Raw genomic sequence first — 72,089 nt, 5'->3', positions numbered from 1 at the left:
GTGGCTTCACCTGCATTGTAGTACAGTATAATATCTCAAAAGATCACGTTATCATGTTACTCCTCAAGATCCTGGAACCCAAAGACACATTTAGAATGATTGCAAACATCACAAAGGTAAGGTAAGGGAAGGGTTAAAAGTATTTTGAAAAAGTTTTGAAAAAGTATTAAATGCTATTTGTAGCTGCTGTGTACCCTAAATCCAGTCTGAAGTTGTTGGTTTTTTTTTTTGACCTATGAGTCTAACAGTAAACTATAGTATTATCAATAATCTTTATTAATCTCAACCGGAATCATATTGCCATCAGTCCTTGTATATTCAGCAATAGGGGTTGGACTGTAAAATCGAAGCCTGCCTTTACACTCTATAGGGTATAGGTCCATCACTGTCAGCCAGGGCAGCACTGGAAAAGGGGGATGCAGTTTTTTATATATTACATAATGCATGGCAGGGAAATCACGTGTATAATTAATGAATGGGAAGGATAGCTTATCAGTGTATACTCAGAGTACAAGACATATAAATCTATGCTGTTAACAGATCTGTTTTTCAGAGCTTTAGATTCCTGTGTGCACTTTGCCCTATTTTCTGTGAAAGTGGAAGTTAAAAAACTGCAGAGAAATGATTCAGGTTGCCTTTGGAGTCCATCGATACTTTTGTATCATCTACACGTCTACACGTCCACAAAGCTTATTGTATTCCCCTGTTTAACACCCTATCACGTGAGTTCAATAGCGTTCTATATCATTGTCTCTGCTTTGATTTATTGAGCAAGAATGTTCTCTGTTAACCACCGGGTTTGCTTTGGAAAAGGCTAAAAAAAATGACCACTAAGGGTGTGCAGATGTAATTCCAGTCTTCTCTTTTGGATATAGATTTTCCATTAACCACATCCTGCATGAAATTGAACTTTTATCACTCTTTTAAACTTTTTAAACCTATTTTAAAAATATATATATATATATAATATATATATATATATATATATATATATATATATATATATATATATATATATATATATAGTACTGTGCAAAAGTTTTAGGCAGGTGTGAAAAAATGCTGCAAAGTAAGAATGCGTTCAAAAATAGACATGTTAATAGATTATATTTATCAATTAACTAAATGCAAAGTGAGTGAACAGAAGAAAAATCTAAATAAAATCCATATTTGGTGTGACCACCCTTTGCCTTCAAAACAGCATCAATTCTTCTAGGTACACTTGCACAAAGTCAGGGATTTTGTAGGCATATAGTCAGTATATGACTAAACAGATGTGCTGTCCCAGCTCTTTTTAAGAAGCACAAAGAAACGGGCAATGTTGAGGACCATAGCCGCAGTGGTCGGCCAAGGAAATTTACTGCAGCAGATGAAAGACACACCATGCTTATTTCCCTTCTCAATAGGAAGATGTCCAGCAGTGCCATCCGCTCAGAATTGGCAGAAAACAGTGGGACCCTGGTACACCCATCTACTGTCCGGAGAACTCTGGTCAGAAGTGGCCATACCTCCAACGTGGAAACAAGGCTAAGCGACTCAACTATGTACGAAAACACAGGAACTGTGGTGCAGAAAAATGGCAGCATGTGCTCTGGACTGATGAGTCAAAATTTGAAATATTTGGCTGTAGCAGAAGGCAGTTTGTTCGCCGAAGGGCTGGAGGGTGGTAAACGAATGAGTGTCTGCAGGCAACAGTCAAGCATGGTAAAGGTTCCTTGCAAGTTTGGGGCTGCATTTCTGCAAATGGAGTTGGAGATTTGGTCAGAATTAATGGTCTCCTCAATGCTGAGAAGTACAGGCAGATACTTATTCATCATGCAATACCATCAGGGAGGCATCTGATTGGCCCCAAATTTATTCTGCAGCATGACAATGACCCCAAACATACAGCGAAAGTCATTAAGAACTATCTTCAGCGTAAACAAGAACAAGGAGTCCTGGAAGTGATGGTATGGCCCCCACAGAGCCCTGATCTCAACATCATCGAGTCTGTGGGATTACATGAAGAGAGAGAAGGAACTGAGGTTGCCTAAATCCACAGAAGAACTGTGGTTACTTCTCCAAGATGTTTGGGCCAACCTACCTGCCGAGTTCCTTCAAAAACTGTGTGCAGGTGTACCTAGAAGAATTGATGCTGTTTTGAAGGCAAAGGGTGGTCACACCAAATATTGATTTGATGTAGATTTTTCTTCTGTTCACTCACTTTGCATTTTGTTAATTGATAAATATAAACTATTAACATGTCTATTTTTGAAGGCATTCTTATTTTACACCACTTTTTCACACCTGCCTAAAACTTTTGCACAGTACTGTATATATATATATATATATATATATATATATATATATATATATATATATATATATATATATATATATATATATATATATATAATTCAATTGTGTTACGTTGCCTTATATGTGGGAAAAAATGGCATGCTCACATGAGACTATCATGCATTTGCATCTTCCATATGTCCCGATATAAAGACTAGAAGAAAGTGTAGTTATTCATCCTCTGAGGTCATCATGCATGAAAGGGTAAGGCTGCGCACTCCTTGAGGTTAAGTCTAGTTTTATTATGGAAGCCACAGTGTTCCCAGCTTTTCATAACAGGGTCCTCACAGTGTTAATCTTTCACCACATGCTATCAGACATGGGAATATACAACACACTACATAGACTTGTGTCAGCAGATTGTTTGTGGTAGAATGTGTGACCTGTTAACTGACTGCCTGCACCTCTCTCTGGTCTATAAAGATAATATAAAGAATACCTACTGCCTTCATCCTACTTAGAAATGAATCACACGAAAAAGATAATGAATCATTACTACAGATATGGCCAAAAGTTTTGCGTTGCCCTTTAGAATAAATTTAATTTTGCTTCATAAAGTGGAATGAAATCTGCAGATCAGTGTTACTTTAACACATTGAATTAATACCGCTTTGAAGTTTTCTATATACTTAACAAAAAACGGCCAACATTTTTATTTATTTATTTATTTATTAACATTTTGAAATCTATCATGAAATACTGTACTACTATTATGGCTTCTGGTAGTCTTGTGCGATATCATTTTGTAGATTCTTTGATTACATGATGTTAAGTAAAGATCTACATTATGTTCATACCTTTTATTTTATTATTTTTTTTTTATTTTTTTTTAATTATGTCTCAAGTCTAAAATTCTAGGTGATGCTAAACTTTTTGGCTGCAGCTGTATACTGTCCTTATTCTACTCTTAGATCATTTTTTTTAACATCTAGAGAACCACCTTTTATATCTATATTGCCACATGTCATTCGCACAATGTTTTCTGAAAGAAAAAAAAAACACCCATTTGTATTCTGAAATTAATAAATCAACTTACCTACAGCTCATCTGTATTTCTGGTTTGGCTACTTTAATTGTGTACAATTTTCCTTTCTGAAAACAATTGAGCAACATGGTTTGTTGTGTTATTCCTTTTTTTTGGGGGGGGGTGTCTCCTATTTTCTTAACATAAGAAAGTTTACAAACGAGAGGAGGCCATTCGGCCCATCTTCCTCGTTTGGTTGTTAGTAGCTTATTGATCTCAAAATCACATCAAGCAGCTTCTTGAAGGATCCCAGGGTGTCAGCTTCAACAACATTACTGGGGAGTTAATTCCAGACCCTCACAATTCTCTGTGTAAAAAAGTGCCTCTTATTTTCTGTTCTGAATGCCCCTTTGTCTAATCTTCATTTGTGACCCCTGGTCCTTGTTTCTTTTTTCAGTCTGAAAAAGTCCCTTAGGTCGACACTGTCAATACCTTTTAGAATTTTGAATGCTTTTTAGAATTTTTAATGCTTATTTAAAATTTTGAAATCTTACAAGGAATGTAAATGGGAAATGGATATTGCTATTCAGTCCTTGCTTTGGAAGGTCTTCAGACTCTTATCTCAATTACCTGCTGGACAGGGAGGGAGCTACATCACAATGAACCTGAACTTAGTTGCAAGTTAGTTACTGTATAAAAGTTATGCAGATTTGGCAAGGTGTGAAAGGGAGGGGGTGGGGGTGGGGGGGCATCGATCAGGACAGGCATCAATCAGGTGGAGCCTAGCCTCCATGCCCAACCCCCCCATTGCTGGTGTTAATGGCACATTTGCACTGAGCAGCACATCCAAAGGTGTGATGTAATGATGAACACAAGACCCCCACTATGAGGTCCCTAAGGCACTACAATAATGACTGTGTCTGGGAGTAGAACGCAATTTACACTAATATAGTGCCTTTCATGTAGTGAAACACCCCCAAAGAGCTTTCGGAAAGTAAAACATTTATATTAACTGCAACAATAAAAATAGAAAAATAAACATTCTCCGAACCATATCTAGAGAGCCACTTGTTCAGCTGTGATGAAGCTTACTTAGAATATTCTCTATCAGGGTCATTCAGTGAATCATAATCTTGGGGTGTATGGATGCTGGCTGCCTCTCTGTTTAACTGTAAGGACATCCTGAGTTCCTAAGAGCATCATATTCTATGTCTATATAGTGTCTGTCTGTTTGTCTGTCCATTTGTGTGTCTGTTTCATTTACATTTTAACATATATTTGAAGAACTGTCCCCTCACTTTTTGACAAGAGAAACCTGTGTACAGCAGGAAAAATGGCGCTTGTATAGCACACAGTGTTTAGTTGCAGTTATACTCTGTGTTTACTTTTACTTTGTGAGCTGTTTCAAAACAAAGGACTACACCTTTGTGAGTGATGAAAGCCGTTGTAAAGAGCCCTGTCGACATTCCAGTACTCACATACATTGCCAGCACGGTTCCTTCTGTTTAATGCTGGATACCAGTACAGGATTTGCATGTTTGTTCGTTTCCGTCCATCTTGACGAAAGTAATTAAATAGATTATAAGTCAATTTAACTAAACTTTGCACACAACGTGTCAATAAAGTTAACCAGTTAGCTCAAGTACACACACACACACACACACACACACACACACACACACACACACACATATATATATATATATATATATATATATATATATATATATATATATATATATATATATATATATATATATTTGTTTTGTTTTTGTTTTTTTCGGTGATACCTTTTAATAGGATCACCTGAATATGCTTCCACTACTACAAAGGTATCTTCTTCAGGTGAAAAGCAGACACTGAGGTAAAGGAAGTTCCTTTACAGGTCAGTTTAGCCTTCTTGGCAGGCACAGCTGGTCTCCAAAGCTAGTGTATTATTCATACATATTTAGTTGATCCTATTAAATGGTATAACATCACGTATATTGACCAGCATGGCTTATCCTAGTATCCTATTATAAATAATTGAATTTTAGGGCGAAGGTACCAAAGTCTGTAATAGTCTTAAATTAAAGGAAGAGCAAGATAAATAAATTGTAGCAACAATTAGAAGAATTTTACTTTCAATCCTTGTTTGAAAAATCAGATTTTTTAGGGATTTCATAATTTCAAATCTGTACTAAAAATCATAGTTCACATATTTAAGAGAGAGTCAACCAAATTCCATTTTAACAGTAACGCCACTGCTTTTTTTATAATGTTTCCAATAATTCTGAATACCATGACAGATATATGTCCTTTGACATATAATAAAGTCAGTCTCCCACTCTCGTTCAGTCTTGTTCTTTTACTGAATGGGTTTATAATAGACTCAGCTTTACAATATAACATCATCTTCAGTTGCTGTAAGTTGCCTGCTGTACAAGACCCTCCCCTGGTTTGTCTTCTCATCCACTGCCATTGTCATCGGCACTGCAGGCTTTCACAGCCCTCTCTGTCCTTCCTCTCTTTTGTACTCCCACTTTAATATGCCATTCTAAGAGCGTGGCTAGTCTCTAAACAAGACTGCAAGTCCATCTGCCGTGCATTCCACTGGCCTGATGTCCAGCCCCAATGCCATTCGATTCTGGTTACCTACGTCTGAGTGAATGTAAATCTGTTTTGTTTTTTTTGTTGTATGGTTCACTTGTTTTCTTGGGTGGAGATAATTTTTCGAGTTCATTGTAGAAAACACTCCAAACCGTTAACTTAACCCTAACCCTAAAAGCCACTGTTGGGTCCAGGACTATTATTCAGGTCACAGCTGAGCTTAATTGCACATAATGTGCCTGACAGAAATCAAAATGGTAAAAAATAATAACATACTACTACTACTAATAATAATAATAATAATAATAATAATAATAATAATAATAATAATAATAATAATAATAATATAACAATATATAAAAAATATATATATATATATATATATATATATATATATATATATATATATATATATATATGCTACGATTAAAACGAGCTCAGTCATTTTTCAGTTCACACCATTTCCCATGGCTTCAATATGGTTTACCATGAAATGCTTCATATATTCCTCTGGATTCCACTATGGCGTCACTACACTTTATATACTGTAGTTTGCTATTGTCCTATATTATACTGTAGTGCATTTTGAAAAAGGGAAACTATACTTTTTTTTTTTTTTTTTTTAAGTTCCCAGTGATTCTTAAAATGAGACTTGTTTTAGACAGGATGTGGTGGTACTTTGAGTACTGGTGCGTGTGAATCAGCTCAAAAATGTTTAAAGACACAGACAGCTCCATGGCAACAGTTCTGCACTGCGGTGCATCCAGGGAGCTTCCTGTTTACTGTCAAAATGTTTAAGAACTTGCTAGCATCTCACAAGGAAATGTGTTCATATTTTGCAAACTGACACAAAAAGAAACTTTTTTGTCAACAGTGTTGTCTTGGTGTGTTGTGTGCTATACATCATTATTTTTGATGACATCTTTTCAATAGTGCAGATACTGTTTTAGCAAGGTAGTGTAAAGCAAATTGTGTATGTTGTTGACTGACTGATGTCCTTTTCCACTGCAGCCATAGTCTTCTAACTGATTAGTCTCTCCACTGGTTGTCTTCTGTGAGGCAAGGTGGGGCTTTTCTGAAGCAGGGTGAGGAACCATATCTGAGTTGCACAGGTTTTGGTGCACAATTCTACACCTAAGGGCATTAGAGCACACCGCAACACTAATGTGCTTCCCCACATCATTCATCTTTGAGCAGCCCCTATGGTTTGAAAAAGGGTATTTTATATTGGAGCGGTCAAATAATTATTTAAACAGGAATACATAATAGGATATTAAACAAAATCTAAAAAAATATTGAAAAAGTGTTTATTATATAAAGCAGGCCTTTAACAGCCTTTGGAAACAGTGCCATCTAGACAGACAGTTCTGTGGTTGTGGCCATGTTTTGAGTAAAACATTCAGATTTAACATAGGCTGCACATCAGCACTGTGTACAACAGAAATATGGGAGTCTTCCCATTATGTCGTAAGTCATAATCCCTGATCTGACATTTCTTTGTTGGAATTATTTTCTTGTAAACTCTTTAATGTGACCAGGTTCATTCCAGGTTGTCTGTCTACGTTTTGTAAGCATAACTAATAATTAAATTACTGTATTTTATTAAAAAAGGAAGCACATTTAATTTGTTGTATGTATAACTTATTCTATGCAGCCTGTAAAGAAAAACTAAAATAAATACACTATTTGTGTTTCCTGCAAAAACACCAGTTAACGAAAAGGGCATCACATTTCTACATGTACGTTTTGCTACCTGCGTTTAAAAAAAGGCTTGAAAGTGGTCGAGAGTACGTGTTTCTTTGGTTCATAGATTGAGGAGGGGACATGCAGGTTTAAAGGAGGGGAGGGAAGCTTGTATTTCTTCTGAAAAAATTACATTTTGTGAACACAAGCAAGCTGTCTTTCTTTTGCACAGAAGATTAAAAACTATTGAAAAATGTAGAACGAAGACCCCGAGCGTAATGCAATGAAGTATTGAAATGAACATGACTGTGGGAACCTGCTGCTTTTGGTCAATGTTTATCATTTTCCCCTCAAAGACAGAAACTTTAAATGCAAATTGCAGAAAACGCTGGGTGACAAGTACTGAGCTATTCAGGGACACTGCAGCACAGGACTTAGCAATGCAAAACTAGAACTTTCAGGCACTACACCTTTGAATGTGTTTCTCACAGTTAAGCTCAAAAGAGCCATGCTTCTGCCACACCTGGCACACAGTAAAACATAAAGACAATCCGTGCAGTATCTATCTCTAAAGATTGTAAAATCAATGCATTTTAAACCCTAATATTGCACGCTTCATGTAGCAATACTGTTTGGTTTGCAGTCAGAATGTACCTGTTTTGTTTATGCTTAGGAATCATTCCCCACACAAGGAGGGACAAGCAGGGATGACTAAAATGTCTAGCCACACTGCTCAGACAGCCACCCTGATGACTAGATTTGAGAGTTAGACTTATAATTCATGTTCATATACTCATCATGAGAAATATTAAGCCCTCCTGATACTGGACTGGTAAAAGCAAATCATTCAACGGGTGTCTTTCTTAAATGTAAATGTCATCTGTACAATGCATTCTGTTCATCTTATATTGTTATATGTAAAAAATGAAAAGCAGTTTAATCCCATCAGATTCTATAGTGGGGCCCCAACCTTCACCACAAAAAAAAAAGCTTTTCATAATCATACAGTAGCCCCTCACTAAGCTGGACATGTTTGTCCCACATAAGGAGGTGCCGGGTTTAAAAACAATACAATAAAACATTTGTTAAAATGATGCTAACAGCATTGCATTTGTTGAATACATTTCACGCTACACTTCCTTCTGGTTTGCATGTGGTTTGCGACAGACGCAACACTTTAGTACATCTACCCTTAAGTGTTAATACAGTGATTTTTTTATTTTGTTTTAAGGATTAACATTACCGCTGCTGTGCTTAGCTTTGAAGTCAAAGCTTGGTGAAGCCACTATTGTGATGTCACTGCTACAAGCTGGCCATTGAAATATAAAAAAAATTATTTGCTTTGGAACACTCAGTGGGGTAGAATAAAACACAACTAGCCTAGAAATGCCTCTGATGGTTTGCTTCTGTTTGCAGTTTGTATTTTGTTTTCCTGAAATGTCAGGTCATTAAAAAAACAAATAAATAAATATGTTTACTTTTCTTTTTATGGTATAATAATGAGATCATAAAAATATTTTTTATAGAAAAAAACAGCTCAGAATGCAAATGAAGTATTGCTTCACGATTAAGTTGTTTCTTTTGTTTTTGTTACACCTTTTTTCCCATATAGAATACCACATGGTATACTCTAATGCACTGGAGCAAAAGATTAGTAAATGGGGCTATACTGTTTTTTTAAATTAATTGTGCTGATTAATCGTATTCAAGTCAAAGTGTTTGCTGGGTTAAAATAACGGTTGCCGTTCTTCTCATTGGTGGGTGGTTAATTGTAGAAGGATACCCCACCAGCACCCACTGCAACCCCCCTCCCACCACCACCACTACCACAGTATTGCTTCTATTCCCCCAATCTGTTTGACATTGGCGACACTGCCAAAACACAAAGGCTTGCTTAAAACTACCACCAGTTTGTTTAGCAAGGATTCAGCACAGCACCACATCTCCAGCCAAAATATTTCACTTTGTGAAAGCACTCCTAGTTGTTTTAATGTATAATTTTGAAAATAGATGGTGTGCTTATGTTGGGTGGTTGTGCTTATGTGCAAAAAAATATTTTAGAAAAGAGTACTACTCTGTTAGTGAAAAGTGAAAATTTAGCTTTGGAATGTATTAGTTGCAACTACACTAGTTTTGCTGAGAGTGTAGATCTCTCATTCAGAATTTCAACACATTCCATATGAACAGATTTCACTAGTTTTGCTGAGAGTGTAGATCTCTCATTCAGAATTTCAACACATTCCATATGAACAGATTTCACTAGTTTTGCTGAGAGTGTAGATCTCTCATTCAGAATTTCAACACATTCCATATGAACAGATTTCACTAGTTTTGCTGAGAGTGTAGATCTCTCATTCAGAATTTCAACACATTCCATATGAACAGATTTCATCTGTTTTTATTTTGATTTAATGACTTAAGTTGCTTCACTTCTAGGCCAGACACAGCAAAGAGTGTGCCAGAAGTAAACTCTTAACTTGATTAGATGCAGCCACCAAACACTGAAACATACATTAGAAATCCTCCACAAAGCTTTTATTAATGTTACTATCACAATTTACCATGCCTTTGTAAGCAATGCAAGTTTATAAACATCTCCGTCCCACTTGATTTACATTTACACTCATCTTCACTCATTTTCATAGAGAACAATAATAATAATAATAATAATAATAATAATAATAATAATAATAATAATTATTATTATTATTATTATTATTATTATTATTATTATTATTATTAATGAAAATAAAATAATAATAATATTATTAATGAAAATAAACTAGCAATAGTTCAACACTATAAAAATTGAACATAACATGAATGAATGACCTACAATTTGTAGTTTTGGAAGAAATAAAATTAGATCATGTACAATACAGAAGAATAAATAAAAATAAATGGATACATAGACTAAATATCAACATGCCCAAAAGTTAAAACAGAAAGGAATAGTAGATCGTTACATCCTTAACTATGTATTAAATTACATCACAAACAAATTAAAAGGTTTAAATAGAAATAAGTCAGTGTAGTTACCATAGCATCAAAAGCCTAGAAGTACCTCTACTGTTTGTTTTTAAACACACTTTCCCTGGACAAAGGTATGTCATGCAATAGATCATCTATTAAAACATAGATTACTACTGCATTATACATATTGTACACAACATTTGGGCTTTGGCCTCGCCATTTGAGCTTGCAGATAAGTGGAGAGGCTGACTGTAGGGAAACCATAGGCAGGAAAGCTGGCCTCCCCCATTAGACAAAGACAAAATGCAGTTGGAGCCTGGGGAGGAGGAGGAGAAAGCTGGCTCACAGCGTGGGGATGTAATGGATTGAGGTAAAATACTAATCCTTTCCTTGCCGATCATTGGACATATGGCTTATCGAAGGGCAAACAAGATACTAACTCTTCGATTGACAAGCTTTCTTCTGGTTTTGGAAGCACGTAAAATTCGCTTGATGTTTATGTGATTTGAACTAAGGTTAAAGTGACCTGCCAGAACCACCACTTTGCTTAATTGTAAAAGATGGTATAAGGACAGTGGTGCCCTAATTAAATTTTATATCCTAGCTTAAACTGACTTTAATGCCCTGTTAGATATTTGATTTTCATAACCTTTGCCCCTTTATTATTTTATAAACAGTGACAATATTTTCAACTGATTTTTCTGTTTTGTTTTAGTTCTACTGTTCTCAGGGGCACCACTTACCTCTTATCATTGCAAATACCATCCATGGTCAAGGCTAACTAATATTGCTTTTAGCTCAGCGGTTGCCTTTATAATATGTTAGTCAAGCCCACATGCAAACCTGTTCCATGGCATCTAAAAGTTTTCTCCTGTCTAAATATTTTACAATGAATAAAGGTTTTGGTGGGGAGCCTTTGCTAATAGCCTTGAACAATGCACAGCATTTGCACAAGGAGTTCCCCTGCACTGTGAAATGTGTACAGTCTCTGCTGGGCTTTCAGGTTGGGCCAAAAAACACAGGGGTGCAGGCACAGATGTTAAATTAGCACCTAGTTTAAGCTACAAAAGAGACACTCCGACCCTTTGTTTCCATCTCCCTAATACCCCATTTACACATGCCAGCGTGTGTGTACGGGGATGGGGGATAGCCAGGTCTCTCCTGTGCCTGGCAGCACTAAACCCTGTCTTCTGCAAAAGAGAATGGGGGAAGTGTCAGGCACAGGGAAGGAATGCTATTGTTTTGGGTGGGGGTGAGGTCTTCTCGAGTGCAGAGGGGTGGGCACATTCTCCTGAAGTCTTTTAATTCCAGCAGTGAACTTTATGATTCTTTAGACATGTATATATGGGTCATTCCACACCAACACACATTTGGTGCCGGATCGTCTGACAGATGGGTTCCCTGGGAATAGTTTATATTCTGGGTCTCACTAGTCAATGGGCTATAAAAAAAAATGTAGCATGCAATTTATTTTAAAATGTTTTAGCAACTGTAACTAATCCTTTCACTTACAAGTATTGGTATTCCTTGTTTCAAGCAGCACTGGACATTCGTTAACAAAGTTTAAAACTCTTATCTCGTTTCAAATAAAGGTAAACTTCATTAACTTCCTCAAGACTTGGTTCACTGCCAAACAAAAGTGACGCATTGATTTTCCCCAATTAGTTTTTTTCACTAGAGGTATTTCGTACTGAATGATACTCCGATACAGCTGTGCAACTGCAATGATAAAGCTACTGTGCCAAGGGTCATAGTACTGTAACAGAGGCAGCCACTGGTAGAGAGTTACCACAGTGGCAACATGGTGATAATGAATCACAATTCTATAAATCTTCTGGAATATCAACCAGTACCAGTATTTTACCATAACTTTATGCCAGTGCTGGTGATGTGGCATTTTTCTATTGGCTCGGTTTGTTTTTTGTTAATACAATAGTATTTAACAGTATACTGATAGTGTTTTTTTTTTTTATTATTTTATTTTTATGATAGCTTAGTAAAAAAAAAACCTACACCAAGAAATGCACCGTCCATTCAAACTTGTTAAAATAGGTTGGACTCCATCAGAACACCATCTAACTTGATTGACTGTAATGTTTTTCTCATTCCAATTTATGGCAATGCGGCATGAAATATTTAATTAGCTGTTATGCATTAAAAAAAAAATAATAATAATTACATTGCCTCCCCTTTAATAACAGGTGACATACTCAATTAGATACACTTCATAATTATATAATTTCGCTATATTATAGTAAACACCTGCTATGTGAATATGTGTGTAACACTATACTATTTATCTGTTTATGTACATTAAAACAAATGTTTATCTAGTTGTATAATACGTATGTTTATAATATGAATCAAAATGTTAATTTTTTTTTTTTATATAATTGGTCGATGTACTGTATCATAATTTGTTAATTGGGTGTCTGCTAAACCTGCTGCAATTACTCCTTTTTTCTTGCATTTTCTGCTTTTTCTGGTCAATGGTTGAAGAATTATGTTGAGACAGAACTGCTTCCTCCTGTGATAGAGCTCCTTCCAGGGCTGGGCTGAGGCTCCATGCATGGAGGGTAAATATCACACTTCGTATTAATGCAAATTCAATAGAGTGGAGGCGGCACCGCAAACCAACCCAGGCCTGTCTGCAGGTGTGGTTATAGAATTGTAACCTCATGTCACTCACAGGGGTCAGAATTCTTAACGTCAGGGCATCCCACAACACTGCCCATCACACTCTACTGCCAGTCAACCTTGAGGATGGGCTGCAGCCAATCAATAAGATCAGGCATGGCACCAAAGTAACGGCTGAGCACGAATCGGAGACCATGGAAACAGCGATTGAGGGACTTTTCAAACTTCTAATAGCAACATTGTTTGCACAGAGTTGTGAGGGTATGAAACAGATTCATTTAAGACCTGACTTGAAGTTTTGAGATCAATCTTATGTTCTTATGTTCTAAAAACATCTAAAAGTGAAGACCAAAAATCTGGGTTTGGGCAAATATAATGTAATTAAGTTTGTATGTATTTATTACTGGCCCTTTTTTTCAGGATATGCTTAGTTTAAAGGAAGATAATAGATTTATTGAGCCATAATAACAGGAAGTTCTACAATCTAGTATAGAGAAACCAGTGTGTGAGTGTAAGTGTCAGTGTGAGTGTGAGTCTTGGGGTGAGTGCCAGTGTGAGTGTGAGTCTGGGGATGAGTACCAGTGTGAGTGTGAGTCTGGGGGTGTGTCAATGGGAGTGTGAGAGTGTGGCCATTTTTTGACACACCCACCTGACCTGTCCTGACCCAGGAGAAGACATTAAAGAAAGCTATTGAATGAAGATACAGTCTTTAAAGGATGTTCTGCATCTCTTTAAATCTGAAGACCCCTGCTTTTTTCATGGCTGCAGCTGTTAATTAGACTAATCTTTCTGGCAGTGCCGTTGAAGCTTGTGTTTGAAAGGAATCCTTCCAACTCAGCACCAATAAAACTGATAGCTCCACGGACAGGGAGCACCAAAGTGTCCCATTGTAACTCAGCCCAAGCTATTATTGATGTACTATACTACACAAAATCAATAAATGATTAGCTGTCTGATGTGCATTATAAGTAAATGTTAGCATAGTGGTAAGGTATGTTTAATTTTTTTTTTTTTTTTTTTTTACACCATGAGGAATAACTTTGTATGCACAAAGATGTGTGTAACATACCCAAGAATTATATGCTCCCAGTAATTTATCTCAAAGTAATGTTAGTTTCATTAGGGTTGACCATTGTCATTTTACTTTCATCAACCCCAAATATCTTTTAAACCACATAAATGGCATACCATACTACCCACCAGTGATTATTGGTAAACTATAGGGTTGGTTTGTACAACCAATAAACAAATATGTCTGAAATGGAGGGAATCTCTGTGCTTGTTGATTAGAGATGATAGCAGGTTGTACGTGTGCAAAGGGGGTAGGAGCTGTGCAGTGACCTGTATCCCAGTTTTGTCTCTGTGTGTGAGTGTGGTTCAGGAAAAACGATTATTAATGGGTCACCCCCCTGTCACGTCATGCTATCTGACACCCAGCTCCTGGCGCTTGTCCCATTGACTGGGCCTAATCCATAAAAGAGTGTTGAAGCACTTCCCTGACACAGGCTCCTGCCAGAAATCAAAGTGGGGTGGGGGGGGGTGGGGGGTGAGGGGAGCTGGGATACGATGCCAAAAAAACAAAACAAAACAAAAATACAATAGCGCTGGACCGCAGGCATCAAGCTAGGGAAGCGTTTAATAGCCTAAGGACGCCACCATCGTTATCGACTTATTGATTGTTTTAAATGTTTTAATTATTATTTTCAGCGATACCATGACAGCTGTTATTTGTAAACAAAGGTCACACTTGCAAAGTAGATGAGCGTTTATTTCCATAAAATAAAAATACATACCTAAACGCCTTGAGTTACCCAGACACACAAAGCAAAGCGTTTCACTGAATTATAAATAACGTCATTCTGTATACTAATGTGTGTGTTTTCCTTGTAATGTAGTTTTGATATGTGGCTATGTACCGGGAGAACTAGGGTTCCAAACGAAGCCTCGTTATAAAAATGCATTCTTTAATTGTACAATTATACTTACAAGACACGCTGAAAAAGAGGCTGGTAAAAATCAGTCAATCAATCAATCAATAAACAAACAAACATCATCACCAACATTTAAATAACTTTTTTTTTTGTGGTGGAAACGTGACATTTTGGTTAAAATGGACCTGAAATAGAAAAAAAAAACGTATTTTAAAACGTTTAAACACTTTCTAATATTAGAATCCATACATTTCTGCATGAATCATCCTGAAACACCATACGATAATAATACAAAAATATAATTTTGAACTTTATTTACACAAAGATATGTCCCCATTTTTAAGAATCCAATTCAAGTGAAACTAGCCGATTATTTGTCACTTTAGAGTTCTGCTTGATACGTGAGTGTGCAGGTTTGTGCACTCTTGTGATCGTGGTTTTCGTAGATCTAGGCTGTACATTGTAATATGTATGTTTTTGTTATCACAGATTTACTTTAATTATACTAGTTACAATGATCTCAGATGTTTTGAACACTGATCCGCGCCTTTTTCTTGCTGTGTTTGATATTTTGAAATACGTGTCACTCTGAACTGATTGGGTGGTAGTTGAGAGGCTCACACTGTCAGGACCGACTTGCCCTGTGAGTAACTTTAACAAGGTTGATTGTATCACTCTCAATTTAAGCTAATAATTCAAAATAAGGCTGCTAAGCTCATTGGTCATTTGACGAAAAAAAAAAAGTATATAAAACATGAAATAATAATAGTCTGCATTCAAAATACCAGATATTATAGATATCATGATCAGTAAATATTTAAATCAATGAATTACACATTACAGCAGAATAAATGAACACGGTGGAGTTATGTAACAAACAATAGAATTTGCTAATGTTACTTTTCCTTTTTGGTCCTGTGCATTACAAACAAAACAAAACCTTTGGTTTCGTATCCCCTTCAGTCACCGTGTGCACAATTGTACCATGTTATGTTTCCTAGTTATATATCTATGTTATGCATATACAATGTTTTGTTTTTTTCCCAAAGCTGTGGTGGCAGGACAATTTCTTAAACTCCATAGAGTTTAAATTATATATTTTTACTGTTTAAAAATGTGTAAAACATCCGTGGCCAAAGGGAATATACCAGATGAGATATGCAGTTCAACCAAAGTGCTGCTTGAATAAACTAGTATTTGTTTTAAACAGACGCCTTAGTTACATAAATCGTGTATCATTAAATTCATGTTTTATTTGTGTATAGCGGTTGAGGTGTTGAGTATTTTGAATAGCCTTTAAAACACAATTTAATTTCATTGTTTAAATAAAACATACGACTTAACAACCTTTAAAGAAAGTAGCATACGTTATCCATGTTCTGTGTTAGTCACCGTGATTAAGCCGATTTTTTAAAAAAATAACTAGGTCGCCCCCCTTAATTAAAAAATAATAAATACAAAAAATACATAAATAAATAAAACTTAGAATGTCAGACTCGCATGCAAAATTTAAATAACGTATTATATCTGTGTTTACCTTTAATACCTTTTTTCGCATACAAATATTTGGTAGCGATTTTTTTTTTTTTTTACAGGAAAGGTGTCCTGTATTGTTTCACATTTAAATCTCCCTCTTCATTTTGAATCGACAGCTGTTCTCTGAGGAGTTTGTGGTATTTTCAGTGAAAGGGGTGTTTGGTTGCTACTTGCCTCGAATTGCACATTTCAGCTGTAACATATTCATTTTTTTTTTTTATTATTATTATTATATTATTATTATTATTATTATTATTATTATTCGTCATACTATTCGTCAGGAAAATACATACAAATGATCATTTCCATATAAAGCCGATGTATTTGTTATAAAATAGTTGTCCCCCCTAAAAAAGAAAGCATATCCACATAGAACATTCCGTTTTATAAATTTGTTCTAATTTCGTATTCAATTGGACTATTTGGAATAGATCTTGGGCATCTTGGTTTTGATTGGCTGGATTATGCATGTGGGCGTAATAAAGGCTTAAAATGTTCCGCGGGAAAAAAAAAATGTTTTTCTATTTTCCCCGCCTATTTCTTCAATCTGAACACTCATTGGTTAACATTAGAAGGACGCGCGACAGGATGGCAATTCCGATTGGCTAAAGCGTTCCCGTTGTTAGGTCGTAATTCATCTACTATTTTTTTTGATTGGATCAATGCCCTCGGAGTTTGAGCGAGAATGAAACAATTGCTTGATTGGTCACTGTCTCCTACTAGCTGATCTACGCTCAGCACTGGTTGGCTGGTGGTATTGCCGCTCGTGGCCTTGTTATTTTTCGAACATAAATAGAATCTGCAAGCTATTTTATTTTCAGATTCAAAAGGTGGTCAGAGAAGTAAGAAAAGAAAGGGTGCTGTCTGACCTGGAAAATGCCGCACTCCAAAAAATAATATATTTTCATTTTGACAGGACCAAGAGCAACTATAGCATGTTCCCTGGAGTTATTTATTTTGCTTTAAATAAACGATTGGTTTATTTAAAGAAGTACTTTGACCAATGCAAATGATAGCTTAATGTATGTTATTTTCTTGTAAATCAAGATTCCGGTTTGGTTTTTGCTTCTGCTATTTTTTTTAAGAATAGCCTTGATTTTAATTTGACTCTTATTTATAAGTTGATTGAGAACTAGTTAAACTATTGAAAACCGGAAACAAGCGTCGTATATTATTAATTAGTAATTAACTGGATTGCGTTTGATACCAAAATGGAATTCGATGAAGTACTCGCTGACTTTAGCCCCAGCAGAAAGATGGACTGTGTCTCCGTGAAGTCCACGTTATTGCTACCCGGGATCGGATCCAGGAACTCGGCCTCTGTCAAAACTCTATTTGCTCAGGAGCCTGCAGCTGTGCTCTCCCCCGTCACCAATCTGGCACTCAACATGAACAACCTAGCTGTCCTCGGAAGGTAAGAATCTTTTAAAATGTCCAATATAAAAGCGGACTTGTCAGGCCGAGTATGTTGACATGCATGGTAGAAAAAAATCTCAAGTAAATAAAATAGTGAATCTTTCTACATATAAATGTCCATATACAATTTGTTAAAGATTTGTAAATCGTGGAAGTACGTACAAATGCCTCTCAGGTTTTATTTTTTCCCCAGCATAACTCTTTCATGTGGACTGACTTGGAGGCAAAAAGTAACAAATTACACTTTGGAATCAAATTTGAACATAGTCAAATTTTCTAGATGCTGCCTACTCATTGCGATATTCTTATTGCACTGTAGATATGTACAATACTTTTGGAGATAGGATATACAAAATTACCATTTTAATGTTGCTTAATAACTATACAGTAAAATCATTAGTACACATTGAATAGCTTATTGGCATATTCATATCTTAACTGGATAGATTAATTGTCGCCAATGGAAGTCCACACAGTTATGGAATCTACATGGAATCTACAAAAAAAGTAACAGTTAAATATTGGGGTGTAGGTTTAACCTTCTTAAATGACTTAAGGGCGCTGTTGTGTTTGGTAAACAGGCCAGTTTTCAGTAGGTTTCAGTAATTTGCCAGATGTTTCAAAATCAGCAGGCTAGTCTGCTTGTATTGGCTTTTGTTTGTGTAACTAATTAATCATGCTTCCTAAGGAAAGTTCATATCAATCCACAATATTTACCTTCAGATCAGTTATATAACCCTCTAGTGTATGTACCTTGTTGCATATAGTGATTTGATATTAGTCAATCAGACATGCCTTTTACCTGTATAATTGGGTCTGTCAGTCACCTATTGAAATTGTAACAGAGGTATACAAATTATCTTGGTATTGCTGGGAGCCTTAAATTGGCATAATCAATAGTTAAGCCTGGGGCTTGCAGACAGGATGTCTTGCTGAAGTCCTGGCTTTGTGGCAGTGTTAATAGTAACCCTGTGAGCGTTGACTTAGTTTTCTCTTGTGCGTTAGTGTGGCCCAGCTGTTGAACTGGGTGCATGCAAGAAATTGGCTTGATAGAACTGTGGTATCAGAGCTTGACAATTCTGGATTAAATGGTGTAAATTAGAAGGTTAGTATTGATCGCCTTGTCTAATGAGCATTCTCCTTTCTGTCTTGCAGCCAGTGTGATACCCCGAAGCGACGTACCAACGTCCCGCTGCTCAAGATGCCATCCTTTGCCTCCGACACTTCCGATGCAGGTTAGCTTCAAACCTACTTGATGTCTCATCTGAATTTGGGAGGAGAGGTGGCAATGCACATTGGAGTCCTATACTCTTGGTTGTGACCACGAGTGTGTAGTATGCCACGGAGTCTCACTACTGGGTGCTGTTTTTTCCCCAATGGTGGGGGGGGACTGGGTCCAAATGCATGATTAACAAAGTGTCTTGGGTTTGGATCTGATTTTAGGTTTGGTCTTTATGCACATTGCTACTTTTTAACTGTGATGGGCTGGGCTGTGATCCTTTAAGATGTATTCTAAGGTAATTTTTTTTTCTTTTTTCAGGCCTATGTTTGGATTCTCCAAGCCCCATAGACCCCATTGATTATGAGGAGACGTAAGTTCCTTTTGTCTCTTCGGTCCTGCTAGCTTGTGATGCTGATTTTTGCCGCTTGCTGATTAGTAGCTTGGCTTTGGGATTAGCATAAACGCTGTCTGGTGGGATTTTGTTTTTCTGAGGATCTGGTGGGTGGAGGAGATCCATGGGTGTGCAGTCTGCTGGTCTGGAAACCAACTTCATGAATCCTGTTTTTGAATTGGATGTTCTCAAACTGAGTACATACGTTTTCACACCGGATTCAATTAATCTACAGGGTTAGGAACTAACACTCCCGTTTCACCCAAGGCAAATTTAAAACCGATGAGGACTAGTTGGTGTCTGCCTCGGTAGTCTTGTGGGCGAGTGGTTAAGTAGTGTACAGATCTACATTATTCGCGTTCACAGGCTTGCATTTAAAAAAGGAAGGAAAACTCAATTTTTGTAACTGGGTGTGGCAGCAGTAGTGAACAAACATTTCAAAATGCTAACAAAACAGCCTCTCAGAAGTGAAACCTCTATCTCCCCCTTTCATGCTGAATTCTGCATTATTTTGAGATGTACGTATGTCAGCAAGTCATTGAATTTTGTCAATGTGATTACTTATGCTATTAATTAATCGCCTTGGTTTAACTGAACTTTTCTGTGTAAAGAATGTACTTTTTAGACTTCAGAACAGTATAAAAACCATCATTTCCTCACGCTGTCATTTTTCCATTGTTTCTTTTTTTGAAAAACCCCAATTGCTTGAACACAGCTTATTTGGTTGATCAATCTTTAATTGGTATAAATTAAAGTATTTAAAACTATATAGATTTGAGATGATTGCTTAACTGTCTTATTACTAACATATTCCATTTACATTTAAACCACAGAGATGGATAAATTAAGTGTATTGCATCTTTTGAAGTGTGGAGGTTTATACTGGGTTTTTAACATCTTGCACTCATGCAAAGCATGCATGACCATAGTCTGATTCTGGAATGGATGTTTGACCTGGATGAGGGAAAGGAAAACCTATAGAAATTCTAAACCGGCAATATCGGTGTATACATGCCATTGCAAGGACCCAGTGTCCAGCCCAGCTAACCAGAACAGTCACTGTTAAATATTTGTCGGTTATTTCGGACGGTTCTACAGATATTTCCATTGCTGTGGCAGTGATGTGGTGTCAGCGTGTTTGTCCATGCAGACTTCATTGGGATTCGGAATGTGGGGAAGGTTTATTGTATCTTTTTGTCTTTTAAATACAATATAAAAAAAGAATAAATTAAGTTCATTTTATTTTAGGAAAATACAATTTAAGCTTAATATTATCAGGAACCTAACAGCTGTTGATTCCAAGTCAGGAACTTCACAGAATGACTAGCAAGTTTCAAAATGTACTAGTTAGGGGTGCACAAAAAGATTTTCTTGGCCAATGGTTATCTATCCATATCGGCCAATACCGATCATAAATAGACTGTGCAGGTAAACTACTAGAACAAGACCTAGGGCCTATGTTTAAACAGTTTTATAATTATAAATGTTAAACAATTAACAGATTGTTTTTGTATTTGACAAAAACAAACCAGTATTGTTTACTTGTTGCATTTACTCCAGAAAATGAATGCAAAGACTAACGTATATCGGCAATTTATACATTTGTTTTACAACAGTCACACAAATAGCACTTTGCATTTCTACTAGTAAAAACACTAATGTAGAAAAAATGTGACATTTAACTTTTATAGCCAATTGCTGTTACATTGCATATTATAACTTTAACCTATACGGTACAGCAGTAGGAAATGAGGCAAATTTCCACTTAATGTTTAGAGAGCCCACAACTCCTTGGAAGTTAGGGCGGTGGTGGTGGTTGTTGCTGTGGTAGTCTTGGTTTTAAAGTGCTTTTCAGCGAAACTGTTTACGTTCAAGGATTTGATCACGTGAGCTAGAGAGGACCTGAGGTGATGCCATGCTGCCAAAGAGAGAGCAGCAGCATAGACATCGCAGAGGCAGTAGCATAGTCTGTTCTGCATACAACTCGCTATCCTATTGTCTTCAGATATTAAAAAAAAAAAAAATCTCAACACTGCTCTTTTGAGATGGATTTTGATTGCACGTTACACAGCATTGAGAAAATGAGTAGTGGCATTTTTAGTAAGCTCACCTGACCAAACGTTACATTGTGCTGGAAGAAACTCAAACATGAATATCGGTGTACATTATTAGTTAAAATAACAAACTACCGATAGCCAATTGTGTTCAGTTGTTGGTTTCTAACCCTGATTCTAGAAAAAGCTTATTGTGTAAGCTCTTTGTGTAGACTTCACCAATCAAGAGTACCTAGCAAACTATTCCCTTTTTATTCTTTTGTTGCTGTGTAGTTAATTGTCAGTTACTGCATGCACATGCGTTTTGTTTCCTTTGCTGGTTACTGAAGTATGTGGTGTGTGTTTTTTATATACATATAGGGCGTAACTCTGTGGTTTGACATTTCACAACACGTCTTCTGTTCTGGTAATAAGACTGCTGATCTTGGGAGTGTGGTTATATTGTGTTATTAGCTGTGATGGCAGGCTTTCTTTTTTTTTTTTTTTTTTAAACCAGTAGATGCAACATTTTAAATGTGGCACGCTATAATCTTTCCAGTAAGTCTTTCTGGCCTAATGTTGACAAAAACAGGTGTTGTGCTTGCACTCACCCACCCACTTTAAAACCTGACAAATTTATTAAGTGAGTTTAAAACCCATGTCCTGTAACTTGATTTAAAGCTTGTGTTCCATGGGTTTGCAGTGAGACCTTTGCACTCTTATCTACAGCACTCCTCTCCATAGATGTGCCAGCATGTTGCCTATGAGAAATGATTAGGGTAAAGAACAAACATACCTGTTGTGTTTGCACCTTATCTGGGTCTTAAAGCCTGATGTGTGATGCCAGTGCTGCGTTCAATAGGCAGAGTGCTCTGCCGTGGCGCTACGTGTAACATAAGTTAGCTCTTATTGAACGGTGTGTTACGAAGAGAGAACTTTCAAGGTGACGGAAACACTCTGCCTGTTGAACGCACCCCGGGTTTTGTTAGCCTCGAATGCAAGTGATGTAATGCAAGAGGGATGTTGACTCAGAACTTGGTGGCTTATTAACATTTTCCCTGTGGACTTGATTGCATCGTTTTACATTTTTATAATAAACAATCAACATCTTAAAGGGCAATCGTCCGTGCTTTAATAACTCTTAAATGGAGTCTCAACAGATGCCCTTCCACTGGGGAAAATGTATAATAATTAAGGTAAATTTGACAGTTCACCTAAATGGGTATTCTTCGAACCAGATGGGCTTATTTTCAACAGTGACTGAGCTTGGTACATTTAACCTGCCTGGCAAATCGGATTGTTCCTTGGCAAAATGACATCTGCTCTATGAATTCTTTGGTATTCCATTGTTTCTGAAAGTTTAATGAACAGTCTTTTCAGACTTGAATTTGATTGCACAGCTGTCTGGAAGGTAAGCTGTGTATGCAACAGTTTGCAATCCAGTGCAGCCACAAGTGCATATCAATAGACTCAATTTTAATTAGTTAGTGAGGGTTGGCATGCTTTCCATCTGTCCCTTTTTTTTTTTAAATAAATTCAGTTGGAAGGGGATTGCTTTCTCTAATACACGTGCTCCGTAGAGACCTTGCAGCTTTCTGCTCGAATGAACTAAGCGAAACCCAGCCCCTGTACTGTGAAGGCCACACTTGCCCCACATTCCACATTGATATTGATGCTGTAACAAAAGGCTCCTGCTGTGGGGGGTTGGTTTGATGCCTCAGGATACACAAGGCAGGCTAATGGCACCCCTTTTCATTTACACAAAAAAAGCCTGATTTGCATACAGGTGGGGTAGAGCTGTGCGACTAAGGGCTACTATATGGGATCAGGCTTTGCTGACCTTTATAAAGGGGCCCAGCCTCTTGTTGCTCTTTGTTTAATTGAGTTCTGTGGCTGGCCATGGCTTGCTTTGTATTATTTTGCTGGCTCTTTTCTGTATCTGGGTCAGGGTCTAATTGACAACACAATTGGCTTGGGTGCAGAGAGGACCCTTCCTTTTGCGCTGGGCCTTTCTTTTGCTTGTCTGAAGTTCCCTCTTTGTCTACCCTTTAGTAGTCTAGCCTGGAGAATCTTTCTTTTTATATAATGTCAAATGCCTTCTTGGAAACTGTACAATTTCAGTTGTAAATGATTGAATGTAAAGTCTGTAACACATGCACATCCTGAATTGTCACTTTTTTATTATTGTAGGTTTGAGAGAGCCATCTTGGAGTCTGGCAAAGTGATCAAGGAGTAAGTATACAAAAAAAGTACTTTTAAACCTGATCAGACATCCCCAGATAACATTTGTGTATTGCTTTTTCTTTTGATTTGCATCTAGAATAGATACATGAGTGGTTTTGGGGTGAAAATTTAATTAAATCCTTCATTGAGAGGGAGCCTGCTGTCTCAGGGCTGTCAACTTTTACAATTGAGTCTGCCCACTGCCCTCCTTTATGAATGAGAGTAATCGACAGAAGGGCCCTCAATCCTGCCTGTGAAAGAGGCTGTGTGTAGCTCTGTGCCAGATGATTCCGTGGTGTGGTTATTACATGCTGCAGTGTAGAATGTGTGAGCCCCAGGTGGGGTCAGATTTCAAACGAGAGACACCTGCTCTCCTGTCAAATGTGCTGGGTTGCAGCAGCCTGACTGTTTCTCCTTTAACTCAGCTGGGCTAACAAGTTAATTAAATTTGTGTGCTATCAAATTAAACCAGTGTCCTGTATTTCTGTTAATGTGTGGTTTTATTTATTTATTTATTCTTCCCCTCTTCCTCCAGCAGCAAGGTTCCAATCAGAAGAATAAACTCCCTCCCGGTAAGTTCTATTCATTAACATACCAGCTTTCTTCAAAATCACGCCCTACTTCCTGTTAAGTGTTTTGGTCCCCCTCGCAAGTTCTTTAGTCTTCCTTTTTTTTTTTTTTTTTTTTTTTTTTGTTGCACAGTTTCCTTGCATGGGAAAAGAGGGTTGCAGCGCCAGAGCTGTTTGGAACTGGACAGATTCTTAAAATAGCTGTTACACTCATTCTTTACCAGACTATCAAGTGGACCTGATTTTAGTTTCAAATCTGTGCAATCCATCAATCCACATAAGGGGTACAACCAATTAACAACAACAATTTCACAACTTGTTCATGTTTTTTTTGTCTTGCAGCTGACGTTGTTGGGCTCCAGCCCTGCTCTCAAAGGCAAAGATTCTGACTCCCCAGATTTCAGAGTCTTTGGGGTTCAAAGCAATGAAGTCTCCAGTGGCAACAAGGAGAATGTAAGTAAACGAAGATGGTTTTATTGGTATCTATCATTTTGTAGGAGTTTGGTGTATACCTAATATTGCAAAGGAAGTGTTAAAGCCACGCGTGATGAGCAGTCCCTGTTGCAAGGGAACAATACTTGAATGGACAGTTCAAAGTGAAGCAAATCCCTTACCTGTAATTGTTTTCTGCAGATGCAGGAGGGGTTTGAGTTCAAGAAACCAACTCGGCCAGTGTCTCGCTGCCGTTTGCGCACCTTCCACGGAGGGGAGGGCAAGGAGGCATTTGCTCAGCGGCCCAGTTCTGCCCCTGCTCTCATGGTACGTACCCTCCCATCCCCAGTGTTCTTTTTTCCTTTAAAAAAAATAAAAAATTTCACAGCAGAAATCATAATGCAAGAAAAACCCTTTATGACCTCAGATTTTGTGACAAATTAAGTCCCAGTATCTGCATAACTTGAGAGCAGCTACTTCTAGTCTCAGTCTTGCTTGATGTTGCAGTCATGAAGAACTGCTCCAGATCTTGATATAACCTTGCAGGGTTTTCCTCCTTTCAGTACAATTTACAAAAATTCAGTGTGTTAAACAATTTCTGTTTTCCTTTGCAGTTCTCGCCTCCCCCTGTGGAACACAAGTATCCCGTGGATGATAACAGTCCTGTGCTCCTCAGACGATCCTCGTTAACCTGCTCCTTTAATGACGAGGATGACGATGGATTCCTAGACATTATGGATGACGATGTAGAGGTAAGGCAAAACCGCTATAAATTGGGCTAACATCCAAGGCATTCTAATGTGCCAAAGGCAAAATCTCAGTCTGCATGATTAATTCTGAAGCTTGCATAGAAGATGCCGTTCAAAAACTGTCACTCCTTATGTGCATAAGTGGCATACACATGAATAAATGCATCATAAGCATGTAGTGGGGATATTGAGGCTGTATTGCCAAAAGATAAAAATTAATTGCCTTTCACAAATTGAAATACATGAGATGTGTTATTTATTTTTTTTGGACAATTTACTTTTTCCTTCAGAATGATGCAGATGTGCCCACTGGAATGGCCAACCTGTTGACTGCTCCACTGGTTCGCAAGAAGGAGGAGAACCCTGACTGTGTAAGTTCAGTTTCCCTAGTTGGATACAATGTTTCTGGAGCATTAATAAGCTCTGTAAACGCATACTGAAATCTCAATGTTTCTCTCTCTCTCTCTCTCTAGACGCTGCTCATCCGCAGTCGTCCCCGCACTCTTTTCCGCTCGCCCTCACTGCCTTGCTCGGCCACCCGGCCGGCCTTGAAGAGGCCAGAGAGACCCCGAGATGAGAATTCCCCTGTGAAGATCAAGAGAAGGAAGAGCCTGGCAGGGTCTGTGGCCAGGGAGGAGGAAGAGGCACAAGCTGTGGTAAGTATTCCTTGCAGTCAAACAATTCTTATGGTGTGACTAGTTTTGAATGTTCTGGACATCCTGGTTATATTGTTGAAATGATCTGATGAACAACCAGGCCACTTGTAAATTTGCTCTGAACTGATCTCTATTTTTATTACAACATGCATAAATCTCACCTAAGTTGGTTTAACAATCTGAGTTGTTTGTGCAACAATAGAGAGAGAGAAACAGTTTCACACTTAGGTAATACTTCAGGGTAGTTCTGAATCCCAGGACTGGGTGCTGTCTAACTTGGTATAGACAGTTGTCTTCAACTGCTCTATTTCTGTTGATTTGGTTAATGGGTATTTGCAAATGCAGTTTTCAATCCAAATCTCATGTTGCCCAAACTGCTTCTGACTGAATCCTGTTTCTTTCTGCAGAAGTCTCGGTTCCTTCAGAGGTCTAAGTCTTTCTGCGAGGTCGAGATTGAGTTGTTGCTGGACAATGATGTCAAAGAGCTGATTGGAGACTTCACCAAGGTAAAGAATCTTCATCCTTCACAGTAAAACACTCCAGTATATAGTAATACTAGAACTTAGTACTTGCACAAAGTTCCTTTTCATAGATGCAGATCTGGTTTCCATTTCTCTTGTCTTGTGGCTGCAGCAAGATCCTCATTGAAATGAGTCATGTTTGTCAAGGAAGTTGCTCATATCTGTTCCTTTCTCTTGTCTTGCAGCCCTTTGTTCTGCCTACCGTGGAAGGGAGGCACCAGGATCTGAAATACATCACTTCTGAAATGGTGAGTAACTTTTATGAGCAATATGACTTGTTTGGATGTAGTACCGAAATATTACTTTTTACCATAGTGGGTGAGGAAACTGTTCCCTATAGCTAATCTCTTGCTCTCGCTCGCTCTCTCTCAAGATGATGGCAGCTCTAACTGGGAAATTTGATGACCTAGTAGAACACATTGTGATCATTGATTGCCGATATCCCTACGAGTTTGAAGGAGGGCACATTGAGGTAATGCAATGGATCTTGCAATACTAACTGTACAATAATAGTGAACTTTGTTATAAAGTTTTACAACTGTTCTTGTAACCAGAGATTTGATTTAAGCTTAACAGCTTAACAAAGAAAATGTAATTAATGAAATCCTCATGGTACTTGCGCAGACAACATAAGTAGGTAGTATATGATATTATTGACTTTTAAGTCAAACTTGCTTGTTGCAGCAGTTTAAATTTTAAGGAAGAAAAAAACAAACAAACAAAAAAAAAAACGTGGTACCCTTGACCTCATCTCTCTCACCTGGCTTATTCCAGGGAGCCCTGAACCTGCATATGGAAGAGCAGGTGGAGGATTACCTCCTGAAACACCCCATCACCCCCTGCACCCCGGGGAAGCGCGTGCTGCTCATCTTCCACTGCGAGTTCTCCTCTGAGCGAGGCCCACGCATGTGCCGTTTTGTGCGAGAGAAGGACAGGATGATGAACTTGTACCCAAACCTGTACTACCCTGAGCTCTACATCCTCAAGGGTGGATACAAAGAGTTCTTCCCCAAATTCCAGGTAAACCTTAAGGGATTGGATTCACAGTGGGGTCCTGTGACTGGGTAGCATCGTGGCCACGCTTTTACTGGCAGGAAGAGAGACTCTGAGGCAAGGTAGCTATAGTGAAGCGATGTTACACACTTTTAATAAACAAACAAATAGACACGAGGGCCAAAACAAAAGGTCTACAAAACGTAACATAAGACAGGACCACAGCACAGCAACCCACCTTCACCTCTAGCACCAACATTTTATTCTGTACAACCATGATCACACTTTAAACATTTGTGATTGGAGCCTAATTCATTGTAACTTATTCAATGTACCTCTTCAGCCACATTGCCACGTGACTTCTGGCAGGGAGAAATTTAACCCCCTCCCTGCCAACCCAATATTCCTCCCAACAAACACATTTTACCCCAGCGTCAGCCCTGCCACAGGTGTGTGTGTGTGTATTCATATATTTTTTTTAATTAAAAAAAAAAAAAAAAAAAACCCACAGAACTCTACTCCTAATTGCACCTGAATGGCACATGCTATAGTAGAATTTTAAAACTGGCTGTTGCACATCCTGCAAGTCGTGCGACTAGATTGAACATATTGATACACTAGAAATGAACACTGCTGCAGTAATCTAACACATCCCCGTTCCTCTCCCTGTGCAGAATCAATGCAGGCCACAGAGCTACAGGCCGATGCACCACGAGGATTTCAAAGAGGACCTGCGCAAGTTCCGTCTCAAGAGCCGCACCTGGGCGGGCGAGAGGAGCAAGAGGGACCTGTATAGCCGGCTCAAGAAGATCTGAGTTTTCAAAACCTCTGTTGCAATTTAAATGGGTTGGGCTGGTTCCACTGATGCACTAAATTTTTAATGCTGCTGCAGCCCCAATCCTTCAGCTACATGCTTTTGTATCTGACAACACTACATCCCAGCTGTGTTGTAGCTCAGTATTCCCCCCCCCAAACTGAATCCTGCTCCAGGTTCGTGCCTGTGACCTATGCATTGTGGATCATTTCCAATAACCATGCTCGGCACATACACATTTAGCAGTATTTGATTTTATGAATCCCTGTTTTAAACTACGACCCATTTTTAAAGGAATAGGCTTGGAATAAACTGCAGCCATACATAATGGAAACCAGCCCCAACCTAAACATTCAAGAGAAGCCACTGCCCTGCCCCAGCCCGAGTTCCTGTTCCTCTAAATTCAAGCACTTATTTTTTTTTTTTTTTTTAATTCTCTTGTATTTATATATATTTTTTTTTAATGGTTGAATTGTTTAATATCCAAGTTGTAATTAGGTGTCATTCCTTTTGCTCTTAGTATGAAGCCATGTAGTATTTAGAGTAATCATGGTTTTAAAAACAAACAAACAAACAAAAGCTTGCCTCAGTTAAGTTTGGTGTTTTTTTGGATTTATGACTAGGAGGCTCTAGTGAGTTATGATATTTTGATTCTTCTCCCTAAATCAACATCCAAACATTTATCACTTTTTGAAGATAAAATAATTGCAGGTAAAACTATTTTAAATGCACAAAAACTTAGCAATGCTGGCTTCTTAAGCCAAAAAGAAATGCAGTACTAAAATACAACCCAAAAGGCTTCTTTTAACTGTCTAAAGCTGCTGGTCGGCAAATTTACCTTTTGCATTGTACATCACTACTGATGGGATAAAACTTGCCGGATTTGAACAGGTTCCTGAATACTGTCGTATGTCTCTCCCCTTTTTTTTTTTTTTTTTTTTTTTTAAACTTCTTAGAACAAATGTTTGGAATTTGAGGATGGGATCATCAGCAGAAGTATAATTGTGATTCCTGTGTTTGCTGTGTAACAATTGACTCAATTGTGTGTTTTATATGGATGTGTGGATTCAATACGGAATTCTATATGGAAAGAACTGCCTGTAATTTGCATAACTGCCCCCTGTATTGGCAGAGGAGAAATAAACAACTACACTCAATCTGTTTTGCAGTTTTTTTTTTTTTTTTTGCAATTTGCCACCCCCCCCCCCCCCCCCCCACCCCACACCCCTCCCCCACCCCCCCCCCCCCACCACCCCCTCCCAACCCCCCCCCCCACCCCCCCCCACACCCCCCCCCCCCTCCCCCCCCTCCCCCCCCCCCCTTTCCCCCCCCCACCCCCCCCCCCCCCCCCCCCCCCCCCCCCCCCCCCCCACACACACACACTTCTGATATCCAGTTTTCTGAAATGCAGTGTCTACATAAATGTAGTTTAGTTGCTGTAACTTAAGTTTCATAAATTATTTCACTGCTATAATAAATCCATCTGATGTGACAACCAAATTGGTGGACAAGGTAGGGATAGCAGTAGAAATGTTTTACCCAAGTGTTTTAAACTTAAACTTTTAGCACATTTCTTTAAATTTTAAAGCTCATTTAACCACACTAATGGATGGCTCTCTGTGCCCCCCCTCCCCAAATGTACTTGGTATGTTTAAAAGTTTGCTGTGACTAACTTAATCTGAGTAAACAATCTCCCTCCTGCACTGTGAGGGCGCTGTATAAAAAAAGAACTGTTCCCTGGACTGGATGGTTTGGCAGTTCATTCCAGGGTCAGTCGGAAGTCAGTCTGCCAGAAAGAGGGTGGAGTCACAATAACATGTCCTTGCCTTAATGCGGTAGCTGATGTGTCAGTCATGGATTCGAGGATAAGTGATCGTACTCGCTACCAGAAGGGGTGTGACTGAAACTATATCGGGATGTGGCCGAGCAATCTGTTCCTGTCTATTTAAAATTCTATTTGTTGTTATAGAAGGCTAAACTCTGGGCGCTGTTATCAACAGCCAGCAAATAAATCTGGACTACACTTTACCACTGTACATGAATAAGCCTCTATAAATAAGAATAAGAACCACTTTCACTAAGAGCACTCTCTGGACTTGTGACCGTGTTATGTTTGTTTGTGTCTTGTTCAGTTTGTTATTATTTTGGGACTGACCTGTAGTTTACCTGAGCGATACACATCGTTGTGTGGAGCCAGATATTATTTCTCAGCAAATAAGTGCTTTTTCACCGTGAACTGTCTTGTGTCTATCATTCCTGAGCACCACTGTACCTGTGCACTACAAACCATTTTGCCACATTGACTATAACATTTTATAAGTAACTTGAACTCTGCAACTGTTTCAGACCTGACAATAATTTAAAAAGGTCTAGTTAAGCAATTGAGAGCTCAGTTGGAATGAAAACCAGCAGGCAGGCAAGTCCCCAGGACCGGGGTTGGGAACCACTGCATGGACCCTTCATTTCTGTGTTTTTTCCCTTAATTTACCTTTACAGCATTAGCTGATGTAGCTTTGGATAAGGAATTGGGGCGGGGTGGAATGCACACAGGACTGCCTACGAGACTGACATGGATTGGTATGTATAGTGTGTTGAATCTTAATATAAAATTTACTTGATTAAACTGTGTTTGTATTTTTAGCACTATTGCCATTAAAAGTATGTTTGTGAGCATATGTGAATTTTTTTTTTAAATCCCACGATAGGGATATTATCAATATCACACCAAAGTATCGATATTGGTACCCATCACTAGTTAAAATACATTCCTATCAAATATATTATGCATTTCAAACACATTCCAAGCCTCCGCTGCTAGATAGATAGGTACATTGATAGGCTTCAGTTTTCCGGTCGTGGTCAGCTGTTTTAACACAATGGGCAATTAAAAGCAAAGGAAATGTTTCTCCTAAAATCAATGTTTTATCAATTCATTCTCAAGGAAATGGTTTGAAATAAAGCAGCACCTAATGTTCCTCTTAGGTTATCAGCACATATAGGCGTTGTCAGTGTAAACTGCAGCAGTACTGTGTAAACAGCAGTTTTCCCAAAGGACAGAGCAACTATGCCAGTTCTTGCTTAGCATAAATTCAAGAAAAAGTCTGTTGGAATGGCACATGTGTCCTGCACGTGTGCTACTTTTAGGTAGACACTCCTCTTGGCATATTGCCAAATCACAGACTCAGACTACACTTTTGATTGGCTTTTGAAATTCTGCATTTAAAAAAAAAAAAAATTGCAATTATGGCAAAGTAAATTTAAATCTTGGCAAGCTGTCATTTGCTCAGGTGACCCATGCAGAAATAAATTTTAATATAGTCATACTATATGATATATGTTGTTAAATGTATTTTTATTTTCGCTCATGTGTTTTATGTTGAAGCAATTGCATAGGGTGATTTTCAGATACTCTCCACGCTAATGAAATTGCAAGAAAGAACTCAGAACAACATGCAACAATATAAGTTATTTAATATTATCATTTAAAAAAAAAAAAATAAAAATTATGAAATGTTGTATGCATTTTCATATGGAATGTCTTCAATATTTCACTAATCAACCATTCTCAGTATTTGAAATACCTTTAGCATTTCTTTCACATTTTCTTATACTGTACAAAAAATGTTTGTACTGTATTAGTACTGGAGATATTGCACAAAAACTGTTTAGTGGTGATGCAAAAGTCAACAATTTGAAAATTAAATGGATGTCCTGGGAAGATGAATAGGAAATAATTTACCTTTTAAAACTATGCAAATATACAATTCGGCATAATGACAGTTGTGTTGCGAAAAACAGTTTTTCTAGTTTTTCTGTATGTGATGGTTGCTGACAATTTGTTGAGACAGTCATTTTCAGTAAAAAAAAAAACTTTTTTTATTTGACTTTTTGTTAAGACTTTCATCACAACGAAACGCAGAACCAGTGAGATTTCCCAGGATGATAAATAGGAAGACAATGGGGTTTAAAGGCTTAGTTATCACTCATTTAAATGAATAAATACAGTTCCTATTCGCCTTTGAGACTCAATTGTGTGAAGCCTTGACACTGAATAGACACTACACTGGAGATGAAACAGACTTTATAAAGGATGCTAAAAAGAAATATCAGATATCCAGAGCCTCACCCACCAACTGTTAGGTATGTTAGTTAGCAGGTGTCACCTTTACAGGACTGAGCTAAGAGGGAGGCTGTGAGATTTGCAGCACCTTTTGGACGAGATCGACCTGCAGAGTGCTAGGTATCACGCCCCCCCCACCCCCTCACCTCCTGTGCTCACGCCACCCCCCTGCCAGTCAGTCACCCAGCTGTGGAATGACTAAGGGCACTGCGTTAAATATCAACCGCACTGGAGTGGTACATTTCCAACTGTTTGTTTATGCTCGATTTATTTATTTATTTTTGAATAAACTAGATTACATTTACATGTTTTTATTTATTTATTTGTTTTACTGTCTTGTTAACTTTTTATGATGTTTTCATTTGTTCTTGCAGTTACTCAAATACTGTGTTTATTTTCATAAGTCTGTGTTAATGTTCTTTGACCTGAGTTTAGAAGCTGCTCTTCAGTTCTAGGCCGTAGAAATAAGTAACACAATCAAGCAGTCAATCAATCAACTCATTTTTATATAGCGCCTTTCATAGCAAACCGCCCCAAAGCGATATCCAAAACAGCAAAAAATATTAATTACAACAATTAAAAATATCAAATATCTGCTTTCCATAAGCTTAAAAAAACCCAGTAAGTTTTTAATAGAGACTTTTTAAATAGGGAATTCCAGAAGGAAAGAGCAAACATAGAAAAAGTCTTTCCTCCCAGAGTGACACACCTAAATAAGGGAATGGTCAGCAACTTAAAATTTAAGGAGTGTAGTTGATATCTAGGGATATTGGGATGCAGCAATTCAGATACATATGTAGGTCCTATTCCCTGAACAGCCTTATAAGTCAAGAGTAAGATCTTAAATGTAATACGAAGCTTGACGGACAGCCAGTGCAAATTTTCCAAAACAGGTGTAATATGCTCTGTCCTTTTTGTACAAATCAATACCCGTTCAGCTGCGTTTTGGACCAGTTGTAACAGATTCACCAGGTGAGAAGGCAGTCCAACCAACAATGCTTTACAATAATCAATACGCAATGTTACAAAAGCATGGATCAAAATCCCAGCATCCTTCTGCAATAGGTAAGTGCGAACTCTAGCATCGATGAAACATGAGCCTCAAAACTAAGACCAGAGTCTAAGATTACTCCCAGATTCCTGGCTGAAGTGGACATACATTTGTGTGTCATCAGCATAAGAATGAAAATGTAATCCATGCTTTCGAGTGGGAGCATATAGAGATTAAATAGCAAAGGTCTTAGAACAGATCCCTGTGGGACATCTGATGACACATTATACAATTAGCACCAACGCAGGATACAGAATGCCTCAGATTTGTTAAGCAAGAACAAAACCAGGAGAGTGCAGTTCCCCTCAATCCAACTACTTATTCAGTTGATCTACTAATATTGAATGATGAATGATGGTGAAGGCCTCAGTCATATCTAAGAAAAATAAATGCTGATGGCTTGCCATTGTCTGCACTGTTTAACAGATCATTAACTATATGCACCATTGCTGACTCAGTACTGTGCTGTGTCTGAAACCCAGACCTACACAACTCTCCATTGTGCCTTTGAAGAGTACAGTAAAGAGCATCCAGCCCAACCCCAGGCCTAAAGGGAATCTAAAGACACATTGAGGGAACTGAACTATTTAGCCTAGAACCATGAAAGGTTAGTAGAGTTTTTTTTTTTTTAAATCCTAAAAGTGGTCAACAAAGTTAACCCCTAGCCACTATTTTAGGAGCAGCTCTCAGAGACCGTCACAAAGAAAGAGAAGGAAAGGATATGGAATAGATCGCCAAGCCACGCTCTGATTGGAATCCTTTAAAATCTGACTGAAATTCCAAAGTCCTTGGACTAACAAACTGGGCGAGCATTAATGGGCTGTCTTGTTCCTAACTTTATTTAGCCAAAGATCAACCATCTACTGAACAGCATCTTTGCTGATCCACAGTAGACGATCATTATGACATGCCGGTTGATCAAGCCTGTATTACATGTCTATGACTGTTAGAACTGATATGGCTTGCATGTCGTTTTACCCATGGAAACAGAAATGCGGCGAATGGATTTATTTGATGTATTTATGTATTTGCTTGACCTTTAATAGTTACAAACATTAAACATCAGTGCTTTAACTCCCAGATACTTTTACTATTTCACAAATCAACTATTCTCTGTATCTGACATACCTTCATTGTCTTTTTTTACAAACTAGAATGATTTTCTTTCTTATTTAGATGAGCCATCTACTGAACAGTTTTGCTGCTGATTCACAGTAGTTGTTTACTAGAGCAGTGGTTTTCAAACCACCCTCTCTATGTCACTGCTGCTGTGTTTTTGTCTTTTTCACGAACCAGCCACCAATCTGTCGTAAGAACAAACTTAACACTGCAAATAACAGTTTACCGATTGTGTCTAACAGTAGATGGCGGCAGCCTTCGTCCAATAATAATGTGCAAGCTTAAATAAAAGGCATCACTCAGATGAACAGCGTCATCTAGAAACTTGCCAGGAAGTGTCAGCAGTAAGGTTTGCTTTAAAAAAAAACGAACCTTCTGCTGCGGAACTCAGGCGTACTTTAACAGAGAGTGAGTGAGTTAAGCACCAGCCTTTCCTCCTGGAGTGAACACTTCATTGACAGTATTCCTCATCACAAAACCACCAAATAGTTCAGCACAACTGGCACTGTGCATTTTTGCAGATGCTCAAAAGACAGGAAGAGACTGAATGGGACTGCACTGACCCCTCTCCCAGTGTAAAAACTCGGTCCCTCTAGTGCATGGGACATGCTCACAAGGGCAGTGTGTAACAATTGCCATTTCAATGACACACACAGCAGAGCAGATGTTATCTTTTTGCATCTATACTGGCCTCCGCTTCCTTAGGCAAAAAAAAAGCAGGAGTTAGAGACACCTTGGTCAATAGAAACACACCTTTTGTCAGGTGATAGAGTTGAGTTAATAACCCAAAAGCTTATTGGACTCAGCCCTAGGTATTAACTATCTGACCATATGTCTTCACAATAGTGCGAAACCAAACCTGACAAATGCTGACTGAAAATGAGTTGCAACAGCATTGTTGGCAACCAAACCAATATACAAACTGAATACTGCTGCACGGATGTGCTCCCAGCACAGATAATCTCTCAGATTTAAAGATTTAACCTGGAAGAGATGACTTCTGTTATAAAATACAATACACCCCAACACACACATATTAACTTATATTTTTTTTTTAAATGCCAAAATTATACAGTATGTTGTAATTATAAAAACCTAGGCGAATCTTGCCCTTATTTTACATTCCCTAATGACAAAACAGACACACACACACACACACACACACACACACACACAAAAAACCACACACATTAAGAGAGCCTTGATGATTATGTTAAGGACTGTCACCCTTGGCAACAGGTCTGTGAAGAAGAAAGTGGCGTTAACCCTTCCCTAGCCTATCACAACATCACTTTCACGATCAGTAAACTGTTGTACTCAAGCAAACACAGTTTATGATGGCAGCTATTTCCTTTTAATTCACTGAATTTCTATAATGAGAGAAAATAATCTCTTGAAGATTAAAATAGTTTCTACACAGTAATGCTATCCATGAATGATATCAGGTTTTAACAATAACTTAAATCATTCATGCCATTACATAATGATTTCTTATCAGTAAGGGCATGATTTCTCAATAACTAATCTTAACCATAATGGTATGGAAATCCATTGAAAACTAATAGAGACATAACCGAGATAGTGATCAAAATAAAGTGCTTCAGAGCTTCTAGCTGTTATGGGTATACAACAAATGTGTACATATAATGATTATACTAGTAGACACTACTATGGTGTATAGCAACAGTATGTACAGAACAGTATAAGAAATGTCAATGAATAGTTTAATGAAAATTGGTATTTAAGACATACAGGTCATAAGGTAAGTGAATGAGATGTTAGTATCACGGTAATGTCTACTAAAATGACCAATTTACAGTATGCAGAATAACTTATTGTGTTCTCAAAATACCTTAAAATATACAATAAGTGTGACATGCAGACATACAGAGAAGCACCTCCATACATCCCCACAATGGAATGCTCTCAATAACTTTTGCTAAATAATGTAAATACCAAGTTTCTTCACAATTGGATTGGTTTTGGAGATACATGGAAGCAGATCTCTGTGCAGGGGGTAATATAAGAATCTGTTGAAAACGTTAGGTGCTGGTGTGTATTCAGTCCTAACACTTAACGTTCCCAAAGAGTGGATCTGAAGAAACACATGTGCCTTCCTGTCAGTGAGTGTCAATTCAGCCATTCCCAAACAGCTGCCACAGTGGAAATGGCAGGTGCCACTGAAACAGTCAAGTTTCACTATCCATCTGCTTGTTTAATCAAAACTCACAGTACAGTGTAGACCTTGTCATGCCTGTTTGAGGTATTAGATTGATGTTGCATGAGTGCAGTCTGTTGCAAGAGATGAGCATGAGAACATTTACAAACAAGAAGAGGTCGTGAAGCCAATGCCGTGCTTGTCTGGTTTCTAGAAGCGGATTGATCTGAAAAAGGCACGTCTTAAAGGATCTTAATGATTCAGTATCAACAACATGGCTAAGTAACACATTCAATACCCTCACCACACTATGTGTAATTAAGTGTTTCCTACCCTGTATGCTAAGTATGTATGCACTTAATTTCCAACTGTCCTCTAGTTGTGGTGTCTTTTTGTCCCCTCAAGCTTACTTCCCTCAGGAGAAACAGTTACAAAACCACTGGGACAGCAGTGCTGCTGCTGAACATAGAATCAATACTGTCCTCCAAAAGAAAAACAAACACAAAACAAACTGGATTAATAAGGTTCACATTTGTATAAAATCAATAGATTATCAAATTATAAGTAAATTCAATCTTATCCTAAAACATATATAGGCTGGGCGTGTCCCACAAAGTTGTACTTTATCCAAGTAATCAATGGTGCTGTATACGGTACCCTTCCCAGAAAATACATGATATCATTGTCATGTGTACATAAAATTAGACTGGCTCTCCTTATGAACCAGTGGCTTTTTCACTGGTAGTGTTTTGTGTTTCAGGTTTTTAAAGGTTTGGTACCTCCATATTTGATTGCTCAAAAGTATTGGCCATAATTGTGTTAATTTTGTTGTTCCAAGGTTTCGAACACGTATGGGAGAAATATCTTTTGGAAATCAACTCCAAAGATGGAATTTAATAATCTTTCCTTCTCTAGTTTTGTAAGGGAATTGCTTAGAACCTCCTGCCAGTGTCTTATTTATTTTATTTTTAGATCTATGTTTGCTGCTTATTAAGTTTGAACCATACATATTTTTACTGTGTTGTTTGTACATTGTTTTTTACTGATTCTTTTCTTTTCTTTTCTTTTTTTCTTCCATAATCCTTATAACTCTTCTTCTTGTCACACAATTCTGAAAAAAAAAAAAAAAAAAAAAAAAATAACAAAAATAAAAACAAAAATAAAAAAAAAATAAAAAAAAAAAAAAAAAAAAAAAATAAAAAAAAAAAAAAAAAAAAAAAAAAAACAAAAAAACAACAAAGGAAAAACAAAAAAAAAAAAAAAAAAAAAAAAAAAAAAAAAAAAAAAAAACAAAAAAAAAAGAAAAAAAAAAAAAAAAAAAAAAAAAAAAAAAAAAAAAAAAAACAAAAAAAAAGAAAAAAAAAAAAAAAAAAAAAAAAAAAAAAAAAAAAAAAAACAAAAAAAAAAAAAAAAAAAAAAAAAACACAAGAAAGAAAATGCCCTTCTGCTTTGGAAAAAAAACAAATTTCTGTTTTCGCAAGACAACAAATTCCTGGACACCCTTGTAAAAATCAGGCCTCTGTCTCAATGGGTAAATCTCCTGGTTAAAGAAAGAAAGAAAGAAAGAAAGAAAGAAAGAAAGAAAGAAAGAAAGAAAGAAAAAGTATTAATTGAGATCCCATTTGAGGGCTTTTCTGTCCTGGTGCTGATGAATGGAAAGTATCTGAATCGAATTAGTCATGGCTGGAGGGGTTTGCTTAACTGGTATTGCAATTTAACTAGGGCACTGTGGTTGCCAACCAGTGCTGTTCTTAACCCTGTAGGAATCTGAGTGCTCCTTGTATCTGTAGTTAAATATTACTGGAGAGTCTACCAATACCACTGCTTCTCCCACTGGGGGCTGGAAGGTGAATTTGAAAGGAAGTGGTGCAAATGTGTTGCAAATGTGTAATTTATACAAAGCCCCCCTGGCTCCTCTATAATCTATACTCAATCTTTATCTTCTCAATGATAAGACTTCCTATCTGCCCCACTGCAAGCAACTGCTAAACAGATAACGCTAACTGTAGATCTGAGAGACTGTGCATTTAATATAGACAAGTCACTGAAGAGAAGTTCAGAGTACAGAGGTGATCTACAAATGCAATGCACTTAGAGAATTCAGCATTGACGATTGAAAGCCAGCAAATTTTAAACAGGGAGAACTTAGTATTGAGGATGTGTGAGCCACCCTATTCAATACAGAAGTTTATAGCTGATAGATGACAATTTCATTACACTATATATAATTTTATAGCCAGCACATTCAATGAGAAAAATTCACAATTAGTGGGAGTAAAAACACAACTCAAGATAACTGCGATTACCTTGATCATTTAATCAATAACTAGTAACTGGAAATGTCATTATATTGCAAATTAACCCATTGAGTCCTGAAATGTATTAGTGTAGAGCTGAATAATGCTGAAGTAAGTTATATAAAAGGGAACTCCTTTATGAAGTATACACGAGAACAGGACAACATATTTTTTTTTCATATATTTTGGTAAATGGAACTTTAAAGTCCTGTCAGTACTTAAAGAAATCTAAACAGTGCTAAGACTGAAAGGGTTAAACTGGATCTGTATACATAGCCTAAGGCAAATGTTGTCTTTCTCCATGTCTTAAATGTTGCAATGAGAAAGACTTTCTACTTGAAATGATTGTCAATGATTTTATTATGTTTCTTTCAGTATTTCTAAAAGTTGCACTATTGCATTACTTAATGGTTGCATAATTCCCAAGCAAGAAAAAACGAATGTTTTCATTCCAACAATGTGGTGAAAATCAATTAAAAAAAAATAAAACAAAACTCCAACTACGGGCTTCAGCAGTTGTCAGGATGCCTGAAAATCACCTGGTGTTTTGTGACGTAAAACATATACAAAACAGCTTTTCAAAATAATCAGCAAATTAAGAATGGTGAAGTGAGCACTAACCAAGACAACAGTGGCTGAACTATAAACATTTACAAGCTCCATTGAGGTTGGAGATAGCTTATCAAGTGCTCTGCAGCACTGTCAGTCTGCCCCCCACCCTGACATTCTGCTGTTTTCTTTTCATTGCTTGATTTCAAAGACTGTTTGGCAGGGGAAGGTGTGGGTCACCCTGAGCAATCCTTTACATTTGTTAGGTAAAGGGAGGGAAGGACTTGGCGGGAAGGAGGGAAGCACATTCCAGCGCACAGGAAAGTTCCCAGGCCTCCCTCGAAGAGCTATTTATTATCTTGTTCCAGTGCTTTCTCTGTCACAACACAAAACTCAAGAGGGGGTGGGAGCCAGACTGATCTGGTATCAAATTCACAGAAATCACTGACATGTGCTATGTATGGTGTAACAAACACCAGTGACAAATCCTAACATTTAGAATGCTTTTCTCACATAAGGAAAGCGAGGGTAGAGTATCATAAGTCTGACAATACATGTTAAGATGTAAGTGTGACATAAACTGACTTATGTACAGATACACAGGGTTTAGGGGCTTCAGCCCGGGGCCTGGGATAAAGTCAGGGGGCCCCCTATATATATATATATATATATATATATATATATATATATATATATAATTTAGAATACAATATACAAAATAAATAAGTACCTTGTGACTCTATGGATCGGAACAGCATGGCTGTGTTACCAAACCATATTCAGTTAGAGCAGCAACCGCCTGGTCAGATGACTTGTCCTTTTAGTTTTAACGTTGATTCAGCTTTATAACTGGTATATGACATTTAAAAACCGGAACTGAAATAGCCAAGGTAAATTAACAATAGAGTGTTTGACATCGATCATGGGTGGTGGTAAAACAGTAGTTGAATATGCCAAGAGGGGCCCCCAGAACTAACAGCCCTGGGCCCCAATCAAACTTAATCCGCCCCTGTACACACAGACACCTCTACATATCCCCAATCGAATACTCTCAACAATTTATGTGTGTGTTTATGTGTGTAAAAATGTATATTAGAACACAGCAACCTGGCAATACATCATGTTATTGATGGAGGACATCTTTAAATCTCAGCTCAAATTGTGCAATACTACATCATTGCCGTAACTAAATACATCTAATTGTTTGTGGATGGGAACAATAGACTTCAACTTCAAGATTGAATTCCATCCAACTACATACACTATCAAGAACTTGACTGCCCCCTAGCATCAGTTCAAGGTAGTGCTTTACGACGGCAGACACATACTTTGCCCTTTGGAAAAACACCGTGCTATTATATTGATCTTGGATGTTGCACGGGAATGGACACTATTTGCAATATTTTAACAACATAACTTACTTCACATACCTGCTTTGTTTATTAGTTTGCACTAGTTTATACATTCTTTAACAGGGGTTTTCATCGTTTTGAAAATACAAGTAATAATTTACTATTTTGAATAAAAGACTTAGAAAATCAACTATCAGAAATCCTTCCGCTTCAGATAACTGTCATGTTTGAAACTTAGAGAGCAGCACCGAGGTTGAACGTCAAGGAAAGCGGATGCACCAATTGAACTTGGGATTTGTAGTTTTTATTGCCACACTGACGCTTTCATTAAACTACTATTTCTAATTTGACAGGACTCTATATCCCATGGTACGTCAGCAAGTTACTCTTTTGCAAAGCATGGCTTGTTTCTGTTTTCTTTGAAAGATCGGTAAGCAAGTGATCAATATTTGTTTTGCTGTACATGAAAACTAACAGAAACATGTTTTATTTCGGGGTTCATAAAAAGCCAAGCAACGGAAAAAAAAAAAAAAAAAAAAAAAAAAAAACAATGAAAAAAATGTAAATTCTGTCGTATCAGTTTATGTGAGGTAACATACAAAGTATTAGTACCGGAATATGCAAACATATACATTAACGTATCCTTGTTTATTAACACAAACACCACTTACATGAATACGTGTCTCTCGCAGCTTTTCATACAAAATGAAATACATTTTGGTTAGAAAAAAAAAAAAAAAAAAACTTCTGGTTTCAAATTGTAAGTCTTGACAGTTAGATGGGTATATCAGTAACAAGCAGATCGCAGAAGCGCAGTCACCCACAGACAAAAACAAAAACAAACCAACACAACAACGTACTTCGCAATACACTACGGGTGTGTTATGAGATGTCAGCAGATCGTGGCTGAAGTGTATTATTGCTACTGTTGAATGGGTCTAGGGGTGTGTTGTTGTTGGTAAATAAAGAAGACTAAACTTTTTTTGTTATTATTATTTGTGTGACCTACCACTGAGAGAAAGTAGTTCCACAGTAACTCAGATTTTTAGCTTAACAGTCAAACATCTGATTTTCTGCCGTTTTCTATAATTTTTTTTTTTTTTTTTTTTGGGGGGGGGGGGGGGGGGGGCTTCGATTTTTTTTTTTTTTTTTTATTTTATTTTTTATTTTTCAGGTTTTGTAGATATTGAACTGGATGTGTTGCCATTCACTGTTTCTACATGTAAGTATTGGGTTTTGTCCAGTAGACTGGAACTGCTGCTGTTGTGACGCTTTGTTTTTAAGTTAATGTCATTGTTGTTTTCAGTTAGCCAGTCAATGAAAACTTTCATAGCTCATTTTTGTCTGGCGGAAGGTGTTTTCCTCAGTTAGTAATCATTTCTAGGTTGTCTAAATCTGATTAATTTACCTAAATATGGCGAAATGTTGACATTTTCTTTTCTGTTGTTTTCCGCTGCAGAACGTTTGTAATTAATTTCAGGGATTGCTGTGATTTTATTTACCCAGGCGTACATGTACATGTACGGGGGTATGAATTGGAAATGCCATTCACATTTTGCCGTGTGTGTGTGTGTTTAAAGAAATACGTAACCCATAACAATAAACACAGCTTTTGACATTTTCTTACATACGGTCATTTTTATTAAGTTGTCCATCATAAGACTTCAATTTTTTTTTTCACTGGTTTAAGGGATCTTTTTTATTTATTTTTTGCACGTTAGAAACATTTTAAATTGACTAAAAACGGGTTTAACAATGTTTTCCCGCTGTTTGATTTATCACTGTTTTTGATAATTTATCCAGTAAACGGCTATTTTGGTAAAAGTTTTAAACACGGACTCTATTAAAGCAGATGTTAATTACAGCAGGATTCTTTTTACTGGCACTAAAGCAGCCATATTTACTTCTTTCTGCTAGTAGCTGAACAAAACACATTCTTACTATACTATAGAGTCAGGGCCGTAACCACTTGCCGGGCTTACACTGCACGATTTTGCTGCTCGCCGACGACCAGAGGAATCGGCGACTAATTTCTTAAAATCTGGGACACAATGGTCGATAAGTGTGACAGGGTCTGCGATGCCCCGTTAATGGCTTCTACGATCTCCCGACGTTCTTACGAGATCCAGACACATTTTTAACATGTCAGAAAACTTTAGCCCCGACAAACCAATTTGTGAAATGTGCGGGGCACTACGGGCCGATTTCTTGACGAATGCTGCCATTAGCCAATAGGACAAGCTAGCAACGAAGATAAAGGTTGTGCCCATCTTTGACACAAGTGACATTTCCTATCATGATCGCTCATTGGGTACCTGGTAAGTAAATAATTGTTATAATTTGTTAAACCGACTGTGTGTGGTAGTGTGTGCTCTCCTGGCAATCAATTTCTACAGTCACTCGTATTCGATATCCCTTTCAGACCCTTACTGTAGGCTATGCTTGTATTGCTTATTTTAATTTAAAATAGGAGGAGGGGTGCGCGTCTTTGTGTGTGAGAAATAAAGAGAATGTAGATTATGTTGTTGCATATTTAAACCTATAAAAAAACTTGTAGTAGCTACTATTAAAGTTGTATTCTAGTCTGTTCAAAAAAAACACTTGCTTGTAGTACAAAATATTTATTAGTTTAAAAGTCTTCAAATTATTCATCAAAATTTGGTATTCTGGTGAAGATCGCGTGACGGCTAATCTCCCACGCCAATTTTTTAATCTAAGAAATATTTTGGCCACATCTATTAAGCCAATTGCGCGTCCAAATGGATCTTCTCCGCATTTTCTTCTTTTTTTCTGTGCAAAACAATGCACAGACATCAGCGATCGCCTCCTGGTTTGAGTCCACAATTCTCCGAATGATGTCTACGATTCTGCCATGAAAATAGGTGCAGTCCGCGAGATATCTCGGGTAGTGTGTGTAGCTTGCAATCCCCGATCTACAGTGAGAAATCGTAGTTCATGAGTGGCGCTGCGTCTCCAGATTGCAAAAATCGTGCAGTGTAAGCCTAGCTTAGAAAATGAAGGAGCCTTTTGTACTTTAACAGAATATTTACATGAACATCAGCACTGATGATGCAAAAAAAAAAAAAAACAACCGAGGACAGGACCTGGGTGTCCTCATAGCTATTTACAGCCATGTATAGAACTAGCCTAAACCTAACCCTAACCATATCCCTAACCCATTTCCCTTTTCTAAACTTAAGGCCAATGATTGTTATTTCCTTTAGCCCTGATGTTATATTACTGGCAGCAATCTTTAGCGCAGGGGTTCCCAAAGTTTTGGTGATGGAGGGCCAGTTTCCAGGGATTGCATGGAAATGTACCACTCATGAAACCGAAATATGTCCCAAATCATACCTTTTTTATTTCCTATACATTTCTGTGTTTAAATTAGGAATGTATATTACTACCACTGCAACACCAGCAGCTTTGAAATGTATTTGTATTTTATCCTGTGTCTTGGTGCCACAACAGGCTTAGGTTTGAGCACCAATATCATGCTGTCACATCTTACATTGTCCTGGTCACAACAATTAAAGAAGATAATACTGAAACAGGTACTCTTCAAACTATACCAATTAAACTCTTTTGTGGGTTATTCTTCAGTAGTGAGGCAGAATGCATCTTGACTTGTACAACTAACCACTTAACTGAGAGCTGAATATATGTACAGTGAACTCAGCTTAATTAAAATCTCTGGGGACAATACAAAATTCGAATTAAACAAGTGATGTAAATTGCCCCATGGTGTGGACATTTAGAGCTGTTTCCATAGTAAATGCGCAGAAATAAAACACAGACGCTACTGTATTTTACCTTGTTGTTTTTATTTATTTTTTCTTTCTGAAATCAATAAAATAATCGCACATTTCTATTTAAAGTGCAGCATTAATTATTCAGAAATTATCTGCTGTTAAATTGGCACTTTTTATGCAATTACATACGACTGCTGTGTAACACTGGTACTGCTACTGTACTGCAGCCTAACTGTAGTCTTATTCAGAAACACTGTACAAAAAAGAAATGTAACAGTAACAGTTTTAAACTGTAGCCGGGCTGTTACTACAGTAGTACTTTTCCTAACAAAAGATCCAAGTTGAACACCAAAACTACAATACTGTACAAAGAGCATTTTCCCAATGTAGTTGAAGCTGAATACAGTTTTGTTCCTAAAATAATAAAATCAAATTTTACAGAAAAAGTGCCTGTATCCTGAAGCGTAACGTTTCTTGCAGTCGCTCTGTTAACATGACAGAAGCAAGCTAGCTACTTCAGCTGCATAAAGTAATCTAACGTTATTTGGATGGTACCTTCTTCCCCCATGGAAAGTGATAGGAGATGACAAAATAATAATTTAAGAAAAGTAGAAGCGCTTTTTCTTTTCTTAGGAAGTTCCATGTTGTTTTCCTTCAGCACTGCAAATTTATTGTGCACTATAGGTGCCATTGTGTTTTTTTTTTTTTTTTTTTTAAAAGGGCAGTGCACATATAATGAGCATAACAACTTAATTAATAAAATTGGCTTGAGAGGGTGCAGATTTGATCCAAAACATGTAAAAAATGTATGTTAGGGAATTTTTATGAACTTTAATTGCTGTGGATTATTAATTTCCACCAAATTACATGCACAATTTTTAACGAAAATTTTCAGAAAATGTAATAATAAAGTAAATGGTCAGAAAGGGGGTGGGGGGTTGAGGTTGGGCTTTGGGGGGCCGGACCAAACGTCCTCGCAGGCCGCACTTTGGGAACCCCTGCTTTAGCATTTTTTTTTTTACGATCAGTAGGATTTGTACTAGTAAACGCCACAGTGGCTGATGCCAGTAGATTTTCGATTGGCTGTAGTCGTTCTGCACAAACACAAATCCACAGTCTCGTATCCGCCCCTGTGTCTTTACTAAAGGTGCTTACCAATGCTGTATTTTCAGGCATGTGAGTTGCAGGGATGGTGCATGGTTTCCTGATCCACACCCTGTGCCCAGGCAGAGCTGGTTCTAGCTCTGTGTGCAGGGTTCTGTACACACGTTTCTTTTGCTCCAAGCCCCTGGTTCCGCTTCCTGGTGGGCTTGGTGCCGACGCAGAGCGGCTGCTGCAGAAGGAACAGATGATGGTGGTGGCCAGGTGAGCGAACAGCAGCTTCGAGGAGACGAGCTGGAACTGTAGCTCTCCTTTTTGTTTTAAACCTGGAGCTATAGATGAGGCATTATAAAGTGCATACATATTATTTTTATTTTACCAGGAAGTCTCTTGAGGTTAAAAATCTCTTGTAAAAGTTAGTCAAAGTTCTTATCTGCAAGATCTTGTTTAAAACAGGAACGGCTTTCTGTTACATAGTTATGAAGGATGTGCTTCAATGCAGAGATAACAAGGTACTGAATTTGAGGTCTTTCTGAGCAGTTTACCTAAAAGCTAAAGTAAATTCCTGTGTGTACCTTAGACACTGCAAAATTGAAGAATAACAGACCTGATTTTTTAAGCACATTGCCTTGGGGTAGGGTGCCTTTGAAAATGAGCATGCAGGCTAAGAACGGAAACAGATCTAAATAAATATATCTTACAATAACAAAAAAAAAGTAATTTGTGAATTTATGGGCATTGGGGGGGGGGATCGTGAATTTTGTCCCGGGCATTCCGGAGGGCTAGACTGGATGATTTTCGTTTTAGTGACAGCATTCCAACCAAATGCAAAGTTATTACAGTTAATTACCCCTCGCATTCTAAGAATGTGCAGTTACTGTCTGCAAGGTTTTACTTCAAAGGAATAAAAACCTGTCCTGAGTCTTAAAATGACCGTGGGTGGCACCGGGCATTGGTACTGGCCACAGACAGGCAGCCTGCCTAATGTTACACTAGGAGAGGTATTCCAAGACAAGCTCTAATCAAGCTCTGTGAGAGCAGATCTAACCCCGTGTGGTGCGTGTCTTCTCCCAGGCAGGTGATGTCGGCATGTACTCTGTCCCGTGAAGCAGCAGGGAAGCCTACCCCCGAATCCTGCCTCCCTCCTTTGGAGGAGGTGGCGGCTGTGCAAGAGGCTGACTGCGGGGTATTCCAGCTGGGGGCAGGGGAACCCTTCCAGGTGGAGAAGACTGTGGTATGGCTGGGGGTGCTGTCCCTGGGGTTCAGCCTGGTCTGCGAGCCCCATGAGAACCTCCTGCTGGCTGAGGGTATCCTACGTACCCTCGCCCGGCACTGCCTGGAGCACCTGCACCTCCTGGGTCCCCCTGGCACTGATGTCCTGCTTAAGGTGGACCGCACAGAAGTGTTGCTCGACAGGCTCCTGCCACACGGACAGCTGCTGTTCGCCAACCACCACTTCATCCACAGCCTGGAGAAGGAGATTGCTGCCTGCATGGCCAAGTGAGACAGCTCAGAAGCAGGGAGAGATGCTGTCCTGCTGTAGCTGCTTTTGAAATGTTTCCTCTGCTCGGTAATGTCTTGGGCATGTATGAGTTTGTTTGCATCTGTTTTTCTAAATTGGGAATATACACTTCTGCTTTCACGTACCTATTCACTTGTTGTAGGTCACATGGGCTAATTTCTGCAGAACAATGAGCGTGAACATAACCTACAGCACCACCACAAAGTGATTAGTTACCAGGGTGGAGCAGCAGCCTTTATTGTGTAGCATGTGTGGTGGGAAAATTACAATGTTGCTTCTGCAATGATTGTTTAGGGTTTCCATGCTCAGGTTTAAATACTATTACAGGTTATAAGATATAGGTATAATATAATAATAATGTATTATTATCGGTAGATGTTTGTGAACATACTTCCTCTTTCTTGCTGCAGGGCAGGTGGCCCATATAAGGGATGGAAAGACACTGACTACTAGCTAGAAAGAGGAAGTTCTCTTTATTTAGCAACTGCAAGCTTCATCTGTGACAGTTCTCAGAAATGTCACCCACTTAGTTAAAATAAGATATCATTTTTGGATGCTTGCAATTTAAATAAGTTGTTATTGTTTCATATGATTGGTTTCATCTGAATCTTCCAAGTTGTTGCTATCCGTGAATATTGAGTTAAGCTTCTGTGATTGGCTTGCAATAACTGCAGGTTACAAGGTATATATTATGCTTACTGACTCTGCGAAGTCAGAACACTTGCTCGGAGCTTCCTAACACAGTCTGTGTTGAGCATATTCTCAGGTTTGCAAACTTTGACTCATAAACTTTGTTCGATTCCACCTTGTTTGTCTCACTGAGTCTCTTTCAGAAGTTGAGTGAAAAACTTCTACCACACATACCAGAATCTTCATATCTCTAATCCAAGTATAACCCTCCCAATAATTCTTTACTGCAAGAAAGGTAACGTTGCTTTGCTAGTGCTGAGAAGAAGTAAGAAAATAGATTTCAGTAAAGCTTTGATTTGCACTCATTTTAAGTACATTCCATGGCAGGGCTGTGATTGAATTATTTTTCAATACTGTGAAAAATTGATGCACATGAAAAAAAATGTATATGTTAATTACAGTCAGTCATCTCAATATGCCCCCGGGTCCTGATGAACTTTATAACTTATAATATAGAGTGACAGAGAATATCATCACAATTGTTGGTGGTTATTTGGATATAGGTACACATTTTAAGTATGCATTTAAAATGTTAGTTAGCACTTCATTATCAAAAAATGATATTTTTCATTTAAAGTATTAATTCATGAAGAAAAGTACTGGCACCCCTGCTTTAGTATTTTATGTGTCCTCCCTTTGCTTTTATTACAGCTTTCAGATATTTATGATAATTCTTAACCAGTATGTTACATCTTGTTGAAGTCTGGGCCCATTCTGTCTTGCATATTTCCTTCAGCTGAGACAGATTGGATACACAATGTTTGACACAAGCTTTTTTCAGATCAGTTTAAAGCATTTCTATTGGATTGAGATCTGGTGATTGTGAAAGCCATTCCAGAACTTTTACTGTATATCCATCACCTTTCAGTAGAATATGATTGGGGAGTAATGTGGTGTTGAGCCGATAGCAATCAGTGCTGATCCCTCCCTGTCTGTTTATATCTATCTTTATATATATATATATATATATATATATATATATATATATATATATATATATATAGTTTGGCAGTAGGAAAGACTCTGCTGGTGTAAATTATGTCATTTTTAAACCCTTTCAGTCCTTGTCTTATTGCTGTTTATGTACTGACAGGACTTTAAAATCCAATTTACAAAAAAATAAGTAAAAAAAAAAAAGTGTTTTCTTTGCCTGATTCTCATGTATACTCGATAAAGGACTTCCTTTTTTAATTATATAACTTAATTTCGCATTCTTCAGCTTGACAAAAATAAGGGTACTGGAAGGGTTACATTAGTTTGGTGCTTGTGCATTTAGCGCTTATGAAAGGGGTGAGGCAACATCCTGGTTACCATGAGAGACTCCTTTCAACTCGTGAACCTCAGTCCTGATAAGGAGTTTAACATTATCAGAAATATCCTTTTTAAATGCAGGTGGTGGCTTTAGTGTTCATATAGTACTGCTCTTTTTTTCAGTATTCAGTATTCAGAAAGTTGTTCACAAGTCATCTTGTATGCATTATTATACAACAAGCAGGCACTGCTCTCCCAGTGTTTTCCACGCAGACGTTCTGTTGTTACTCAATAAAGGACAGGTTTACATTATAACAGCAGCTGTTCTAAAACCTCTGCTTACTGATCACATGCTTCACAGGGACGCTTGAGCCCTGGGCTACAATGATAAGGACTGTGCGTGGCAAATACTGGGACATGTCAAAGATTACATTTTCCTTGTTTTGTTGTGGGTCATTTAAAGATATAGCAGACCTGTTACTGATTGAGTTGTATGACAGGCAGGCGCAATCTGCACTAAAAAGTGACCAGTGACACAGAAGTCTGCATCATATCAGAGGTGTTCGTTCCCTTGCTTTAATGAAGGATATTTAATGATTACTGTGTTACTAAATGTATATCATCAAGTCCAAAATACTAGAAGGGTTTTATTATTTGTTCTTTATCTCGCGCTCTCTCTCTCTCTCTCTCTCTCTCTCTCTCTCTCTCTCTCTCTCTCTCTCTCTCTCTCTCTCTCCTCTCTCTCTCTCTATATATATATATATATATATATATATATATATATATATATATATATATCTCTTTATGACGTATGTGCTTTACATTTATTGTTTTAATAAAACAAGGAAAATAATATAAAAAAATAAAAAACAGTGTAACAGCCGTCCACTAGAGGGCAATGTTTATCCATGAATACTCTTACCCAAGGGTAAGTTTTCAAAGACTGGGCAACACTTACATGTTCACCCTTAGTTTTGCATTTCTACAACTATGTTGTGTGATCTCTTAATTTAATTTTGCCATGTGTATGTAAGCTGCTGTGCAGCTGGCCTCAAAATGATGTCGGATTAATGTGAAGGAAGAATCAATTTAGGATTTCTTCTTCCTATTTTAATTTAGGGCTAATTACACTATGTAACACAATTTTTGTTCCTGGGTAGTAAGAGTTATTTCCTAATTGCTTATGCCTCAAAAGTATAGAAAATGGCTATTATTCTCCACAAACTTTGCTTTTGTGACCAGGACAGTGATATTTCAAAATATCACTATTTCCAATGGGAAAACGGGCAAATGTGTGTCTTTTCGTTCACACAAAGTCAGAAAAAAACAACATATGAATCCAAATTAACATGTATTTATACTAAAGTAATACAAAAATGACTGCAAAAGATTTAGAAGTGAGTAGTTTTTCGAGATTTACGATTATACTGTAAATACAGGAAAATACAGGAAATAACACTACCCAGGAACAAAAAAAAAAAAAAATTGTTACACGGTGTTATTAATTATTGTTTACTTCATTTGAAATTGATAGTAAATCATACGCTTGATAACATAATTGCATTTGAATTACAGGCACAAACATCAAAGATAATAAACATATTTTTTATCATAAACATCACAGATAATCTCAGTCAATTAGGATTCCAGGCCAAGGAAATTATAAACCCAAGTAGAAGCCCTCTAAAAACTAACAGAATTTGAATCTTGAAACTCACTTTAAACAACATCAATTTCAGGGTTATAATCTTGTTATTTTCTATTGATTGAGTAACCCTCATAAGGTAACCTGGGGTCCATTGGGACCCCACAGTGCTTTATCAGTTATTAAGAGGATCTAATGACTTGATTTTTGTGTTCTTTTAGGTAGTTCTCAGGCACCAATCCTGTTACACTGTGCAAAGGATAATTCTAGTCCACGTAGCCTGGTTGAATTTTCCAAACTGTTTTAGGTTTGGGGTCCATATGGACCCCAGGCGTAGTGTATCGTAGTGTAGTGTACAAAACATTGTATTTTGCACAGTAACCTAACGGTACAGAACATTGTGAAATGTGTCTTACCTGACTGAGAATAGAAAGTGACTGGGCTCAAATAAAGTTCAATACATAACAACATGTTAAGCTTGCTGCTTTCATTAATAAAATACCTTAGAACAGATGGGAATCTGTTCTAGGTGAGGTTTCAAGCAATTTCATTCAGTTCACCGTTGCACTGATGCTGGCAGTATGACAGTGGTGCTTCCCTGTTTTTTTTTTTTTTTTTTAAATGTTCATGTTAGTGTTAACAACTGTTTCTCCACAGGACCAGTCATCCCAACTACTGCCCACCTTATGCCCTGCAAATCCACTTAAACCAGACTGACACCAAGTTTATTTGTTGTACTCTAACTGGTAAAAAGAATAGATGTGTTACATATATACAGTACTGGCACAAGGTTTAGAAACAAATGATTGACATCAAGAGTAGAGATGAGGACTGTGGCACAAAGGTTTCTTCACTCAGACCCCTTATATCAAACATGTAAGTAATTTTTGGTTCACATAGCAAACCCGTGTTCGACGACTGGAACAACAATACCAAATAGTATGACCTGGTCAGGGCAACAAAGAAGCTGGACACTGCTATTCATTCTAGTTCCTTTTCAATTAATGTCCAATTTAAAAATCCTGTAATCATATAAAATGTAATGGTTATTATAACTAAACTGTATGCAATAAAATCACGACATATAAAATAACAAACAAGGTAATGCTATATGATCAGAACACATGCACAGAAGATCTATTGAACACTTTTAAAAGCCACTCATTTTTCTACTGTAATAATTATTACAGTTGTTACAGCATATGAGTTGTTTCAACATATGAGTTTCAGCACTGCCGTGATTGCATTATGTGATACAGCAAAAGTGTAGGGGAGTAATCAGCCTTCATTCAGGTAGCAGAGACATGGCTATTAAACACAGCTGAACATAATTCAGGGACCAAGAGGGAAGTAATCACATGCTTAGACAAATTAAATGTGTGAGCAAGTAGCCTAGAATTATTTCAACATTTATTTGATTTCCTAATTTTCCATCCCCACTTAATATTCACTCCCTTATTTTACAATTCATATTGTTTAGCATTTCAATCACATGTTGCATCTCCTTTCATGTAATCTGCAGCAGTTTGGAAATGATTAATACATAATGTAATCTAATGTATTTGTTTTTGCAGTAGGCACACTACAGAACATGACATAGAAAATGACACTGTGTAATCAAAGTTACTCTATAAAGTTAGGGGTCCCCGAGCTCAGCTGGTAAAGGCACGACCACGTGGTGTGCAGGGTGAGTCATACAATCAGGGGAGCGCAGGATAGGGCCCTGAGTGTATGTAGTCGCTAATCTTCGTATGGTATATGCTGCTCTAGCGGGTTCAGGAGGCACAATAAGCAGGGACTGAGTCACATCAACACACTACAGTGCCCCCTACTGGCTAACTGCCAGGTGAGCTCAATGACAACTACAAAGTTGACTTTTGTTCACCAGGAGGCAGAAGTTTGCCCAAATATGCTAGGGAGTTGCTGCGATGAAGAAACATAATTGGGAGAAAATCAGGGGTAAATGAATTGATGTTTCTAAATGAGCCACATCACACTGTGATTTAGATGTTTAATGCACAAAGATCCTAACTGATTTGTTCTACATTTATTTTTTTTCAATAATATGTTATTGATAAGCTATAGCAACCAAATGTGCTAACAACAAAACAGGTAGCGCTTAGAATTTATACTGGATCATTACAGTATCTGTATAACATATCAATAATTAAATCGCAATGGAGAGAACTCCTGCTCTGAGATTGGCTGAAAGGGTATATGTAAATGTGAATCACGTACAGTAAATTGAGCATAGCTCCAGAACTACCGTCAGCGGCCTGCTCACCTGCTGCAGAACCATATCACTCCACAAACCTAAAATTCTTAATTAATTGAGTGTTGAGGTTACACTCCATGAAGTGTCCCTCCAGCAATAATTCAAGTGTGCTTTCGGAACACCAGCCAAAGAAAGCCATCACCTATGCTCTTCTTCTGTGGTTCAAGTCAGTCCTTTAACAGCAATTTCCCCACCACTCTTGTTGAAACGCATTATTACTCTCCATGTGGGAAAATAAACTGAACGTGTATTACTTCATCTTTAGCAAACATGCATTTACCTTTAAAACACCCTAGTTATATTTCTTTTCTTCAACTGTTTATACAGATTTTAATTAACTTAATAATTTTCATTGAGATACTTGGTAATTATGCACACATTTCTTCTTTATTTTAGAACACATATTTTCTATTTGCAGTTTGACTTATATACACGTTTTTTCTTCTCATAGGTAAATTATCACAATATGTTATTTCATTTGTTTTCATTTTGAATTTCACATGTTCCTTGTTTGAAATAGTTTTGTTACCAGTTTTTTTTTAAACTTAAATTGATGTTACTATGCTATTTATTCTTTTGTTCTGAACAGTCACATGTTAGTACAGTTTAATAGTACAGTTTAAAACTCAGTTAATATAGCTAGTTAATTAGTCAATTAAAATGTGCATACAGATAGGGCTTCTCCCCAAATGAATTAGTCAATTAAAATGTGCATACAGATAAGGCTTCTCCCCAAATGAATTAGTCAATTAAAATGTGCATACAGGTGGGGCTTCTCCCCAAATTCCGTGTGATTTGAGGACAGTGAAAACTATTGAAAACTGACAAAAATTGAAAAATGTGCCTTTTCAAAATTTAACATAAAAATACTGCACTATTATTATGGCTTCTGGTAGACGATATCATTATGTATTTTCTTTGATTACATGATGTTATATATCTTCATTATGTTCATTTAGGTTTTAAAAATTACAAAAAATGATGTTTCAATCCTAAAATTCTAGGTTGTGTTAAACTTTCGGTCTTGGCTATTTTTTTTTTTATTTACATGATTTTTCTGGTTTCCTTACAAGATGTTACACTATCTTGTTAAATCTAAAGGATTGTTGAATTGACAAAGGTACAGGAAATAAAAATAGAAGCGAAACCAACAATATATCCACACAAACACACACACACACACACACACACATATGCATATACACACATATACATATACACACATATATCTCTATCCACAACAACCCTCCCATACAGGTGAATTATATAACTTTCCCACCATTCACCCTATAAAAAAGGGTTCACAGCATCAGAGCATTGTTTATTTACACAGTATCAGAAAGTCATTGTCAACAGTGGTATGAGTTGTTACTGCCATATAAATTCATAATATTAAAGTATGTTGGTAGTGGTTTAGTTACTATCAGTTGCTACAGTGTGCTATTGGTTATATGCCCGGGCTCAGCAGAGTGTCATCCCCCCACTTGTTTCATTCCCTTTCAGGTACTCAAGAAAAGGTTGCCATATTGCAGAGAACCCTCCAGCCTTACCAGCCATAGTATCCAGGCCTTGCAAAAGTATTCAGACCCACAGTTTTCATATTTTGTTGCTAGCTTGCAGTCATGACATTTTAAAGTAGGAATTAATATGTGTTTGTAGCAGGGTGGTAGGAAAGCCCTGGTGTTTGAATGTATTGTTTGTTTATTTTTAGAACGGGGTCTCCCCCTCCGCCCCTGTGTTATTTTGTATTTGTGTATTATGATTTATTTAGTGTTTATGTAAATGATGGTGAAAGCTGTGTGTTTTGTTTATTATGATTTATTTATTGTTATTGCTTTGACGGCGTAGCCAAATCTTTTTGTTTTGTATTGTGGATGGGAAGCCCTATCCACTAATTAATAAACTTGTGCAGATTGTGGCCGAGCGGTAATAGAATAATTACTAGCTAGTTAAACTCCTCGGCCACGGTATAAAAAGCCTGCAACTCTCCATGTTCGGGGTGGGTGTGTACAGAGGAGAATACGGGAGAGCGAGAGGAGAGTAAAAACGAAACTAAAAACAAACTATGGAACAGTGATGGCACTTGCCCAGCCTGACCTTAGGTTTTGTTATTGTTTGTGTTCGTGACTTTGTTTTGTTTAAATATTTTATTTTGCTCTCTGAGAAGTGTTTTTTTTGTTCCATTATTTTATAATTTTATAATTTTACTTTAATTAAAATGGCGCACCACGCGTCTTTCTGAACTGCAGTAACTTGTTTGTTTTCTGTTCCTGCATCTGGCCTGACTCGCCACAACACCATCCCTGTCACAGTGTTATATACACAACCTACTCCACACATTCAAAGCAAAAACAAAAAGAAAGAAGTAAATAGATAATTAATATGAAATAGAAATGGAAAAGTCATGACTGCATAAGTATTCAAACCCTTTGCTGTGGCAAACCTAAATTAATTCAGGTGCACAAAATGACCTTAACGAGCCACACAATTAGTTGAACGGCCTCTGTCTGTAAGCAGTATTAGTTGTTCTCATGATTTCAGAATAAAAACACCTGTCTCTGTGAGGTTCCTTGGTCAGGTAGTGAATTTCAAGCAAAGACTCAACCATGAAGACCATGGAACTACGAATTGATAAATTGGACTACGAATTGATATATCTGGTAAATTAAGAACCCCTTTTATCTGTTTCTATATCCTCAGTGAGTTGTGTAGCACGTAATTATTAGAATTTATTATTTCATGTGATGTTTCTGATGAGAGTAACAGTGCTGGAAGCGAAGATTTAGTGTTGACACTTGCCTCAACAGGAAGCTATGAAGGAATTTTGAGGCTGCACAATCAGAGAGGCCACCCTGCCAATCCACCACAGCTCTTAAATTAGCTGCCCAATAATAATGCGAGAAATAAGGTAACCCCAGGCCCCCCTCATCTTTCGGCTTGCACAGATTTTTTTGTTATTCTGTGTTCTTTAAATCCCCAAATGAATGGCATTACTCTAGAATCCATAGTTTTAAAAAAGGATTTGATCAAGAAAATCGGTAAATTCTGAAAGAGTTTTAGCAGTCTTGACATACAGACCATTTTAATGGCATTTACACGTCCTATCAGAGAGAGTGGCAGTTTAATTTAAATATAAGTTTAGGGTCTTTAGGACCTGTAATTCCCAGATAGCTAATTTGATTCCATGCAATTCTAAAAGGTGTCTCTAAAAAATCTGAGTCTACAGTAAGTGACAAGAGTTTGCTCTTCTGCCAGTTAATGGTATATCCTGAAAACTCCCCAGATGTTTTAATGAGATCTAGCAAAGGGGGAATAGATATTTCAGGTTCTGATATGTATAGCAGGATGTCATCTGCATATAGATCAATATGATGCTCAGTCTTTCTCATTTGTAAAGCTGGATGCCTAGATGTTTTCTAATACTCATTGCTAAAGGTTATATTACTAAAGCAAATAACAGTGGCGAAAGGGGGCATCCCTGTCTGTGTAAATAGAAAGGTGCTGATTTGTTTTGGTTTGTGAGAATTGATGCTACTGGATATGCATATAGTGAACTAATCCACGAGATGAATGAGTCTCCCAGCCCAAACTCCCCAACCACTGTGATGCTATATTTAATTTCAACTTGGATGATTGCTTTTTTGACGTCTCAAGATAACACTTCTGGTTTCACTTTTGTTTCATGTTTTGTATAAACAATATTCAGCAGCCGTCTCACATTGAAAAAAAAAAGAATTAATTCGGAATAAATTCTGTTTGGTCAGGGTGAGTAATAGATAATGTATTTGTTTAGTTTTATTGCCAGGAATTTCGTAAATATTTTCGTACATTAATTTAATAATGACACAGGACGATATGATAACATATTAGTTTAATCTCTGTCTTCGGGCGATGTTCGTGTGGGAGTGAATCTCGAATTGCAAAGAGAATGTTTTACTATTTGGAAAGGTTTTTTATTGCATCTTGTACTTCCTCTGCTGTGAAGTCTGAATTAAGGGTTTGTCTGGACGGCAAATTTAGGGATTTTAAAACATATGTAATAGCTGGAGTGTTAGCTGTAGATTTAGACGATATAGTTCTGAGTAAAATTCTCTGAAGCTGTCATTAACCCTTTGCGGTCCATTTATTCAGCACCTGTCAGACGCATCAGGTCTAATTTATTTCATACAAGCTGTGTATTTTACACGTGCTGTTTAAAAGTGGGGATGCACCGAATCCAAGTTTTTGGGATTCGGCCAAATACCGAATCCACGTCAAAAGATTCCGCCGAATATTAAACCGAATACCGAATCTACAAAAACTGTCAAGAAAATTGAAGGATACTGTTGAATGGAAACAGACTGGCAGCTACTAACAAGGGACACGCACATTCTATAGTTTTGAGACTTTTAGTTAATAGTATTTTTATTACCGAATGGAAATACATCCCAGAATAAGATTTTTGTTTGAAACTTACACAATTTACCGCTAGCCCCCCCCCCCCCCCGAACAAAACCATCGAAATACAGAACCGTTTACTTTAGCTTTACAAGAAAGGTGAGCTGCATCTTTGCCATAACCCACTATTTTCTTTAATGACGTTTCAACCTGTGTCACCTGATCTGAGACTGAGCTTTGAGGAAAAAATTACCATGAAGAGTGACCTCAATGATCTCCCTGCGAAATAAAACCCATGTTGATTTAAATACACCGTGTGTGTAACACATATCAAATAGGCTATGAAATAGTTAAAAAATTATTTTAATAAAATGCAGCAGTTCACAAATGATTCCACTGGTCTTGGCACATTGCAGTAACGTAAAGTTCTATTTATTAAAGTATATTTTCAACAACGTCTTGCACATCTGACAGTTACAAAGTTACAAAAAATATATATTTCTGTACACCGATTTTTTTTTTGTTTTAATCTCAGTATGATCTCTAGAACACGTTTCACAGACAAAGCAACAAAGCACAAAAGTCTACAACAGCTTGCCTTTACTATATGTTACATATGAATGTGCTGTTGCATACTGTTGCATGTACTGTTGCCACCAGTAATTTAGGAAGTCGAGAGCTGTAACGGTGTTCATCAAATGTGTTCTTGTTATTAAATACAACAGTTAAGTTCAATACCGGATTCATGTCTTTTATTTAAATATGAACTGCACACATTGGAGGGATGTATTAAAATGGATCTGCGTCTGGGCGGATATAGGCTGAATCTGAACCCTGCTCAAAAAGTAAGTATCCGGGACGAATCCGAAACTGAATCCGGGATTAGGTGCATCCCTATTTAAAAGGCACTGAATATCAACATGATGCTCAGAACTGCATGTCCAGCCCTGCCCCACTCCCTGTTCGCTGTATTTATTACATATCTCTTCATACTAGTGCATACTGATAAATCATCTCCTGATCACTCAGTTTATCACCAAACTCCACAATAATGCTATCCAAGTCATTGTTTTATTTCTATAACTTCTCAAAAAGCTTCGAAAATGTCAGATTTTCTTTGAGCGCTGGTTGCGGAAGCAGCTATGTTGTATGTTTATGTCCGTATTATGTCTGTGGTAAAGGGACTATGCGTATTATTCAGGTCCAGTTCAAATTTTTTCCGGCTTCTCTTGGCCTCTCTCGGTCTTTGAAAGCTTTTCTCAACTTTTTCCAGAGAAAAAAAATGACATGGAACCTGTGATTGACGCCTTTTTGATGATGTCGGACATCGGACCAGAAAGGACCTTGTCCGACATAGGACTGCAAAAGGTTCATATCTTTTGGGTTTATCACCACTGTACCATTTTTCGTATTAATTCTATGAATAGACCTTGCCGCATGTGCTCCTGGCAGTTGGCTCGCGAATAACTTATAAGGTCTATCTCCCACTTCAAGGTGTTTTTGTTTAATTTTAGTTAATTACTCTAAAAGTATGGTGTTATATTCATATTTATGTTTAAGTATTTTGTGTAAGGTGAAAGGTGACTGAATTAATCTGTGACTGTTCTAATTCAGAAAGGTCTGTGTCTATATCTGCAAGTTGCTTCCATTTTAGTTTTTTTTAAAGAGGATTCATACGCTATTATCTGTCCCTGCGTTACTACCTTGAATGTCTCTCATAGCGTAGAATCTGATACATCATGAGTGCCATTAGTCTTTAAGAACAGAGAGATAATTTCGGAGATGTGTTAGCAAAACTTCGGTACCGCAAGAAGCCAAGGATTGTATCGCCAGCTGTAATGTTGTCTCTCCTCTGTAACTTCAATGCATAGTGTAACTGGGGCATGATCAGAAATCAGTATATTGTGATATTTTGTCGATATTACCATTGGGATGAGTTTGGAGTCTATTATAAAATAATCAATTCTCGAATGTGAATTATGAACTGGTGAGAAAAATGAGTAACCTAGTAACCTAATCGGCGGGATGATGTAATCTCCAAATATCCACCAAGTTTATATTTTTAATGAGATTGTTCAGAACACTACTTAAATCGGACTGAGGAGCTACATTTTTAAATGAGCATACACCTTGCCCTGCTTGACTGGGTGATTCATACCCTTCATGTTCCATGATGCTATAGTAATTCCACTATGGCCGGGTGCAGTAGCCTGATTATGTAACATGGTTCAACATAGTAAAGAAATCTGCAGTAATCTTTTTACAACACAGGAATTCAATTAAATGCCAAAAGAGTAAGCTTTGGAACATTCTAATGAGTAACAATATACCCATAATCCCATAACCCCCCCCCCCCCCCCCCCTCCCTTCTATGCCTCCAACCAAAGTGAAATAAAGAACCCTACATATTCATATTGGGACCGCTGGGCTAAATACAGTTTCATATAGTAATACTCATGGCGCTTCCTTTCAAACATATCCATGAACAATTATCAAATAGCCTTAAAATGTCCAAACATATATCAGTTATTTGTCCTTTAGATTAGTGTCCTCCATCTTTAATAAACTTAAATAATGTCTTCGAGTTTTCTTTAGTTGAATCGGAAGTCTGTTGCAAGAGGGGAAAAAAATAAAAAAATTCTTGAGGTGTAACAAATTGTGAACATGTCCAGTCTAAGTGCTGAATAAACAAACTTCAGACATTTATCAGTCTTAAATCCCCTTGAATTCTTACTTTCAGACCTCAACCGTAGCCAGTTAAGTGTTGTACTTCTGGTATGTGTCTCAGAAGCCTGACTTCCAAGAAATGTTCAGCTTCTTGAGGTGAATTGAATAATGCATTCTGTTCCATATGTAATCCGCAGTCACGCTGGGAATAAAAGGCCATGTTTTACCCCAGCTTCTCTGAGCTTCTTCCTGATTTCATCAAAGGTTTGTCGGTGCTTCATGACCTCTGCAGTGTAGTCAGGGTAAATAAAAATTATTTTGCCTTTGTCATGCAGAGGGAACTTTTGACAACAGTAAAATTAGTTATTTCTCTTGGTAGTAGTGTATCCTGGCAATTATTGTTTGGGGGCAAGCTCCCTCAGTCAGTTTGGGGCCCAGGGAACGGTGCGCCCTGGTGACCTCAAGTGGCTTTGTAAAATTCTCCTCTCCCAATAGTTTAGGAATGAGCTCCATTACAAATTCTGTAGGCGGCCGTATTCAGCCCCCTCCGGGACACCAACTATTTTGATATTTTGTCGTCTTGCCCTGCCCTCCAGACCTCCAACTTTAGCCTGTAAGGTGGCATTGTCAGTTGACAGATCCTTGTATAATCATTCCAGGGACGTGATGCAGCCTTTGTGATCCGATGTAGTGTTCTCCACATCAGAGACTCAGGTGCCCAGCTCCAACAAAGAGGACTGAACTGCAGACAGTGTTGCTGATATATTATTAAATTTGTCGTTTAACAATTTATTCACCTTTTCGATTGCAGTATATCTGAGGTGGTCGGGTTTGTTGTCACCATGACTTAGTTTTGTGGCCCATCTGTATCTTGTTGCTCGTGTTCCACAGGTGGCTGGCCTTCTGCCTCCGGGTCTCTTTTTCAAAGCTTTGGGCTTAACCCTTTGCGGTCCATTTATTCAGCGTTTGTCAGGCGCATCAGGTCCAATTTATTTTCACACGCGCTGTTTATTTTACACACGCTGTTTAATTTTTTTATTCAGAGTAAAACAGTTTTAAAGGGCATTGAATCGCAAAAGGACAACCAGTACTGTATCTCCAGCCAAGCCCCACCCCTTGTTCACTGTATTTTTCACATACCTCTTTATAGACGTGCCCACTGATAAATCCTCTCCTGCTCACTCGTTTTATCACCAAACTCCTCAATAATGTGATCCAAGTCATTATTTTATTACTATAAAACTCAAAAAGCTCTGCAAATGTCTGTGATATTCTTTGAGTGCTGGATGCTTTGTTTATGTCCATGTTATCTCTCTAGTGCATGGGGCTATGAGATACGCCCTTTTATGTCGGCTTCATTCGGCTCCTATCGGTCTCACTTGGCCATTGAAAGGTTTTCTCTGCTTTTTCTGGAGAAAAAACAACTAGAGACCTGTGCTTTACATTTTTTTCATAATGTCGGACAGGTTCTGACATCGGACTAGAAAGGGAAAATTGTAATGTCAGGCCTGGTCCGATATAGGACTGCAAAGGGTTAATCGTTGCGGCTGAATTGTATTGCTTGTTGTAGGAGGTGTGATGTTTTATTTAATTTGTTTTATTAAGGCAAGTGTTCAAATATAAGGCTATAAATCTGAGAGCAGAGAGGAGCTCAGCAAAAACACGTCTACTCGATGTGGTGCTCACTAGCACCCCCCACCCCAGTGTGCTTAATTACTTAACAGTATATCAGTGCTTTATAATCAGGAGTGCAAGGGCTGCAGATCTGCATCAGATATTTTCTGTTTCAGTGCCTGTTATCATTAAGTTGACAGATCCATTTGTGAATACAGTTATTTTTTCTACATTTTAATCATTTTTTCCCTTTCATTTAAAGCATTGGAAATCCCTCACAAGCGCTGTGTGTTAGTGACACTAAACAGCTGTGATAATATTAAATGAAAAAATTAAATCATTTTACATTAGAGATATGAAACACAGGCAGAGATCTGCTATCTGCTGAGGTGAATTGTGTCTTAGAAATGGTGCCCCCCTGTTGAGATGTTATCTATTTGCCCAGAGCAGGCACACGCAGCCGTCAGAATTGCACAGGAGCAACTTTCAACGCCAAGGAGAATCTCCTCCGTCAAAGACATCCTCTCATTTTGGATTTAAATATTTTACTGCCTCGTACTGTTTGCAACCAGATTGTGTAGTATGTATTTGTTTTGGCCCTGGCCAGAGCATAATGCAAATGCATTTTGTCATCTCTTTCTTTATGATGTCAGTACATTCTCCCCCACGTGTGAAACACACTGGCCATTCCAAGGCCACCTCCCCCCCTAAAACACAATCATCCACCCTCAAGTCCATAGATTTCCAGCTTCTCTTGATCCTACGGGTGGGCTTGAGGATGGGTTGATCCCACCGGCACTTTAGGGCAGGGATGGTGACCCGGCGATGAGGGACCCAGGCAGGGTGACTGGGACGAGAGCTGTGCAGGCCGGTGAGCTGTTAGGAGCAGCAGCAGGCAGTCTTGAGGCATGGACACAGTGCAATGATGTCTGAGCCACAAGGGGGAGTACAGCAATAGGCAGGGGAGCCCAAGTGACGTATAATGATTGCGACACGACGTCTTGGGCTTCAGGGTGAGCAGAGCAGAGAACCAGGTGAGAGACTGGGCCTGGTGGTGCTCTGGACTCATCTTGAGGCGCAACAGCTGGAGGTCCGGGCACTCTGATCAGGTGCCCAGGAGCACAGGTTGTTGGACCTCACTGCTTTGTGGTGGACAGCTTCTCAGGGGTCGAGGTTGAGGCTGTGGTGGTAGTACAGACCTCACCTCCTCCCCCTTGTCTGAAGCCTGTGGTTCTGGAGATGGCAATGGCTCCACTTCCTCTGGCTCCGGGAAGGACTCCTCCTCCTGCTCTGGGTGCAAGATAAGCTCCTCTGGTGCAGGAGTCCGCAGGGCTTCTCTCGTCAGCTCTTCCCTCTTCTGGAGCAGCAGCTCTAGCTCATTTGGCCCTCGATCCTGCAACCCCATTTACAGTCTTCTTTTCTTGTTTTTATCAATTTGAGCAGTGATGTTCTTATTTATTGCCTCAATTAAATCTTTCAAATTCATTCTGATTGTGTGTTGAGTCAGAATGTACTTCTGACACCATATGTAAACCAGAAGCTCGTCACACAGGCTCACTCAGGCTCGTTTCCCTTCTATAAACACAACACACAGATTTGAAAGAAAGCGCTGACAAGCACTTTAATTTTATTACAAAATAAAAGAAACAAAACAAAAACGAACACCTGAGCACTAACTAAACATTTGCCGGTTCCCTGACTAACTCACAAGACGGTTAAGCCGTTTACCTGACAAATAACAAAACAAACAGTTTACAAAAATTAAACACAGCACAGCACTCACAGAAATGACTGGTCGGACACAGAGTACCACTTTCTCTCCCCTTCTACTCAGCAGCCCACACTTACTCAAACTGTGATGTTTATATGGCCAACCGTAACAATTGTGTCCAGCTGGTTCTAATTTACAATTATGCCAACTGACAAAAAAAAATGAACAAATAATACCAAAATTAAGGCTTTTCAGCCCGCGACCTCCTGGGTGATGTAGTCCAGTGTTCTTTTAACTCCAATTTCGCACAGGTTGGCTGGTCATGGTTGTCTCCTGTGGATGGCACTGCTGATTTGGTCCCACCCACCAATTGGCTTGAACAATGTAACAGCACAACGTTCACCATGACGTCTCCACACATGTTGTCTTCCGTCAGGTCTGTCAAGCAAAATGGCATGCATTGGTGAATAAAACACTCCACCACTCTCTCTGCAGCCACCTCAGATGTTCCGTGTCCCACAGAAGATGTCAATTTCATCTCTCGGCTGTCAACATGTTACCCCTGAACGACCTCCGAGCATGCAAGTCATTTTCATGCAGACAGCGAGCTACAGTCATTCTGCTGATGCGCAGGTTATTTATTCCTGGAATTTCTCGTGCTGTAGCCACTGAGTCTGAAAACAATTACGCAGATGGATTATTCCGATGTGATGGTCCTGGGCCTGTGCGGTGACACTCTGCCTTCCAGGACATGGCCTGTCCCTCACATTGCCGGTTTCCTAATTTCTCTGGACAAGTCTGCTGATTGTTCAAGCAGAACACCTCATTCTCCGGGCAACTTCTCTCACAGACAGGCCACCTTCAATCATGCTGATAGCAAACAGGCGATCTTCATTACTAAAGCGGGGCATGGTTGTATCTTTCGCTGTTCTTGCATGAATTAAAATCATGTCTTTTTGAATGGTTATTTATACAAAGCCTTAATCAACTCATTCTGGCAATTTTAACTTAACTCAAATACCAAACACTGAGCACCTGGCGTGTTTATGAAATCACATGACTTGAGCTCAGTATTGTGTTATCCCAAGGAACAATACTATTCAAAGAATCAACAAACCTATCTGCTCACTATTTAAAATATGAACAACATTATGTATGTGCCTAATGAGCTATTGATGTAAAACTCAGACTGTTGAGTTTTCATTGTGCATCAATATATATATGAGAGAGAGAGAGAGAGAGAGAGAGAGAGAGAGAGAGAGAGAGAGAGTACTGTATAGCATGAATGTTCATGGACTAACGTAGCTATTCCACAAATGAGGATGATGCCAAAGTGGGCTGTTTACAGATGTTCTCATGAGTGAAATAACCACAGCAGTCTATAAGCAACTTCTTAACAATGCAGAGTAATTTGCACAGTCATTCTGTCGTTGCATTTGAATGAGTGCAAGATTGCAGAAAAACACTAATATTTAAATATCCTAAATACTAAATTCTTTCCTAATGGGAAGGTATGTATAAAATCAATATTATAGCATTGATATACATGTTCAAGTATCAAGACAATCAAAGCTCAAGTGCATGATCAATATTCATCATTAAAATGCAGGCTTAGTTACACACACATTCAATGGTTTACTCTTTACTTGAATACAGAGGTTCAGGTGCTGGTATATGTAAAAGGGGCGAGCCCTGTGATTGACTTTTCGCCACATATGTGCCACTGCAGAATTAGCTCGGACGCTCTGTAGAAGATGTGTGCAAGGCACCCGATTGATAGGGAGGCTTGGGCCGGGGTTTGGTTGACCTGGAGTCCCTGATTAGCTGGAGGAGCGTATCCAAGGGAGCGCTCGACCAATTAGAAAGAGGCTGCGTTAGACCTGGGTTCTTCCAGGACCAGCCGAATGGTGGATTGCCTGCTTGATAGAGAGAAAGTGAGACAAGGAATCAACCGGTTAAAAAGCAATAAAAACCTACAACCACAAGTAAGCCCAGTTACTTTTGTGATCTGTATTCCTGGGACAGCGTGGGTGTCGCCGGGACTGATGATTGCTGAGGCAATAGGGCTAGTTTCTTGGAACCGACCCACAATGCCCAATCAGTATAGAGAGTGTGTGTAGCGCATATCGGGACCCTCCTTTTTGTGGAGGTAACGCTCGGCCATATGTTTCGTCCAACTTGTTTTCTAGCTGTGTTTTGCACTGTGTTTTATTTTGGAATTGCTTTGATGCTGTATGTATCCGCTCTGTGTTTACACACCTGTTTGTGTACATGTGCCTGTGGTCTTACCATTGTTGTTACAATCACGTGGTCCCCTGTCCTCACTGCCCAGTGAACAACTTTTTTTGCACCAGGGCTCTCCCCCTACCACTTCACTGACAATGAGCAGGTACACACCGACAGCAGTGCCAGCAAGTCAGACCTGTACAGCCCGACTGAGACATCATAGCTGTGGCTGAGCTTACCTAAAGTCCACAAACACTCCTACTCCACTGCTTCCTCTAGCTCCTGACAGGCTCCTCCCTCAATCAGAGAGAGAGATCTATCTATCTCTGGCACCAGGATGTGATGCTTTACTAAGAGCAGACTGGCTTTGCACTCTGAACAGAATTACACCTGGCCTGTAGCTCAAGGACAGGGAACATCGAGTTGTGAAACTAAATCACTCTTTGCTTGATTTGACAATGGTGGCTCTTTTCTCTGTCTTTCTTTTGCCTTTTCTTGGAGCACTACATGCAGCAAACCTTCCTCCTGGTCTCTTCTCCTTGCTAATGACAAATCCAACCTCTTATCTGGGGAGCTAGGTTCAGTCAATTATCCATAACTACAAAGAGCTGTGTACACTTAAGCTGTTGGTTTTCAAACAGCCTGCATACAATAGCATGCTTCCTATTAGAAACTACAAAATGCCCAGGGTCCTAACGCCCATCTCTATCCCTTACATATGCACACACTTCTCCACAAGCTGGTTAAAACAAGCTTTTAGAATGAATGTAATATTTTACTACTGTAAAATACTGTAATTTCCTGGAACATACTAGGATATGCACTGCATTATAAAATGGCTCCGATGTTTCCAGCATCCTAATTGGTTGCTGATATTTCATTGCCATAAGGTCAGGGCTTAATTTGTGGATTTAAAATGGGGTAAAAAAAAATAAAAAAAAAAAAAAAAAAATAAAAAAAAACCTTGGTTGTTCCAGTGTTAAAAGACTACAACCAGTGTTTCAAATCTCATTTCATTCCAATCAGTAAAATCATAGTTTCAAAATAATAATGATTCATTTCATAAACGCAAACATGCTTAAAGGCATGGGTTGTACTTTTAACAACCCACTTCTCAGGTGGTTGAAGACCCAAAAAGTGCTGTGTGTTATTGCTTACATATCCCCTTCTGTCACTGTGTGTATAATTGTACCATGTTACATTTCCTATCGATATAGCTATTTCATTTCAAACATTTATGTTTTTTTCAAATTTATGGCAGAGCAACACCTCGAACTCCCTAGTGTTCACACAATCGGTTTTAAAATTTCTAAAAATGTAATTTAAAATTTGTGATAAATGGGGATATACCATAGTGTTTTTGGACAGTATTATAGTTTTTATTTATATAGATATCCCTAAATCAATATATTGCAGACTGTGTTGTTTTTTAGAATGTTTGTTTAGTAGTTTAACCTGTGGCCAGCCTACATGTCATGTAATTAACTCTGGTACTGACTGAGATCTGTAACGATGCGTCTGAGGATTAACTGTAAATTTTATGAATTAAGGTAAACCTAGAACTAACTACTTTGTTACGCTACAAGGATGAGACCAGACCATGTTTCAAATTTTAATAATGTTTAACATTTATTTGTTCCAAATACCCACATCACATTCTACACTGAACGTTACAGTTTAGATGCAGTACGCGCTAGTATTAACAGAGATAGGCAATTGATCGAATTACCTGAATCCATGGAGAGGTAGCCTAGGATGCTACACCACCGGTCCACAATGGAGGTATTAAAAAGCTTCTGTCTGTGTCGCCTCCATGACTTCTATTCATAGTATAGTGGGTTAAAGACATACGTGACAACACTCTGTTTTTGTTATCTTATTAACTACCAACAGCACTTTAGCTGTTACTCCATTTAAGGGCAACCAACCAGTAACCAATCTATTTTACAAGGTTACAGAGGTTAACTGTTTACTATATTTCATTCAGTACATTGCTGCACATGCCTTAGCTTTCCAATCATTTAACACCAAAGTCACCTCCATGTGATATTTCCATCTTACAGAACAGCAGGGTCCAGAGCCTGAGTGGTGGGTGCACATGAAAAATCCCTTGCGATAGCTAACCAATGTATTGTTTGCGTTTTGTCATGTTTTTTTCCCCCCGGAGTGACAGCAGCACTGTACAGGGCAGGGCAGTCAGAGACAGCAGCACCGTACAGGGCAGGGCAGTCAGAGGCAGCAGCTGCAGCAGAAGCAGGGGGAACGTGGCCTCTGGACTGTGAACTGAGTGTGCTAGTTCCCATTGGTTGTCTGTCAGCATGTTTTGTGTGCGTAATTTATATAAATGTATCGCTGTCTGTAAATAAAGTATTGGTGTTGTGTGTTTTGATGGTGGTTGACAGGGATGGGGTTAATTTCTATCCCTGCCAAATACATGTGAGAATGTGGCTGTTCCTAAATTAGATAATTGGTGTTATCTGGGAACAGCCACAGAGTATAAAACAAAAAGTTGAAAATACGCATTGGTGAACATAAAGCTGCAATTCGAAATAACAACATGGATTATCTATAGCACGACTTTATAAAAAATGGGATCATGGATCTGCATCAAGCTTAAAATATATAGTGATTGAAAGAGTAACAATCCCTGATAGAGGAGATAACATATTCATACAGCTTTTGAGAAGACAGTCTTCTTGGATTTTTACTTTAAAAACAATATAACCACATGGGTTAAATGAAAACCTGGACCTCAGTTTTTATCGCTAATAGATATGTCATTATTAATTAGGAATCGAATTGGATTCAAGATTAAGTAAATATTGCTGATATGTTTATGTATAGGAGTGTTTAAAGCATAATTGTTTCTTAATTGAAGTTGATTAATACATAAATATTCTGGTGTGTACATTTACTGATAATGTGAACTGTTCATGTATTTGGTAATCTGTTGCTAACGGTATCATTCGGTTTTCATATTGATGGTTGTAGGCTATACGTGATTTAATAGACTATACAAATGACAAGTTATCTAAGTTTAGGATAAATAATCTGTTGATATTACAAACACTTGGTATACTCCTATTTAATGGTTTCATGAAATTAAAACATATATAAGAATTGTTTGCTTGCCTATTTGTAAAATCTGTAATTACTTAAATGATTAGAGATAACTGGTTGTTTGATGGTTCAAGTGCAATTAATTTGTTAACATTGAAATTGTTGATTGATGTTTTAGATTAAATTGTTTCAAATGCAATGATGATTCAATGTTATTGTTTAAATGAATTATTTAATTGACACAAACATAAGAAATGTAACTCATTGTTAACAATTGGTATAAATGTAAACTTTCAATTCGCAGTTAATATGAACCTGATGGAAGACACGGTAGTGTCAAAACACGTTGTTTGTTTGTTTTTATAAACATGTTTTTCAATTAAGAGATTATTTAAAGAAACTAAAAACGACAAGAGTTGTATTTTTACTCCCTTTGAAGCAAGATGAGAAGAGTGCGACCATGAATGTCTCTATGGAAACTTTTTTGCTAAGCCATCTAAACAAAGTTTGGTTGAAAAAAAGTTTTGAACTTTTGCATTGCCATAGAAACTCTACTTTCATTATATGTAATTACCTTATACTGGTCAGCACCTCGTCAATATCAATCATAGTAGCGCACAAAATTACCTTTCCTGTTATATATATACTGTGTGTGTGTGTGTGTGTGTGTGTGTGTGTGTGTGTATATATATATATATATATATATATATATATATATAAATAAATACAGTGGCTCTCAAAAGTATTTACCCCCTTGGACTTTTCCACATTTTATTGTGTTATAACATGGAATCAAAATTGATTTAATTAGTGTTGATCAGTGGCAAAAACACTGATCAACACAACAAAAGTCCATAATGTCAAAGTGAAAAAAAAAAAAATTACAAATTGTTCTAAATTACAAATAGAAAACAGAAAATAATTGATTGCATAAGTATTCACCCCCTTGAGTCAATATTTGGCAGCGGTACCTTTGGCAGCAATTACAACCATGAGTCTATTTGGATAAGCCTCTACCAGCTTTGCACATCTGGACACTACAATTTTTGCCCATTCTTCTTTGCAAAATTGCTCAAGCTCCATCAAGTTGGATGGGGACCTTTGGTAAACAGCAACTTTCAACCCTTTCCACATATTCTCAATTGAATTGAGGTCCGGGCTTTGACTCCAGGACTCCAGTGTGGCTTTGGTTGTATGTTTGGGGTCATTGTCCTGCTGGAAGATGAATCTTCTCCCAAGTCCCAGGTCTCTTGTAGACTTCAGTAGGTTTTCCTCCAGGATTTCTCTGTACTTTTCTGCATCCATTTTGCTCTCTACCTGCACGAGCTTTCCAGGCCCTGATGCAGAGAAGCATCCCCATAGCACGATACTGCCACCACCATGCTTCACGGTAGGAATGGTGTTCTCAGGATGATGTGTGGTGTTAGGCTTGGGCCAAACATAGCGCTTAGCGTTGAGGCCAAAAGGCTCTATTTTGTTCTCTCCAGACCATAGAATCTTCTTCCACTTGGTCTCACAGTCTCCCACATGCCTTCTGGCAAACTCTAGCCGAGATTTAATGTGAGTTTTTTTCAACAATGGCTTTCTTTTTGCCACTCTCCCATAAAGGTCAGTTTTGTGAAGCACCCTGGCTATTGTTGCCGTATGCAGTGTCTCCCAGCTCAGCCGTGGAAGACTGTAACTCCTTTAGAATTGCCATAGGCCTCTTGGTAGCCTCCCTGACTGGTGGTCTTCTCGCCCGGATACTCAGTTTTTGAGGACGGCCTGTTCTAGACAGATTCACACTTGTGCCATATTCTCTCCATTTCTTAACAATGGACTTTACTGTGCTCTGGGGGATATTCAGTGCATTAGAAATGTTCTTATATCCTATCCATGATTGGTGCTTTTGAAGGACCTTATTCTGGAATTGCTTTGAATGGATCTATGGCTTCATGATGTAGTTTTTGTTAGAAAATGTACTAACCAACTGTGGGACCTCCCAGAGATAGGTATATTTAACCTGAAATCATGTTAAACACCTTAATTGCACACAGGTGGACACCATTCAACTAATTGTTATTTCTAAAGACAATTGCTTGCACCAGAGCTTACTTAGGTCTGTTCTTGCAAATGGGGTGAATACTTATGCAATCAATTATTTTATGTTTTATATTTGTAATTTAGAACACTTTGACGATTTTATTTTTCACTTTGACATTATGCACTTTGTGTTGATCAGTGGCAAAAACTCTTAATTAAATCCATTTTGATTCCATTTTGTAACACAATAAAATGTGGAAAAATCCAAGTTGGGGGGGGGGGGATGAATACTTTTGAGAGCCAATGTATATAATACATGGATGAAGGCTATATCATAGGAGCAAACAGATTGAATTGTAGGCCAAACATCCATACACCACCGGGCAATAGTCTACCTCTGACATGTGATAAAATCATCCTGCAAGAATCCCATCTGTTAGGTCAGGCAGGGGCACAAATACATATCGGGGGATAGGGGGGAGCTACCTAGTCCTGCCATCTAATAAGTAGGACATTGATGCACCAAATAATTAGCCTTGTGCTGCCTCAGGATTTCTGCTTACAGCAAAATAACTCAATTTGCAAGTTTGGCAAGCTGCAAGCATGTAGTCTTAAAGTTTCATATGGGCTGCCTTCCCAGTTACCTGTTTAAGGTGACAGCTGTGACACTGATCGAGACAAACAGGTCAAACCACAAACAGACAAACCACCCCCTCCATCCCAATCAATACCGTGCTGATTGTCGACATTTCCCATACATATATGATGGCACATTCGTTAACTGACAGGGCAGTCCAAGGATTTGCACAATGCCCGAGGATTACTTGAGAGCCCAGGCTGGAATGAAAACTGAAGTAAATT

General features: G+C 38.0%; 2 protein-coding genes across 3 annotated transcripts; both read left to right on the top strand.

The window, feature by feature from the left end:
* Positions 1-17,390: 17,390 nt before the first annotated feature.
* On the top strand, positions 17,391-29,830 carry LOC121294349 (M-phase inducer phosphatase 2-like). Of its 2 annotated transcripts, none has more exons than XM_041217980.1 (15): positions 17,391-18,064; positions 19,222-19,301; positions 19,607-19,658; positions 23,903-23,944; positions 24,474-24,507; positions 24,847-24,957; positions 25,138-25,263; positions 25,551-25,688; positions 25,976-26,056; positions 26,159-26,341; positions 26,749-26,847; positions 27,048-27,110; positions 27,236-27,334; positions 27,637-27,882; positions 28,530-29,830. In XM_041217980.1, the coding sequence occupies exons 1-15, from the start codon at positions 17,862-17,864 to the stop codon at positions 28,668-28,670; spliced, it is 1,698 nt and encodes a 565-aa protein (XP_041073914.1). In that variant the 5' UTR covers positions 17,391-17,861; the 3' UTR covers positions 28,671-29,830. The 2 variants fall into 2 exon arrangements, with proteins under 2 accessions (XP_041073914.1, XP_041073905.1); XM_041217971.1 differs by having other exon boundaries at positions 17,392-18,064; positions 24,471-24,507.
* Positions 29,831-41,667: 11,837 nt separating this feature from the next.
* LOC121294340 (AP-5 complex subunit sigma-1-like) lies at positions 41,668-48,105 on the top strand. Its single transcript, XM_041217959.1, has 4 exons — positions 41,668-41,745; positions 42,490-42,537; positions 46,240-46,432; positions 47,243-48,105. Exons 3-4 carry the CDS (start codon positions 46,257-46,259, stop codon positions 47,670-47,672), a joined length of 606 nt encoding a protein of 201 aa, XP_041073893.1. The 5' UTR covers positions 41,668-41,745; positions 42,490-42,537; positions 46,240-46,256; the 3' UTR covers positions 47,673-48,105.
* Positions 48,106-72,089: the final 23,984 nt, after the last annotated feature.

Source organism: Polyodon spathula, chromosome 2, assembly GCF_017654505.1.
Source record: "Polyodon spathula isolate WHYD16114869_AA chromosome 2, ASM1765450v1, whole genome shotgun sequence".
Lineage (NCBI taxonomy): Eukaryota > Metazoa > Chordata > Actinopteri > Acipenseriformes > Polyodontidae > Polyodon > Polyodon spathula.
Note: the sequence above shows the minus strand (reverse complement) of the source record. Positions and strands in the feature narration are given on the sequence as shown.

What these genes read in the sequence shown, in the direction of transcription:
- LOC121294349 (XM_041217971.1), top strand. Translation starts at nt 17,862, where the DNA reads ATGGAATTCGATGAAGTACTCGCTGACTTTAGCCCCAGCAGAAAGATG. An exon ending in TCTGGCAAAGTGATCAAGGA is followed by an intron (nt 23,945 to 24,470) that starts GTAAGTATACAA and finishes CTCTTCCTCCAG; the next exon opens with CAGCAAGGTTCCAATCAGAA. An exon ending in GTTCTGCCCCTGCTCTCATG is followed by an intron (nt 25,264 to 25,550) that starts GTACGTACCCTC and finishes TTTCCTTTGCAG; the next exon opens with TTCTCGCCTCCCCCTGTGGA.
- LOC121294340 (XM_041217959.1), top strand. Translation starts at nt 46,257, where the DNA reads ATGGTGCATGGTTTCCTGATCCACACCCTGTGCCCAGGCAGAGCTGGT. An exon ending in CAGATGATGGTGGTGGCCAG is followed by an intron (nt 46,433 to 47,242) that starts GTGAGCGAACAG and finishes GTCTTCTCCCAG; the next exon opens with GCAGGTGATGTCGGCATGTA.